At 44.2% G+C, this 72,089-nt stretch overlaps 1 protein-coding gene across 1 annotated transcript; it reads right to left on the reverse strand.

The window, feature by feature from the left end:
* Nucleotides 1-12,139: 12,139 nt before the first annotated feature.
* On the reverse strand, nucleotides 12,140-57,810 carry LOC138667665 (oocyte zinc finger protein XlCOF8.4-like). Its single transcript, XM_069755790.1, has 5 exons — nucleotides 57,756-57,810; nucleotides 26,705-26,820; nucleotides 23,740-23,883; nucleotides 23,529-23,652; nucleotides 12,140-13,807 (listed from the first exon to the last, which is right to left on the reverse strand). Exons 2-5 carry the CDS (start codon nucleotides 26,780-26,782, stop codon nucleotides 13,014-13,016), a joined length of 1,140 nt encoding a protein of 379 aa, XP_069611891.1. The 5' UTR covers nucleotides 26,783-26,820; nucleotides 57,756-57,810; the 3' UTR covers nucleotides 12,140-13,013.
* Nucleotides 57,811-72,089: the final 14,279 nt, after the last annotated feature.

Raw genomic sequence — 72,089 nt, forward strand, 5'->3', positions numbered from 1 at the left:
CGTTAGATTATACTCACCCAGGGGCGGAGCCGCTGCTGGTCCGGTCGGATGGGTGTCTCTGGTCCGCTGCGGCGCCTCCCATCTTCATTCCAAGACGTCCTCTTCTGATCTTCAGCCATGGCTCCGGCGCAGGCCTACTTTGTCTGCCCTGTTGAGGGCAGAGGAAAGTACTGCAGTGCGCAGGCGCCGGAAAGGTCAGAGAGGCCCGGCGCCTGCGCACTGCAGTACTTTGGTGCCGCCATGATGGGGCGGAGCCAGCGGGTCACGACGTCCCAGAGGGCTTAGCGGCGGGAAAAGCGCGACCGCGCATGCACGAAGCGCTGACGCACCGCGAGCCTGAGAAGACAGCTGGGGACCCCGTCGGAGGCGGCGACTGACAAGTGAGTATTCACAGACGTGACATCCTGTGATTCCAGCAACAAAGCAGGGGAGCTTCTAATCTGCCACTTCCCCACTTGTTCCTTGGCTGAGTCTATGATCCTTGTAGCCATGATTCGTCTTCTTTGTCTGTCCAGGCATGATCCTTGGATGTTCCTGGAGTTAAAATGTCCTAAGGGGTCCACTTGGAAGCTTACTAAAGTTGCTTTTTAGACAGGGTTTTACAGAGTTCAGCAAACGTGCTGCTGCTCTTGACCTTGGCAAACCATGCTCCTTGTCGCAACATTTTTCAGATCTGTTGCTGCCATGTATTTTTAAATTAGTTATTTTTTTCAAATGAAATATAAACATTTCCAACTTTCACTTTTAAAATATGAGTATGAGATTAACAAATCATTGAATTCTTGTTTTGCTAACTTTTTACAAAGCGTCTCATTTTTTGAATTGGGGTTTTATGAATAAAAAAATGAAATATATTGGTAATTCTTTGGTAGAAAGATCTTTTAATGAGACACTACATGATGGGAAAGGGATGCAGACTTTGAAAATTAAGATTGTAAATGGTATAGAATCATAGAATGGTAGCGTTGGAAGGGTCATCTGGTCCAACCCCCTGCTCAAAGCAGGATTTGCTAAATCATCCCAGACAGATGTCTGTCTAGCCTGTTTGAAAACTTCAATGGAAGGAGAACTCACCACTAGTGATGAGCGAGTATACTCGTTTATCGGGTAGTCTCCGAGTATTTGTTAGTGCTTGGAGATTTTGTTTTAGTCGCCGCAATTGTATGATTTGTGACTGCTAGACAGCTTGATTACATGTGGGGACTGTTTAGCAACCAGGCAACCCCCACATGTACTCAGGCTGGCTAGCAGCTGTAAATCATGCAGCTGCATCAACAAAAACTAAATCTTCGAGCACTAACAAATACTCGGAGCCCACTCGAACGTGCTCGCAAAACCCGAGCAACGAGTATACTCCTTCATCACTACTCACCAGCTCTCGTGTCAGCCTGTTCCATTCATTGATCCCCCTGTCAAAAAGTTTTTTCTAATATCTAATCTGTGTCTCCTCCCATTTAGGTTCATCCCATTGCTTCTAGTCTTTCCTTGTGCTAATGAGAATAAAGATGATCCTTCTACAATGTGACAGCTCTTGAGATATTTGTAGACAGCTATTAAGTAACCACTTAGTCTTCTTTTTTGTAAACTAAACATTCCCAAATCCTGTAACCGTTCCTCATAGGACATGGTTTGCAGTCCAGTCACCATTCTGGTCACTCTTCTCTGAACTTGCTCCAGTTTGTCAATGTCTTTTTTAAAATGTGGTGCACAAAATTGGACCCAGTATTCCAGATGAGGTCTGACCAAAGAGGAGTAGAGGGCAATAATGACTTTGTGTGATCTAGACTGTATGCTTCTGTTAATACATCCCAGAATTGCATTTGCCTTTTTTTGCTGCTGCATCACACTGTTGACTCCTGTTTAGTTTATGATCTATTAGTAAACCCAAGTCTTTTGCACATGTGCTGTGCTTAACCCTATTCCTCCCATTCTGTATGTTTTCTTATATTTTTTTTGCCCAGATGTAGTACTTTGCATTTTCCCCTGTTAAAACTATTGTTAGTTGCTGCCCACTGCTCCAGTTTATTTATATCTTTTTGAATTCTCTGTCTCTTCTCTAGTATTAGCGATCCTTCCTAGCTTTGTGGCATCAGCAAATTTAATCATTGTACTCTTAATTACTTCATCTAAATCATTGATAAAGATGTTGAACAATACAGGGCCCAGGACAGAACCCTGTGGTACCTCACTTGAGACATTCTTCTAACTGGATGTACAGCCATTTACGACCACTCTTTGGGTCCGATCACTAAGCCAGTTATGAATCCACCTAACAGTTGCCTTGTCCATTCCATACTTAGTCATTTTTTCAATAAGGATGGTGTGAGATACTTTGTCAAATGCTTTGCTGAAGTCAAGATATACTATATCTACAGCATTTCCTTGATCCACTCAGTTAGTGATTCTGTCATAGAAGGAAATTAAGTTAGTCTGACATGACTTCTTAGTTACAAACCCATGTTGACTCTGGTTAATCACTTCATTCTTATCCAGGTACTTTCATATATGTTAATAATTTGCTCAAAGATATTTCTTGGTATAGAAGTCAGACTCACCAGCCTATAGTTCCCTGGGTCCACCTTCTTCCCCTTTTTGAAGATAGGAACAACATTTGCACTTCTCCAGTCTTCTGGGTATTAATGATCAGAAATCAAGGCCAGTTTTTATTACTGATTTTTCACCTGAAGGGGTTGTCAACTACTCAAACTACCCCTTCCTAATTCCTTATGTTTGCCCCATTAAACTAGTAACACTTATACTCATCTCTGGTGCTGATGCTATTCCAGTGGTGTCAGTGCCAGCGGTAAGTGAAACAGCCATCTGATTAGCTGCAAGGATTGCATAACAATATCACGTGATCTCTGTAGCCAATCAGGACTGCTTCACTTTCCTTTCTTTTGGACGTGTCACATAGATCCGGAGGTGAAAAAGCAGACGCTCTCTTCCTCCAGATGTGAGTTGTCTGAAGGCAGGGAGAATTGGCTGCAGGTATTGTTACATCACCGGGGAGAGACAATTACGGTATTTATTTTGGTTGTATGTATTTAACTTACCAATTGTTTGAACACTAATCACACCATGGAAGAAGCCAGTTTTGTTTTGGTGAAACCCTGGTTCATCCATATTTGGAATTTTTTGAACTGAGCTTTTTTATTCACACTTGTAAGCATAACCAATTAATTTTTGCTCTAACATTATGTCTGGAGGATCTGCACTGTTTATTTCTATCAGTCAGATACCTGGTATTGAAATTACGTGAAACTCCGAGATGTGATTGAACTTGATTCCTTTTGAATGAACATTTGATGATACGATTACCGATAAAACATCGGACTGACATAGAAGGAGATGCCTACTTTTTACATCAAGCTTATTTTCCATGAGCTATAAAATGGAGGTGGAACACACAGTCTATTTAGGATCTATCCCGCATTGTAGCTCAGTGATTTTTTTTTTGCTCGGTGGGAGTGGAGGGATTGTCCCATATCTACAGCAACTCCATTGGGATTGTCTGGATTGATACAGTAACTCAAAAACATAGCCGTAGATTGCCTCTGGCTAAAATTAAACCCTCTTTGTGTTAATAAATGAAGAAATTCTTACCACAAATACAGCTACATGAAGAACTAATTTTCCTGTGTTTCTACCACTTGACGTGACAATGTAATGTACAGTGGAGCAAAAAAGTATTTAGTTAGTCAGCAATAGTGCAAGTTCCACCACTTAAAAAGATGAGAGGCGTCTGTAATTTACATCATAGGTAGACCTCAACTATGGGAGACAAACTGAGAAAAAAAAATCCAGAAAATCACCTTGTCTGTTTTTTTATCATTTTATTTGCATATTATGGTGGAAAATAAGTATTTGGTCAGAAACAAACAATCAAGATTTCTGGCTCTCACAGACCTGTAACTTCTTCTTTAAGAGTCTCCTCTTTCCTCCACTCATTACCTGTAGTAATGGCACCTGTTTAAACTTGTTATCAGTATAAAAAGACACCTGTGCACACCCTCAAACAGTCTGACTCCAAACTCCACTATGGTGAAGACCAAAGAGCTGTCAAAGGACACCAGAAACAAAATTGTAGCCCTGCACCAGGCTGGGAAGACTGAATCTGCAATAGCCAACCAGCTTGGAGTGAAGAAATCAACAGTGGGAGCAATAATTAGAAAATGGAAGACATACAAGACCACTGATAATCTCCCTCGATCTGGGGCTCCACGCAAAATCCCACCCCGTGGGGTCAGAATGATCACAAGAACGGTGAGCAAAAATCCCAGAACCACGCGGGGGGACCTAGCGAATGAACTGCAGAGAGCTGGGACCAATGTAACAAGGCCTACCATAAGTAACACACTACGCCACCATGGACTCAGATCCTGCAGTGCCAGACGTGTCCCACTGCTTAAGCCAGTACATGTCCGGGCCCGTCTGAAGTTTGCTAGAGAGCATTTGTATGATCCAGAGGAGTTTTGGGAGAATGTCCTATGGTCTGATGAAACCAAACTGGAACTGTTTGGTAGAAACACAACTTGTCGTGTTTGGAGGAAAAAGAATACTGAGTTGCATCCATCAAACACTATACCTACTGTAAAGCATGGTGGTGGAAACATCATGCTTTGGGGCTGTTTCTCTGCATAGGGGCCAGGACGACTGATCCGGGTACATGAAAGAATGAATGGGGCCATGTATCGTGAGATTTTGAGTGCAAACCTCCTTCCATCAGCAAGGGCATTGAAGATGAAACGTGGCTGGGTCTTTCAACATGACAATGATCCAAAGCACACCGCCAGGGCAACGAAGGAGTGTCTTCGTAAGAAGCATTTCAAGGTCCTGGAGTGGCCTAGCCAGTCTCCAGATCTCAACTCTATAGAAAACCTTTGGAGGGAGTTGAAAGTCCGTGTTGCCAAGCGAAAAGCCAAAAACATCACTGCTCTAGAGGAGATCTGCATGGAGGAATGGGCCAACATACCAACAACAGTGTGTGGCAACCTTGTGAAGGCTTACAGAAAACGTTTGACCTCTGTCATTGCCAACAAAGGATATATTACAAAGTATTGAGATGAAATTTTGTTTCTGACCAAATACTTATTTTCCACCATAACATGCAAATAAAATGTTAAAAAAACAGACAAGGTGATTTTCTGGATTTTTTTTTTCAGTTTGTCTCCCATAGTTGAGGTCTACCTATGATGTAAATTACAGACGCCTCTCATCTTTTTAAGTGGTGGAACTTGCACTATTGCTGACTGACTAAATACTTTTTTGCCCCACTGTAAGGCCCAGTGAGTCAAGGCCCATATTGGAGTCCGGCACAACATGTTGGATTACCTACCATTGCTTAATGTGAACCTGTCAGCAGGATTGCGCATAGTAACCTACAGACAGTGTCAGGTCGGCGCCGTTATACTGACAAAATAATACCTTAGTTGATGAAATTCGTCTTGTTGTTTCTTAATCTTTATTTTCAGTTTTGTGTTAATGAGATTCTTGTGCCCTAAGGTGGGGTTGGTGAATGTGGTGCTCTGATTATATATTCATAATACAGTCTGCTGACACGTCACTGCTCCCTCAGTGACCCGCCCCCTAGTTTGCACAATGTATACTGTGTGTATTTGAAAAAAGCATGTAACGTAATCAAAATGGCAGCGCCTGCGCACTTTCTCTTATCGGTTAGTGCCTGTTATCTTCCTGTGTTTCAACTGAAAAAAAAAAAATCACCATCAATATGACACCGTCGGGTGCGCCTGTGCATTAGCTTCTATCGTGTTCCGATAGATGCTACTGCGCAAGTGCCGCCACCGACTCCTTGTTGCTGCAGCCCAAAAAATGTACACTACAAAAAAATGGCACCAGCGCTTGCGCAGTGGCATCTCTCGGTAGGAGATAAATGCTACTGTGCAAGCGCCTCCGCCGGCTCCTTGTTGCTGCAGTAAAAAAAAAATATATATTTACACTACAACAAACTGGCACCAGAGGCAGCGCATGCACAGTAGCGTCTATCGCGTACCGAGAGATGCTACTGCGCAAGCGCTGGCGCCATTTTGTTGTAGTGTACATTTTTTTGGTTGCAGCAACAAGGAGCCGGCAGCGGCGCTTGCGCAGTAGCATCTATCGGAACACAATAGATGCTACTGCGCATGCGCCGCCTCTGGTGCCAGTTTGTTGTAGTGTAAATATTTTTTTTTACTGCAGCAACACAGAGCTGGCGGAGGCGCTTGCACAGTAGCATCTATCTCCTACCGAGAGATGCTACTGCGCAAGCGCTGAAGCCATTTTGTTGTAGTGTACATTTTTTGGGCTGCAGCAACAAGGAGTCGGTGGCGGCACTTGCGCAGTAGCATCTATCGGAACACGATAGAAGCTAATGCACAGGCGCACCCGACGGTGATTTTTTTTCCTTTGAAACACAGGAAGATTATAGGCACTAATCGTTAAGAGAAAGTGCGCATGCGCCGCCATTTTGATTAAGTGATATGCTTTTCTTCAAAGCCACACATTAGTATATTCATTATGCAAACTAGGGGGCGGGTCAGTAAGGGATCAGTGATATGTCAGCAGTCTGCATTATGAATAGCTAATCAGAGCACCACATACCTCAACCCCGCCTTAGGGCAGGAGTACCTCATTAACACAAAACTGAAAATAAAGATTAAGAAACAACAAGATGGATTTCATCGACCAAGATATCATTTTATTCATTATAACGGCGCCAACCTGACACTGTGTGTAGGTTACTGTGCACAATCCTGCTGACAGGTTCACTTTAAGGCCAAGGTCACACTTGCTAGTGTAATGCGAGAAACTTGCGCGAGTCTCTCGCATCAATACTCGGCACTGCCGCTGGCATTCGGGACCGGCGTGTGCGGCTGCATGTATTTCTATGCAGCTGAACACTCCGGTCCCAAGTGTCGGCAGCAGTGCCGGGTATTGATGCAAGTTTCTCGCATTGCACTCGCAAGTGTGACCCCGGCCTCAGGTGTGTTATTGTGCACTACAACTTAAGAAACATCCCTATTCCTAAACTAGGAAATTTGTATATTTTGTCCTTTTCAGTTGCAGAAGATTGCACAGTAGTCTGATTTTGGTTGATTCATCTCATCATCTGTAACCATTCACATTTAGGAAAACACTACAACCTGTCTCCCACAGCAGAGCTGATGGATCTTTGCTAGTGACTTTTCAGCTCACTTTTCAGCTCAGAAGTAACAATGCCATTCTTGCACATGGTGTGTGGTTGGTATTGGAGCTCAACTAGATGAGGATGACATCTAATCACACCCAGACAATGAAATTTTTTTAAAAAGACCCCTTTTTCTAACCAGGACAACTCCTTTCCATATACGGTAGTTGTGGTCAACATTATTTGTCTTGATTGTTTATTATAAACAAGCCAATTTCTTCAGAAATAAGTGGCTATATACAAACTGTGCATCATTTGAATATTTTAATAGCATTCAAAAACATTCAACAGAAAAGTTGACTAGTCAACATACATGCAGTAATTTCAAAAAAAGAATTGTAGAATTATAGTATATGACATGGGTAGAATTAAAGGCAACCTTTCCCCAATAAATGGAAGCAAAATATATGGCAACAACCGTGAACCGTCTGTAAGCTTCTTGCACTTGTCTGCTGCTAATTTCTTCCACTACCTATCTAAAGCTCTTGAATGGTTGCAGGATTCGATTCCCATTCAGCTCTCCCCAAAGATTTGGGATCGAGATGAAAACTTAATAACTTAATTTAAAATAAAGCATTTTTCCTTCTAAACCATTCTTACGTACTTTTGGATGTGTACTCTGGGTCATTATTCTACTGTAGGACTCAGTCCAACTCATAACCTAGATTCTTTACACTTGGAAGCACATTTTGACCTAAATGTTCTGTGACATCTCTACATAGACCTACTCTAGGAAGCGTGCCTCTGTCACCAGGCACTGCCGTATTCACTCTGCTACTGGCGCTGGAGGAGACATAATGTTCAGTATATCTGGGTGACCCAGACGCTGTCCAGCCATCAATTAGTGTATCTGGGATGTGTGGTGTTGCAGAGCAAGACTAATGGTATGTATTCTGTCCAGTAGCCCAGCAAGTGTAATCCACTCCCTGCTGTGGCCAATGGGGCAGTACCACACCCCACTTAAACTTCCAGCATTCTGGAAGTGTCTGGTTTCTCCTTGTGCTCTAGTGTTACTCCTGTAAACCTGAACCTGACTCACCTCATTACACAACTACTTCCATATTGCTAGATCCACTGTCCATGACTCCAATCTGTTTCACTTGGGAGTCAAACAGATTGGAAGGCGAGGGTTGTTCTGGCATCTGCTAGACGGAGTGGCTTGAGCCAAGTCCATCCGAGGTAGTTTTTGGATTGATGGCTTCTGAAAGACTTTACACACTGATAATCCTCCATCATGTTTCACTGTAGGTCGAGTGCACTTTTGCTATAATAATTTTGTCCTTTGCCCTGCCAATGAGTTTATACATATCAAATGAGCTTCACTAAACACATTATTGCAGGAGATATTTTATATGGTGTATTTAATATTCAAGGTTACCAATACTGTTGATCACAGCTCTGTAACAGACATTATTCTGATTGTATAAGTCTAAGGGTATGTGTCCACGATCAGGATTGCATCAGGATTTGGTCAGGATTTTTCATCAGTATTTGTAAGCCAAAACCAGGAGTGGGGGATAAATGCAGGAGTGGTGCAAATGTTTCTATTATACTTTTCCTCTAATTGTTCCACTCCTGGTTTTGGCTTACAAATACTGATGAAAAATCCTGACCAAATCCTGATGCAATCCTGAACGTTGACACATACCCTAAAAGTCTCACGTGTCATTTTTTTTTACAAGATTGAAAGGGATCCTGTTGTCAGAATTTTATACCCCAAACTAATGACATGTATATAAAAGCGCATTAATGCTGAATAAATCCTTACCTTTCTTGGAGAAATTTGTTTTCTGTTTTATTGGTCTCTTGCCTCTCTCTCTATTCCCCATCCACTGCCTGTCTCCTGTCTTTAACAGGTCACTGAAACAGGAGGCCAGCAGTGGGCAGAGATTAAGGAGAGATGCAGGAGGCAGACAGTGGGCAGAGGTTGGGGAGACAACCAGGAGTCCAACAGTGGGCAGAGGCTGGGAAGAGAACCAGGAGTCCAACAGTGGGCAGAGGCTGGGGATAAAGATAGGAGGCCGATAGTGGGCAGAGGTTGGGGAGAGAGGCAGGAGGCCCACAGTGGGCAGAGGTTGGGGAGAGAGGCAGGAGGCCGACAGTGGGCAGAGGTTGGCGAGAGGCAGGAGGCCGACAGTGGGCAGAGGTTGGGGAGAGAAGCAGGAGGCCGACAGTGGGCAGAGGTTGGGGAGAGAGGCAGGAGGCCGACAGTGGGCAGAGGTTGGGGAGAGAGCCAGGAGTCCAACCGCGGGCAGAAGTTGGGGAGAGAGGCAGGAGGCCGACAGTGGGCAGAGGTTGGGGAGAGGCAGGAGGCCGACAGTGGGCAGAGGTTGGGGAGAGAGGCAGGAGATCAGTAAGTGCAGAGCCCAGAGAAGCTCATTAGCATACAATATCATCTATGGATTTCTCTAAAGCAGCTAAATAGATTTCTCCAAGAAAGGTAAGGAGTTTCTCAGCATTAAAGTGCCATTATGCATGTGTCATTAGTTTGGGGAATAAAATCCTGATTAAAGATTCTTTTTAGGCCACATTCACCCTCTTATATTTGGTCAGTATTTGTAAGTTAAAATCAGGAGCGTAACAATCAGAGGAAAAGTATAATAGAAACACGTCACCACTTCTGTATCTATCACCCACTCCTGGATTTGGCTTACAAATATTGATGCAAAATACTGACCAAATACTGAATGTGTGAACATGGCATTAAAGACAGCATGGTTCATTTTGACTTTTTATCAATCCCACAAATGACAAGAGACTTCCTGTTTCTACGTATAGCAAAGAGAAGAATTAGAAGTGTAGAAAGGCAAAATGCGCAATTGTAAGCACATAGTGCTATATATGAGGATTGGTACATCTGTGGTGTTTTTCCTGATCAAGGAGTCTGAGAACTTCGAAACGCGTTGAATAAAGACACATCCTTTATGACATACGTCTGGACTTTCACTTACTCAGCACTGCAGAGTGAATCCACGTCTACCCATTTTTTTCCCATAATATGAGGATTGCAATATATTAAGAAGATAAAACTTTGATGGGAGGAGGAGTGCTTCTTTAAATGTGGCCTTTTACAGTAATACAGAGCCAGTGTCTGATTCATGCAGCCTGTGAATGAGGCAGCATAAATTTGCTGTTCAATTTATTTGAAAGTGTTTTGATCCCTCAATTACATCTTTGTTACGTGGTGCAAAGTTAAAGGAGATAGTACTTGCACCTAAGCCCTGGTGCCTGAGGAAGATACCAAACACTTCTTGCCACAAGAAGACACTAATATCTTAAATGGCAACTGGTAGGTTAGGCTAGTCTGTTATTGATTTGGTATTGGGGCCCAGGAGCTTCAAGACATACAGTATACAGTGGGGCAAAAAAGTATTTAGTCAGTCAGCAATAGTGCAAGTTCCACCACTTAAAAAGATGAGAGGTGTCTGTAATTTACATCATAGGTAGACCTCAACTATGGGAGACAAACTGAGAAAAAAAAATCCAGAAAATCACATTGTCTGTTTTTTTAACATTTTATTTGCATATTATGGTGGAAAATAAGTATTTGGTCAGAAACAAAATTTCATCTCAATACTTTGTAATATATCCTTTGTTGGCAATGACAGAGGTCAAACGTTTTCTGTAAGTCTTCACAAGGTTGCCACACACTGTTGTTGGTATGTTGGCCCATTCCTCCATGCAGATCTCCTCTAGAGCAGTGATGTTTTTGGCTTTTCGCTTGGCAACACGGACTTTCAACTCCCTCCAAAGATTTTCTATAGGGTTGAGATCTGGAGACTGGCTAGGCCACTCCAGGACCTTGAAATGCTTCTTACGAAGCCACTCCTTCGTTGCCCTGGCGGTGTGCTTTGGATCATTGTCATGTTGAAAGACCCAGCCACGTTTCATCTTCAATGCCCTTGCTGATGGAAGGAGGTTTGCACTCAAAATCTCACGATACATGGCCCCATTCATTCTTTCATGTACCCGGATCAGTCGTCCTGGCTCCTTTGCAGAGAAACAGCCCCAAAGCATGATGTTTCCACCACCATGCTTTACAGTAGGTATGGTGTTTGATGGATGCAACTCAGTATTCTTTTTCCTCCAAACACGACAAGTTGTGTTTCTACCAAACAGTTCCAGTTTGGTTTCATCAGACCATAGGACATTCTCCCAAAACTCCTCTGGATCATCCAAATGCTCTCTAGCAAACTTCAGACAGGCCCGGACATGTACTGGCTTAAGCAGTGGGACACGTCTGGCACTGCAGGATCTGAGTCCATGGTGGCGTAGTGTGTTACTTATGGTAGGCCTTGTTACATTGGTCCCAGCTCTCTGCAGTTTATTCACTAGGTCCCCCCGCGTGGTTCTGGGATTTTTGCTCACCGTTCTTGTGATCATTCTGACCCCACGGGGTGGCATTTTGCGTGGAACCCCAGATCGAGGGAGATTATCAGTGGTCTTGTATGTCTTCCATTTTCTAATTATTGCTCCCACTGTTGATTTCTTCACTCCAAGCTGGTTGGCTATTGCAGATTCAGTCTTCCCAGCCTGGTGCAGGGCTGCAATTTTGTTTCTGGTGTCCTTTGACAGCTCTTTGGTCTTCACCATAGTGGAGTTTGGAGTCAGACTGTTTGAGGGTGTGCACAGGTGTCTTTTTATACTGATAACAAGTTTAAACAGGTGCCATTACTACAGGTAATGAGTGGAGGAAAGAGGAGACTCTTAAAGAAGATGTTACAGGTCTGTGAGAGCCAGAAATCTTGATTGTTTGTTTCTGACCAAATACTTATTTTCCACCATAATATGCAAAAAAAATGATAAAAAAACAGACAATGTGATTTTCTGGATTTTTTTTTCTCAGTTTTTCTCCCATAGTTGAGGTCTACCTATGATGTAAATTACAGACGCCTCTCATCTTTTTAAGTGGTGGAACTTGCACTATTGCTGACTGACTAAATACTTTTTTGCCCCACTGTATATCTATTCATCATTGCAGGACATACCATTTAAAACCTAGGAACATATATTCCATTTACAATGCGGTAAGTACCACTCACAGTCCAGGATACTGTAATCCATACAGACGTCAAAGAATAGGATAAGGTGCCAAACGTCTCTCAGCAGGTAGCCCAGTGTTGCATCTTTAGAACCACAGTGCTGGCTTTTAATTGGGAATACTGCCTTTCAAGCAGATTAGTCTGCAGGAGAGTAGTCACACTTCAAGTTCCTTAATGTGTACTTGACTCATCAGAAACAAAGAGTTGGGCAAAGCTGTACATGTCCAGAAATATTAACATTTTTTAAAAATTCAAAAGATTTTGTAGGCAACAATCAGTTTTTGGTCTTCACATCTATATGATTTCTAGACAAGGTAACAAAGATATAAATGATCATCAAGGTGGGTAACCCTAACAAAATAATAATTCAAAAATAGAAAACACAAAAAACAAATCCACTAACATACAAAACGCCATTATGTGCCTTAGTCCTGCCCACAAACCTAAAAAGAACCTGTCACTGTTCCGGACATGTCAGTTTTTGGTAATACTTGTATTCTTTAAGATACAGCATCTTTTCTTATAACAGTGTTGTGCCATTCCTCTCTTATTACTCCAAAGTATGTATGAATAAATTGACAGCAGGGCGTCCCCAGTTTGCGGAGTCACCCTACATTGGTTGAGGTCTTCAATGTTGGACTGTGATTTGGATTATAAACAAACAGTTTGGCTTTCCCTGTAATCCAGGGAAATATATTATTCAAAGCAGAAACTGGGGGAAAATCCTAGATTCAGGTAAAAAAACTAAATTGTTAGTTATTGTCCCGAATTCCATAATCTAGGAGCTTCTATTGTCTGTGGATCCTCTGATGTCTAAAAAGATTTGTTTTATATATAAAACATTTCCCACATTCTCGACATGACAAAGACCTCTCATTCCGGTGACCCCTTTGATGATCAATCAGGCTACTTTTATACCCGAATCTTTTACCGCATTCTGGGCACATGTATGGTCTCTCTCCCGTGTGGCTTCTCATATGTATGATCATACTAGAATTTACCGAAAAGCATTTACCACATTCTGGACATGAATACGGTTTTTCTCCAGTATGAGTCCTCAGATGGTTAGTAAGTGCTGATGGCTGCTTAAAAGACTTGCTGCACTCTGGACAAATAAAGGGCTTCTCGTTTGTATGAATCCTGCGATGCATCAAAAGACCGGAGTGTCGAGCAAAACATTTACCACATTCTGAACACTGGAATGGTTTCTCCCCTGTGTGTGCTCTCTGGTGGATGCAAAGTCTGTAATGGTTACTAAAAATCTTTCCACAACAAGAACAAATGACTGGCGTTTTGTCCTTGACCATCTGATTTCCCACAGGTAAGTGGGTACTTCCATGCAGAAGACTCAGCGGAGCAGTAAGATCTAAATGGTGAGAAGGAAATATAAAGAGATCTTCTGGGATGGCCTGGTCGTGTAAAATGGATTCCTCTTTTATATGGTAGTCAGGCATGGTCCAAGGTTCAGTGATTTCATTCATACTGACGCACATTTCAATAGTATCACAAGGAACGCCGATATCATCATTCGAGGAAAAGCTGTTAAATATGTCGTTGACATGTAATTCACGAGGTGATTCACCTGCTCGGAGAGAAAGTGACAAGGTATAACACTCCACCATTTCTTAAATGTAATTTATGATAATATTCCATGTTTACTAACAGATATTTGATTAACCAGAACAGCCTGACGTCCTTGTAAATGGTCATTTAAAGGGAACCTTAGACGAAATGCTATTAACCTGCAGATATGGGGTTAATCTGCAGGTTAATAGTGTTCTGATCCTGCCCGGAACTGGCACTTAGACCCTCAATGCCAGGAGGAAATTAACTTTATTCCTCCCGGTAGCATTCCGGGTTCAGTCACAGTAATGGAGCCAGTGCAGTTTCAGTCACAGCAGTGTGTATAGAGAGCGTCGGCTGTAACTGCACCCCTGACACTGACTGAAAGCCGGCCCTAATGATGAGTAAGTTGTCAATCAGTGCCATGAGTGCGGTTACAGCTGCTGCTCTGAAAACAAGATGGTGATAGGCTAGTGCTGATGCCAGGGCTCAAATCCCCAGTGATCACAAATTGGTGGCCTATCCAAGGACAGGACATCAATACATTTACCTGGAAATCCCTTTGGGAATGCAAATTTTCATTTTTGCACTTTCGTTCTTCCCTTCGCTTCTTCCAAGAGTCATAATTTAGTCATTTAGGGCTGTCTTTCTTTTTCAGAACAAATTGTAGCTTTTAATTCAATCTATTCATATATTCATGCAATGTTTGCCCCCTTTCTGACTTCCTATTCCTTTGAATGTTTGTCATACTTAAATGTTTCAGATCACCAAACAAATTTAAATAGGTGCCTCTTTTTTCAATATCGGAGCATTTAGATGCAATAATCACCCCTTTTTATAATATCGGAAGCGGTTCACAATTATCTCCACCCCAAGGAAAACAATGAGATAAGGCATCTGCCTTAAAGGGGTTGTCCAAACTTTCAATTAACCCCCCAATGTATCCCCCAGGGGCCCCTAATTAATTTTGTAAATACCTTCTGTTGCCGATACTGCCTGTGAGCCACACTATGTCGGCGGCTGAGTCCAGGTCACGTGACCCCCAGGCTGCAGCCGCCGCAAATATCTGCCGACGTCACTTCAATTTCCTGACTCTGGAAATTGGCATGACGATATCAGCAGGCGTGACCCAGCCTCCACAGACAGCGGTCACTCATCAAGAGTGACTGGGCTGTGGGCGGTGCTGGGGTGTGCGGGCGGTGCAGTGCTGGGGTCTGCGGGCGCTGCGGTGCTGGGGTCTGCTTTGGGCGGGTCTGCGGGCTGTCTGTGCAGGGGGGTCATTAGTGTGTGTGTGTGTGCTTGCAGGCATCGTCCTATGGGACTATAAATCCCATCCGGCTATGCCTGCTACAGTGACAGTGATTGACACATTAGCCAATGATGGGACAGTAGTAGTCCCATCATCCGGCTAATGTGAATGTAAAAAAAAACTACAGAAAAAACACATACACACATATACAGTGCATACCTATAGTCATACAGTACATACAACATACAGTACATACATATAGTACATACAACATACAGTTAGGTCCATATATATTTGGACAGAGACAACATCTAATTTTGGTTATAGACATTACCACAATGAATTTTAAACAAAACAATTCAGATGCAGTTGAAGTTCAGACTTTCAGCTTTCATTTGAGGGTATCCACATTAAAATTGGATGAAGGGTTTAGGAGTTTCAGCTCCTTAACATGTGCCACACTGTTTTTAAAGGGACCAAAAGTAATTGGACAGATTAAATAATTTTAAATAAAATGTTCATTTCTAGTACTTGGTTGAAAACCCTTTGTTGGCAATGACTGCCTGAAGTCTTGAACTCATGGTCATCACCAGAAGCTTTGTTTCCTCCTTTTTGATGCTCTGCCAGGCCTTTACTGCGGTGGTTTTCAGTTGCTGTTTGTTTGTGGGCCTTTCTATCTGGTTTAGTCTTTAACAAGTGAAACGCATGCTCAATTGGGTTGAGATCACGTGACTGACTTGGCCATTCAAGAATATTCCACTTCTTTGCTTTAATAAACTCCTGGCTTGCTTTGTCTTTATGTTTTGGGTCATTGTCCATCTGTAGTATGAAACGACGACCAATCAGTTTGGCTGTATTTGGCTGGATCTGAGCACACAGTATGGCTCTGAATACCTCAGAATTCATTCGGCTGCTTCTGTCCTGCGTCACATCATCAATAAACACTAGTGACCCAGTGCCACTGGCAGCCATACATGCCCAAGCCATCACACTGCCTCCGCCGTGTTTTACAGATGATGTGGTATGCTTTGGATCATGAGCTGCACTACGCCTTCGCCATACTTTTCTCTTTCCATCATTCTGGTAGAGGTTGATCTTGGTTTCAGCTGTCCAAAGAATGTTCTTCCAGAACTGTGTGCAAAGTCCAGTCTAGCCTTTTTATTCTTGATGCTTATGAGTGGCTTGCACCGTGCAGTGAACCCTCTGTATTTACTTTCATGCAGTCTTCTCTTTATGGTAGATTTGGATATTAATATGCCGACCTCCTGGAGAGTGTTGTTCACTTGGTTGGCTGTTGTGAAGGGGTTTCTCTTCACCATGGAGATTATTCTGCGATCAATCACCACTGTTGTCTTCCATGGGCGCCCAGGTCTTTTTGCATTATTGAGTTCACCAGTGCTTTCTTTCTTTCTCAGGATGTACCAAACTGTAGATTTTGCCATTGCTAATATTGTAGCACTTTCTCGGTTGGGTTTTTTCTGTTTTCGCCGGTTAAGGATGGCTTGTTTCACCTGCATGGAGATCTCCTTTGACCTCATATTTACTTCACAGCAAAACCTTACAAATGCAAGCACCACACCTCAAATCAACTCCAGGCCATTTATCTGCTTAATTGAGAATGACATAACGAAGGAATTGCCCACACCTGTTCATGAAATAGCCTTGGAGTCAATTGTCCAATTACTTTTGGTCCACATGTTAAGGAGCTGAAACTCCTAAACCCTTCATCCAATTTTAATGTGGATACCCTCAAATGAAAGTTGAAAGTCTGAACTTCAACTGCATCTGAAATGTTTTGTTTAAAATTCATTGTGGTAATGTCTATAACCAAAATTAGAAAATGCTGTCTCTGTCCAAATATAACTGTACATACAAACATACAGTACATACAACATACAGTACATACAACATACAGTACATGCAGACATACAATACATACATACAGTACATACATATCCACCTCTCGTGTCTCCTTTTTTCCTCATAGTTTGTAAGCTTGCGAGCAGGGCCCTCATTCCTCTTGGTATCTATTTTGAACTGTGATTTCTGTTACGCTGTAATGTCTATTGTCTGTACAAGTCCCCTCTATAAATTGTAAAGCGCTGCAGAATGTGTTGGCGCTATATAAATAAAATTATTATTATTATAAATACATACAACATACAGTACATACATAAACATGCAGTACATACATACAGTACATACAACATACAGTACATACATATAAACATACAGTACATACAACATACAGTACATATAGACATACAGTAGATACATACATTCAGTATATACAACATACAGTACATACATACAGTACATACAACATACAGTGCATACATACACACATACAGTACATACAACATACAGTACATACATATAAACATACAGTACATACAACATACAGTACTTACATATAAACATACAGTACAACCATACAACATACATAACATACATAGACATACAGTACATACAACATACAGTACATACACACAGTACATACAACATACAGTGCATACATACAGTACATACAACATACATATAGACATACAGTACATACAACATACAGTACATATAGACATACAGTACATACATATAGACATACAGTACATACAACACACAGTACATATAGACATACAGTAGATACATACATTCAGTACATACAACATACAGTACATACATACAGTACATACAACATACAGATAGGCATGCCGTCCATACAGACATTCAGTACATACAACATACAGTACATTCAACATACATATAGACATACAGTACATACAACATACAGTACATACATACAGACATACAGTACATACAACTTACAGTACATACATACATACATATAGTACATACAACATATTAACCCATGTGGAATTATATACTAAACAAAAAAGTGAACAACTGAAATTATGTCTTATATTCTAGGTTCTTCAATGTAGCCACCTTTTACTTTGATGACTGCTTTGCACACTCTTGGCATTCTCTTGATGAGCTTCAAGAGGTAGTCACCTGGAATGGTCTTCCAACAATCTTGAAGGAGTTCCCAGAGATGCTTAGCACTTGTTGGCCCTTTTGCCTTCACTCTGCGGTCCAGCTCACCCCAAACCATCTCGATTGGGTTCAGGTCTGGTGACTGTGGAGGCCAGGTCATCTGACGTAGCACCCCATCACTCTCCTTCTTGGTCAAATAGCCCTTACACAGCCTAGAGGTGTGTTTGGGGTCATTGTCCCGTTGATAAATGATGGTCCAACTAAACGCAAACCGGATGGAATAGCATGTAACTGCAAGATGCTGTGGTAGCCATGCTGGTTCAGTATGCCTTCAATTTTGAATAAATCCCCAACAGTGTCACCAGCAAAGCACCCCCACACCATCACACCTCCTCTTCCATGCTTCACGGTGGGAACCAGGCGTGTAGAGTCCATCCGTTCACCTTTTCTGTGTCGCAAAAGGACACGGTGGTTGGAACCAAAGATCTCAAATTTGGACTCATCAGACCAAAGCACAGATTTCCACTGGTCTAATGTCCATTCCTTGTGTTCTTAGCCCAAACAAGTCTCTTCTGCTTGTTGCCTGCCCTTAGCAGTGATTTCCTAGCAGCTATTTTACCATGAAGGCCTGCTGCACAAAGTCTCCTCTTAACAGTTGTTGTAAAGATGTGTCTGCTGCTAGAACTCTGTGTGGCATTGACCTGGTCTCTAATCTGAGCTGCTGTTAACCTGCAATTTCTGAGCCTGGTGACTTGGTTAAACTTATCCTCAGAAGCAGAGGTGACTCTTGGTCTTCCTTTCCTGGGGCGGTCCTCATGTGAGCCAGTTTCTTTGTAGTGCTTGATGGTTTTTGCCACTGCACTTGGTGACACTTTCAAATTTTGCCCACTTTTTCAGACTGACTGACCTTAATTTCTTAAAGTAATGATGGCCACTCGTTTTTTCTTTACTTAGCTGCCTTTTTCTTGGCATAATACAAATTCTAACAGTCTATTTAGTAGGACTAACAGCTGTGTATCCACCAGACTTCTGCACAACACAACTGATGGTCCCAACCCCATTTATAAGGCAAGAAATCCCACTTATTAAACCTGACAGGGCACACCTGTGAATTGAAAACCATTCTCGGTGAGTACCTCTTGAAGTTCATCAAGAGAATGCCTAGTGTGTGCAAAGCAGTCATCAAAGCAAAAGGTGGCTACTTTGAAGAACCTAGAATATAAGACATAATTTCAGTTGTTTCACAATATATATAGAAAGATTGCACATATGGATCAGATTAAACCATAAAAAATTATTTTATTAAACATCTTAGTATAAAAATCCATAGACTGTAACAATATTACGGGATTCTGTGATGGAAAAACTACAAAATGGAACCACAGGTCAGAGGCAAATCCATATAAACTGTCATTTCAACGCCCTCCAACAACCATAAATCATATACATAGACATTTCAATTCATAGAGAAACAAAAAGAGGCTCCACTGAAGAAATAGCATCCAGTAACCAGTATTATCAAGGTCGGCAGGGAAACTGCAAATTATAGTCGAGCATAATAACCTCAGACCTGCGGTGCCACAACCCCTATGCGCGTTTCGGCTTACGTGCCTTCTTCTGGGGTAGTCAAACGGAAACGCACCTACGGGTTGTGGCACCGCAGGTCTGAGGTAATTATGCTCAACTATGGTTTAATCTAATTCTTATGTGCAATCTTTCTTTATATGGGTATATTGTATTTTTGCACTGTATTCCCAGTAAGTAATTCCCTGCAAGGGCACAAGTGTTGTGTGCATTAACATTGTGCATTGTTATCTAAATCTGTTTAAATATATATGTATATATATATATGGACTAAAACAAAGCACCAAAAAGCAGTTTTGTAGTCAAAATATGAAAAAAGTTTAATATATTTATTATTCACTACAGAACAGGTAAAAGGCACAGCAGGACAGGTCCTACAGAAAAGCAGCACACATGGAAAATGGGCAGAAAAACGGCGCAGGAGTAAATCTAGGAGAGGGATAACAACATAAGTCCCCAATCGCAATCATGTGAGTCCATCATGATCAATACACATCACGGCCGGCAATGGCCTAACTGGAGATCATGTACTCTAACGCAGAAGTAAGGACAAATTAGCACCAGAGGGGGAATAATAATAGACATACCGTCAATAGCAAATCCAGACACCACGCCGTCCACAGTCCACCCCGATGCGCGTTTCAGAAAAATTCCTTCCTCAGGGGGCGTCCCCTCAGGGGGGTGCTAATTTGTCCTTACTTCTGTGTTAGAGTACATGATCTCCAGTTAGCCCATTGCCGGCCGTGATGTGTATTGATCATGATAGACTCACATGATTATGATTGGGGACTTATGTTGTTATCCCTCTCCTAGATTTACTCCTGCGCCGTTTACTGCCCGTTTTCCATGTGCGCTGCTTTTCTGTAGGACCTGTCCTGCTGTGCCTTTTACCTGTTCTGTATTGAATAATAAATATATTAAACTTTTTTCATATTTTGACTACAAAACTGCTTTTTGGTGTTTTGTTTTAGTCTTTATGAATTTTGCAGTTAATCCTGTATAGAGTCCATATATGCAATGGGGTTGTAATTGTGCTACATTATTTATTCAATACTTTTTATGATTTATTTTCTCCAATTTGCATATAATGTTACCTCCTAATGTAGTTTTAATATGTATATATATGTACAGTGGGGCAAAAAAGTATTTAGTCAGTCAGCAATAGTGCAAGTTCCACCACTTAAAAAGATGAGAGGCGTCTGTAATTTACATCATAGGTAGACCTCAACTATGGGAGACAAACTGAGAAAAAAAATCCAGAAAATCACATTGTCTGTTTTTTTAACATTTTATTTGCATATTATGGTGGAAAATAAGTATTTGGTCAGAAACAAAATTTCATCTCAATACTTTGTAATATATCCTTTGTTGGCAATGACAGAGGTCAAACGTTTTCTGTAAGTCTTCACAAGGTTGCCACACACTGTTGTTGGTATGTTGGCCCATTCCTCCATGCAGGTCTCCTCTAGAGCAGTGATGTTTTTGGCTTTTCGCTTGGCAACACGGACTTTCAACTCCCTCCAAAGGTTTTCTATAGGGTTGAGATCTTGAGACTGGCTAGGCCACTCCAGGACCTTGAAATGCTTCTTACGAAGCCACTCCTTCGTTGCCCTGGCGGAGTGCTTTGGATCATTGTCATGTTGAAAGACCCAGCCACGTTTCATCTTCAATGCCCTTGCTGATGGAAGGAGGTTTGCACTCAAAATCTCACGATACATGGCCCCATTCATTCTTTCATGTACCCGGATCAGTCGTCCTGGCCCCTTTGCAGAGAAACAGCCCCAAAGCATGATGTTTCCACCACCATGCTTTACAGTAGGTATGGTGTTTGATGGATGCAACTCAGTATTCTTTTTCCTCCAAACACGACAAGTTGTGTTTCTACCATACAGTTCCAGTTTGGTTTCATCAGACCATAGGACATTCTCCCAAAACTCCTCTGCATCATCCAAATGCATTCTAGCAAACTTCAGACGGGCCCGGACATGTACTGGCTTAAGCAGTGGGACACGTCTGTCACTGCAGGATCTGAGTCCATGGTGGCGTAGTGTGTTACTTATGGTAGGCCTCATTGGTCCCAGCTCTCTGCAGTTCATTCACTAGGTCCCCCCGCGTGGTTCTGGGATTTTTGCTCACCGTTCTTGTGATCATTCTGACCCCACGGGGTGGGATTTTGCGTGGAGCCCCAGATCGAGGGAGATTATCAGTGGTCTTGTATGTCTTCCATTTTCTAATTATTGCTCCCACTGTTGATTTCTTCACTCCAAGCTGGCTGGCTATTGCAGATTCAGTCTTCCCAGCCTGGTGCAGGGCTACAATTTTGTTTCTGGTGTCCTTTGACAGCTCTTTGGTCTTCACCATAGTGGAGTTTGGAGTCAGACTGTTTGAGGGTGTGCACAGGTGTCTTTTTATACTGATAACAAGTTTAAACAGGTGCCATTACTACAGGTAATGAGTGGAGGAAAGAGGAGACTCTTAAAGAAGAAGTTACAGGTCTGTGAGAGCCAGAAATCTTGATTGTTTGTTTCTGACCAAATACTTATTTTCCACCATAATATGCAAAAAAAATGATAAAAAAACAGACAATGTGATTTTCTGGATTTTTTTTTCTCAGTTTGTCTCCCATAGTTGAGGTCTACCTATGATGTAAATTACAGACGCCTCTCATCTTTTTAAGTGGTGGAACTTGCACTATTGCTGACTGACTAAATACTTTTTTGCCCCACTGTATATATAATTTTGACATTATTTTGACGTTTTGTTCCTACAGTGTTCATTGTGCATTAAAAATTTACCAAAATTTACCAAACATACAGGTTAAATTTTGGTGATGGAAAACAAAAATCTGAAATTTGAAGCAAAAAACCCCAATACAAAATGAAAAAAAAATCAAGCTTGATTTGTGTTGCCTTGCCATTTTCTGAGAGCTATATTTTTTCCATCAGTGGAGATGTTTTTCGTTTGGCAAGCTGACATTTACCGTATATAGAAAAGATGTTAGGGTACACGTTTTTTATTGCATTTTTGGGGAGGCGCAGGTACTAAAAAACACTAAATCTGGGGTTTTCCATTTTTCGTTTTATGGTGTTTGTTGTGCAGGGATATACAATTTCATATTTACAGACACGCTAATACTGAATTTTTTAATATCTTGACTCAATTGGGGAAAAGGGGTGATTTCAATTTTTTGTTTTCATTTTTTAATTTTTCAAACAACTCTTTTCTAATATTTTATTTTTAGTCCCCTTAAAGGTCTTGAACCAATCAATCATCTGATCACTTGTTCTAGATCCTGCAATACTATTGTATTGTCGTATAGAACTAACATCATTGTCTCCTATGAAGCTTAGCCTATTTAATGGCTTCACAAGTGCTGTGGTAAGAGTCATCAGCAGCCCTCCGGCTGCCATGGCAACCCAGCAACACACTGCCTGCACCATAACAGGCAAATATTGGCACCACACGCATCCTAAATGCTGCAGCCATATATTGACAGCCGCATTAAAGGGGCTAACAGCAGAGATGAGAGCTGTTACAGGCAGACGCTACCTTTATAGCACAGTCAGGCTCAGCTCCGGAGCCCGCTTCATACACTTACCCCCGTCATGTGGCAAATATGTACAGCACACGTCAGAAAGGGGTTAATAGCGTAACAACGAAATGGGTTTCCAACTGTTTCCATTATTCTATCATTTCAAAACCATCAAGCATTGGTCCCAAACATGATGATATGGTGATAAAAGGGTAACAAAAAGCGGAGTGCAGGGCTCCTTTAAGTGTCAATCCCTAAACACCATTCTTAAAAACTGTAAGTAAAGGGTCCATTTACATACCCTGTAGGATTGACATAAGGATACACACAGGCCTTAGATGCCAAATATCTATGTCATGGCTATGTAATAAATCTGCAACTTACTGCATGAGTCCATGGTTTGCTGGTCCACCATCAAGGCTTGTTTGTACACATCCTTGTGTTCTTCTACATACTCCCACTCCTCCACAGAGAAACAGACCATGATGTCCTCATATCTGATAGGAATCTGGCACACAATGATACAGTTATGAAGCAAGCACATTGTCCTCTTGTCATTATCATGCAAGGTCCCAGCATTCCCAGCAGCGCTCACCTCTCCAGTCAGAAGCTCAGTGATTTTGTTGGTGAGTTCTAGGATCTTCTCATCGTTTTTTCTCGCATCGATCAGTGATGGAAGTGGAGGACTCTGGATCTTTCTCACCCCAATCTCCCTGGATTTCTTAACCATAATATATTCCTGCATAATGAGTTCACATAGCTCAATTATATCCTTGATTTAATTCTACACTAAGGCATATACAAGCATAGGAGAACTTGGGCAGAAGATTGTTTAGTCCTGCTTGCACTCAGTGATGAGTCTAGTGGAATAAGCAGGGTGATTTAATGTTTTGGGTTTTTTTACTCCGTTTTTATACTTTATTTTTTTGTCCCCTTAGGGACTTGAGCTTATGACCGTTTCATCACTTACACTATATACTGCATAACTATAGTCAAATCATGGTTCATCTATGAAGCTCAGCCTCTGACTGAGCTTCCCAGGATGGCTAATATTGCAGTTTTGGAGAACTTGAGCAGGCCCCAGCTGCCATTTCAATCCATTGTTTCCACTCAATTGTGTCACGGGGGGCCGATGAGAATTGATAGGTGTGCACATCAGAGATCGTGCTATTTAAATGCCTCTGTCCAGTGTGAGATAGCGCTTACTGCATGTGTTGGGGGACACTCGCTTTGCAACGGGACTCAGTCACACAGGCACGTTTTTCTCAGAAAACCATCCCGTCCGGTTTATTTTAGGCAGCATAAACCGCACTGCAGGCCATGTTGAACATCACAGGCCTAACACATAGTTCATTTATATACATTTTAACTTCATATACGGCTTTGAAGCGCAGTCAGTAAACACGTCGGACCACTTTGTCCAGTTACCATGGCCGACCGCACGCCGAACAGTTCACTAATGTCCATGGAGCACAACAGGCACCAACACACGACATTAGCAGCTATAAACATGCTGGACCTTACTCCGTCCAGTTATCATGGGTGACCTGTTATGAACAGGTAATTCAGAACCACAATGGACCTTGAAGTTCAGAGCACACAAAGTGACCTGACAATTACCAAAAACATAGGACGAGCTCTGAGACGTGGAAACTCTGCTGACCGCAATCCCTAATCCTATCCAACCACACTAGAGGTAGCCGTGGAGCGCTCCTGACCAGTCCTATGCGCCTCGAGCACAGCCTGAGAAACTAGCTAGCCCTAAGAAAGAAAAATAAGCCTAGCTTGCCTCAGAGAAATACCCCAAAGGAAAAGGCAGCCCCCCACATATAATGACTGTGAGTTGAGATGAAAATACAAACGCAGAGATGAAATAGATTTAGCAAAGTGAGGCCCAACTTACTGAACAGACCGAAGATAGGAAAGATTGCTTTGCAGTCAACACAAAACCCTACAAACCACACAGAGGGGGCAAAAAGACCCTCCGCACCGACTAACGGTACGGAGGTGCTCCCTCTGCGTCCCAGAGCTTCCAGCAAGCAAGAAAAACCAATATAGCAAGCTGGACAGAAAAAATAGCAAACAAAAATAACACAAGCAAAACTTAGCTTATGCAGGATAGACAGGCCACAAGAACGATCCAGGAGAAAGCAAGACCAATACTAGAACATTGACTGGAGGCCAGGTTCAAAGCACTAGGTGGAGTTAAATAGAGCAGCACCTAACGACTTAACCTCATCACCTGAGGAAGGAAACTCAAAAGCCGCAGCACCACTCTCATCCACCAAAAGAAGCTCATAGACAGAACCAACCGAAGTATCACTCACGACCACAGGAGGGAGCTTGGCCACAGAATTCACAACAGTGACCGCACAGTTCATTAAATGACCCCCTGTCAGTGCACACAGTTCCCCATACTCTGGGCTACCTTCCAGGAGCTCCTGCGCCACACGCTGACCGCCTGTCAGTCCTCTCTCCTCCAGGGAAACTGCCGAACTGGGATAACCGTCCCGGACAATGCTTGCTCACTAGGCCACCTGACAGTCCAGATCCTCAGACGGTGCTGTAGCTCCCCCAGTGCAGTGCCGTTGCACTCTGCATACATGCCTTCTCATGTGCTCTTCAGGAAGTCCTACTCCCAGGACTTCCAACACAGGTTGTGCTATTCAGGAATCCTACTCCCAGGACTCCCCACACAGGCCACTGCGTGTGCTGTTCAGGACGTCCGTCCTCACCTGGGGCCGTCCAACATACAAGTCTCTCAGTGCGCTTAACAGGGATCCGATCCTATTCCCAGGATCTCCCAACACACAGGTCTAAGTGCTCTGTTCAGGGATCTGATCCTACTCCCAGGATCTCCCAACACACAGGTTTTCAGATCCACGGCCTCACAGTGCGCTATTCAGGGATCCGGTCCACACTCAGGACCTCCCAACACACAAGCCGTCCAGGATCTCACACAGTCTCCATTACAGAGACCACTACACCTCCATGTGACCACGCCATGGTCACATTATGTAGTTGTAACCACTTCCATAGATGGGTGGTGTGTGTTTGTGGCTTATTCATAACTATACAAATACTTGCGGGACTACAGGTCCCAGAACAACAACATTACATCTGGCTTAACGTGCAGACTCCCTCTGCGATATGCATCGGCCATTTACAATTATGCCAGTCACTGTTTCACTATCATCATAACCACAGATACATACACATATCCTGGGGAGCACACACAGCGCCCCCTAGCTGCAACAGAAGTCACTGCATCACACCAGGGACTGGCAGCATTAAATTAATGGAAAACAGCGGTCACTGTTGTTACAGCCAGAAGCTTGCAGTGTAACAAAGCCAACAGCAGCCTGGCATGGCACATAACTCCTAAACCTGCTCCAAACACCTGCCACGACCTCAGGCAGTAAATTTCTAATCCATGATCACTGTAGAGTTAATCTAGAAATCAGAAGAATGTGGGTAAAAACTTAAAAGTGTGGCAAAAATTCTCAACTCTCCATTCATCATGCAATACAGGTAGAAGTGATGTTCCCATAAGCCCTCACCTCTCCGGTCAGAAGGTAGGCGATCTCCAGGGTGAGCTGTAATATACTGGCACTTACATGGTGCTTCTCATGGTCCATTCTCCGCTACTCTGCCAGATCTCAGATCAGAAAACCTGCTATGGATGTAATAAAAAGTCATAGACGGATCTCAGATTTATGCCACCGACGGGCATGTCACTTATGTATGGCCAACAGGAGCGCGCCAGGTATGAGGGTATAAAGCAAATTATGGCAGAGGGAAGAAGGGAGAAGTTATTAGAGAAGACGGTTTAGATTATGCTAGAAGTAGGTATGGAGGACATGGCGGAGAATATGAGGGATAAGGTATGGATTGTATAATAGAAGACATATACAGTTATGCTCAAAAGTTTACATACCCTGGCAGAATTTTTGCTTTCTTGGCCTTTTTCAGAGAATATGAATGATGATACCAAAACTTTTTCTCCACTCATGGTTAGTGGTTGGGTGAAGCCATTTATTGTCAAACTACTGTGTTTTCTCTTTTTAACCCCTTAACAACCGCCAATACGCCTTCTAACAGCGGTAGTTAAAGTATAAAGTGGATAAAGTGCATAGTGCCCCCCAGAATCGGATTTTCTCCGGGGTCTCGGCTACCAGGGGAGCGGAGACCCCAGAAAACATTATTAAGGTCGGTTTTTACCGACCCCGTTGTTGTGATCACCTTATTAACTGTATAATGGCGGCCGCAAAAAAAAGTCCGATTTGCCATTTCATTTCTCTCTCCTCTGATGTGATCGCACATCAGGTGAGAAAGAGGGTCCCCCGATCCACCCCCAGTACTTCCCGGTGTCCGTGGACCCTCCTGCAGTCCTCCACAGCCGTTGGCGTCTTCTTCCGGGAAGAAAATGGTAGGCACATGCGCAGTGCGCCCACCGAGATCTGCCGACGGGCGCCCGGCAACAATAGGAGATTTTCCTATAAAGACCCTATAACAGTGATCAAAATAAAAAAAGTTAGTAAATAAAACCCCCTTTTATCACCTTCTTAGTTAGGGAAAAATAATGAAATGAAAAACATAAATTTATTTCCATTTTTCCATTAAGGTTAGAGGTGAGCTAAAGTGAGTTGGGCTAGGGTTAGGGGTGTGTTGGGGTTAGGTTTGTGGTTAGGGTTATGGTTGAGATTAAGGTTAGGGGTGTGTTGGGGTTAGGGTTGGGATTAGGGTTATGGGTGTGTTAGGGTTAGGTTTGTGGTTATGGTTGGGATTAGGGGTTTGTTGGGGTCAGAGTTGTGGTTAGGGTTATGGTTGAGATTAAGGTTAGGGGTGTGTTGTGGTTAGGGTTGGGATTAGGGGTGTGCTGGGGTTAGGGTTATGGTTGGTATTAGGTTAGGGGTGTAGTGGGGTTAGGGTTGGAGTTAGAATTGGGGGGTTTCCACTCTTTAGGTACATCAGGGGGTCTCCAAATGCGACATGGCACCACCATTGATTCCAGCCAATTTTGCGTTCAAAAAGTCAAACGGTGCTCCCTCCCTTCTGAGCCCTGCCATGTGCCCAAACAGTGGCTTTCCCCCACATATGAGGTATCGGCGAACTCAGGGGAAATTGCAAAACAAATTTTGTGGTCCATTTTCTCCTGATACCCAAGTGAAAATTTAAAAAATTGGTTCTAAAATAAATTTTTGGTGAAAAAAGTAAAATGTTCATTTTTTCCTTCCACCTTGCTTTAGTTCTCGTAAAGCACCTGAAGGATTAGTAAACTATGTGGTTTTGCACACCTTGAGGGGTGCAGTTTTTAGAATGGTGTCACTTTTGGGTATTTTCTGTTATACTGTCCCCCCAACTCACTTCAAATGTGAGGTGGTCCCAAAAAAAAATGGTTTTGTAAATTTTGTTGGAAAAATGAGAAATCGCTGGTTAACTTTTAACCCATATAACGTCCTAATGAAAAAAATTGTTTCCAAAATTGTGCTGACGTATAGCAGCCATGTGGGAAATGTTATTTATTAAGTATTTTGTGTGACATATCTCTCTGATTTAAGGGCATAAAAATTCAAAGTTTGAAAATTGCAAAATTTTCACCATATTTCCGTTTTTTCATAAATAAACGCAAGTCATATCAAAATTTTAGCACTAACATGAAGTACAATATGTCACGAAAAAACATTCTCAGAATCAGCGGGATCTGTTAAAGCATTCCAGAGTTATAACCCCATAAAGTTACAGTGGTAAGAATTGTAAAAATTGGCCGGGTCATTTTAGGGAATTTGTCACCTTATTTTATAAACTGCGGCCACCGCCATCAGGGGCTTATCTACAGCATTCTGTAATGCTGTAGATAAGCCCCAGATGTAACCTGAAAGTTAAGAATAACAAGTTAGATTATACTCACCCAGGGGCGGTCCGGTCCGATGGGTGTTGCAGGTTTGGGTCCACCGCCTCCCATCTTCATGTGATAACGTCCTCTTCTTTGCTTCCTGTTGCGGCTCATGCGCAGGTGTACTTATTTGCCCTGTTGAGAGCAGAGCAAAGTACTGTAGTGCGCAGGCAGCGGGAAAGGTCAGAGAGGCCCGGCGCCTGCGCACTGCAGTACTTTACGCTGCCCTCAACAGGGCAAATCAGTACGCCTGTGCAGGAGCCACAACAGAAGCAAGTAGGATGACAACATCGTATGAAGATGGGAGGCGCCGGGCCCGAACCTTTGATGCCCATTGGGCCTGGACCTATGATGCCCATCGGACCCGAACCGGGACCGCCCCTGGGTGAGTATAATCTAACTTGTTTTTCTGTTCTTTCAGGTTACATTAGGGGCTTATCTACAGCATTACAGAATGCTGTAGATAAGCCCCTGATGGCGGTGGCCGTAGTTTATAGGGCCAAAATGAGGTGACACATTCTCTTTAAGTACCAAATTGGCTCTGTCACTAAGCGGTTAAATCATAATGACAACCCAAAACACCCATATGACTCTGATCAAAAGTTCACATACCCTATTTATTAATACCGTGTATTGCCCCCTCTAACATCAATGACAACTTGAAGTCTTTTGTGGTAGTTGTGGATAAGGTTCTTTATTTTCTCAGATGGTAAAGCTGCCACTCTTTTTGGCAAAAAGCCCCCAATTCCTGTAAATTCCTGGGCCGTCTAGCACGAACTGCGCACTTGAGATCTCCCCAGAGTGGCTCAATGATATTGAGGTCTGCAGACTGAGATGGCCACTCCAGAACCCTCACTTTGTTCTGCTCTAGGCAATGACAGGTCGACTTGGCCTTGTATTTTGGATCGGTCATGTTGGAACGGCCAAGTACATTCCATGCGCAGCTTCCACGCTGATGAGTACAAATTTTCCTCCAGTGTTTGTTGATAACGTGCTGCATTCATTTTCCTCTGTAGCTAACACATCCCCAAAACATCAGTGATCTACCTCCGTGCTTTACAGTAGGAATGGTGTTCCTTTCATCATAGGCCTTGTTGACCTCTCTCCAAATGTAACGTTCATGGTTGTGGCCAAAAAGTTCAATGTTGGTCTCATCACTCCAAATTACCTTGTTCCAGAAGTTTTGAGGCTTGTCTCTGTGCTGTTTTGCGTATTTTAGGTGATATACTTTGTGGCATTTGGGCAGTAATAGCTGTCTTCTGGCTACTCGACCATGCAGCCCATTTTTCTTCAAGTGCCTCCTAATTGTGCATCTTGAAACAGCCACACCGCTAGTTTTCAGAGAGTCCTGTATTTCAACTGATGTTATTTGTGGGTTTTTCTTTGCATCCCAAACAATTTTTCTGGCAGCTGTGGATGACATTTTTGTTGGTCTACCTGACTGTGGTTTTGTTTTTACAGAGCCCCTGATTTTCCATTTGTTAATCACAGTTTGAACATTGCTGACTGGCATTATCAATTCCTTGGATATCTTTTTGTATCCCTTTCTTGTTTTATACAGTAAAACTACCTTTGCCCGTAGATCCGCTGACAATTCTTTTGCTTTCTCCATGACTCACAATCCAGAAATGTCAGTGGCTGGATGAAAGATGCAAGAGTCTGTCTGGATCCCAGAAACTCACTCAGCTTTTATGTACACACACTGATTACAAGAAACAGGTCACAGGTGAGGATGTTACCTTTAGTAGCCAGTCAAACCCATTTGTGTCAACTTCTGTGCATGTTATCAGACCAAAATCACCAGGGTATGTAAACTTTTGGTCAGGGTCATTTGGATGTTTTGGGTTGTCATTATGATTTAAAAAGGAAAAACCCAGTAGTTTGGCAATAAATGGTTTCACCCAACCACTAACCATCAGTGGAGAAAAAAGTTCTCTGAAATAAGGCCAAGAAAGAAAAAAATCCTGCCAGAGTATGTAAACTTTTGAGCACAACTGTATATATTAGAGATGAGGTTTTATGGGGGGAACAGAAGTATAGGGGGTACAGCGCATAGGAGTACAGATGATGGGAGTAGTTATTAGATATGTTGGATAGGAGTAGAGATGATGGGAGTAGTTATTAGGGATGAGGTATGTTGGATAGGAGCAGGGATGATGGGAGTAGTTATCAGATATGTTGGATAGGAGCAGGGATGATGGGAGTAGTTATCAGATATGTTGGATAGGAGCAGAGATGATGGGAGTAGTTATTAGATATGTTGGATAGAAGCAGAGATGATGGGAGTAGTTATCAGATATGTTGGATAAGAGTAGAGATGATGAGAGTAGTTATCAGATATGTTGGATAGTAGAGATGCCTCAATCACACCTATCCTCAAAAAGCCCTCTCTTGACCCATCCTCTGTATCTAGCCATCGCCCTATATCACTTCTCCCCTTTGCCTCAAAACTACTGGAACAACATGTCCATCTTGAACTGTCCTCCCATCTATCTTCCTGCTCCTTCTTCGACCTCTTTCAATCAGGCTTCCGGTCACACCACTCCACTGAAACTGCCCTAACTAAGGTCACCAATGACCTATTAACCGCCAAGAGCAAGCGACACTACTCTGTCCTCCTCCTCCTGGACCTGTCCTCTGCCTTTGACACAGTGGACCATTCCCTGCTGCTGCAGACCCTCTCATCCCTTGGCATCACAGACTTGGCCCTATCCTGGATCTCGTAATACCTAACAGAACGGACATTCAGCGTCTCCCACTCACACACCACCTCCTCACCTCGCCCTCTATCTGTCGGAGTCCCACAAGGTTCAGTCCTTGGGCCCTTGCTCTTCTCCATCTACACCTTTGGCCTGGGACAGCTCATAGAATCTCATGGCTTTCAGTATCACCTCTATGCTGACGACACACAGATCTACATCTCTGGACTAGATATCACCTCCCTACTAACCAGAATCCCTCAATGTCTGTCCGCTATTTCATCCTTCTCCACTAGATTTCTAAAACTTAACATGGACAAAACAGAATTCATCATCTTTCCCCCATCTCACACGACCCCCCCCAACGAACCTATCCATTACAGTAAACGGCTGCCCACTCTCCCCAGTCCCACAAGCTCGCTGCCTCGGGGTAATCCTTGACACTGATCTCTCCTTTAAACCACATACCCAAACCCTTTCCACTTCCTGCCGCCTCAAACTCAAAAATATTTCATGGATCCGCACATTCCTAAACCAAGAATCTGCAAAGACCCTAGTCCATGCCCTCATCATCTCCCGCCTCGGCTACTGTAACCTCCTGCTCTGTGGCCTCCCCTCGAACACTCTCGCACCCCTCCAATTTATTCTAAACTCTGCTGCCCGACTAATCCACCTGTCCCCCCGCTATTCCCCGGCCTCTCCCCTCTGTCAATCCCTGCACTGGCTCCCCATCACCCAGAGACTCCAGTACAAAAGCCTAACCATGACATATAAAGCCATCCACAACCTGTCTCCTCCATACATCTGTGACCTCGTCTCCCGGTACTTTCCTGCACGCAACCTCCGATCCTCACAAGATCTCCTTCTCTACTCCCCTCTTATCTCCTCTTCCCACAATCGTATACAAGATTTCTCTCGCGCATCACCCCCACTCTGGAACTCTCTACCACAACACATCAGACTCTCGCCTACCATCGAAACCTTCAAAAAGAACCTGAAGACCCACCTCTTCAGACAAGCCTACAACCTGCAGTAACCACCGATTGACCAAACCGCTGCACGGCCAGCTCTACCCTCACTTACTGTATCCTCACCCATCCCTTGTAGATTGTGAGCCCTCGTGGGCAGGGTCCTCTCTCCTCCTGTACCAGTTATGACTTGTATTGTTTAAGATTATTGTACTTGTTTTATTATGTATACCCCTCCTCACATGTGAAGCGCCATGGAATAAATGGCGCTATAATAATAATAATAATAATAATAATGATGGGAGTAGTTATCAGATATGTTGGATAGGAGCAGAGATGATGGGAGTAGTTATTAGATATGTTGGATAGGAGCAGGGATGATGGGAGTAGTTATCACATATGTTGGATAGGAGCAGGGATGATGGGAGTAGTTATTAGAGATGTTGGATAGGAGCAGGGATGATGGGAGTAGTTATCAGATATGTTGGATAGTAGAGATGTTGGGAGTAGTTATCAGATATGTTGGATAAGAGTAGAGATGATGGTAGTAGTTATCAGATATGTTGGATAGGAGCAGAGATGATGGGAGTAGTTATCAGATATGTTGGATAAGAGTAGAGATGATGGTAGTAGTTATCAGATATGTTGGATAGGAGCAGAGATGATGGGAGTAGTTATCAGATATGTTGGATAGGAGCAGAGATGATGGGAGTAGTTATCAGATATGTTGGATAGGAGCAGAGATGATGACAGTAGTTATCAGATATGTTGGATAGGAGCAGAGATGATGGGAGTAGTTATTAGATATGTTGGATAGGAGCAGAGATGATGGGAGTAGTTATTAGAGATGTTGGATAGGAGCAGGGATGATGAGAGTAGTTATCAGATATGTTGGATAGTAGAGATGTTGGGAGTAGTTATCAGATATGTTGGATAAGAGTAGAGATGATGGTAGTAGTTATCAGATATGTTGGATAAGAGCAGAGATGATGGGAGTAGTTATCAGATATGTTGGATAGGAGCAGAAATGATGGAAGTAGTTATCAGATATGTTGGATAGGAGCAGAGATGATGAGAGTAGTTATCAGATATGTTGGATAGGAGCAGAGATGATGGGAGTAGTTATTAGATATGTTGGATAGGAGCAGAGATGATGGGAGTAGTTATTAGAGATGTTGGATAGGAGCAGGGATGATGAGAGTAGTTATCAGATATGTTGGATAGTAGAGATGTTGGGAGTAGTTATCAGATATGTTGGATAGGAGCAGAGATGATGGGAGTAGTTATTAGATATGTTGGATAGGAGCAGAGATGATGGGAGTAGTTATCAGATATGTTGGATAGGAGCAGGGATGATGGGAGTAGTTATCAGATATGTTGGATAGGAGCAGGGATGATGGGAGTAGTTATCAGATATGTTGGATAGGAGCAGGGATGATGGGAGTAGTTATCAGATATGTTGGATAGGAGCAGAGATGATGGGAGTAGTTATTAGATATGTTGGATAGGAGCAGAGATGATGGGAGTAGTTATCAGATATGTTGGATAGGAGCAGGGATGATGGGAGTAGTTATCAGATATGTTGGATAGGAGCAGGGATGATGGGAGTAGTTATTAGATATGTTGGATAGGAGCAGGGATGATGGGAGTAGTTATTAGATATGTTGGATAGGAGCAGGGATGATGGGAGTAGTTATCAGATATGTTGGATAGGAGCAGAGATGATGGGAGTAGTTATCACATATGTTGGATTGGAGCAGAGATGATGGGAGTAGTTATCAGATATGTTGGATAGGAGCAGAGATGATGGGAGTAGTTATTAGATATGTTGGATTGGAGCAGAGATGATGGGAGTAGTTATCAGATATGTTGGATAGGAGCAGAGATGATGGGAGTAGTTATTAGATATGTTGGATTGGAGCAGAGATGATGGGAGTAGTTATCAGATATGTTGGATAGGAGCAGGGATGATGGGAGTAGTTATCAGATATGTTGGATAGGAGCAGGGATGATGGGAGTAGTTATCAGATATGTTGGATAGGAGCAGGGATGATGGGAGTAGTTATCAGATATGTTGGATAGGAGCAGAGATGATGGGAGTAGTTATTAGATATGTTGGATAGGAGCAGAGATGATGGGAGTAGTTATCACATATGTTGGATTGGAGCAGAGATGATGGGAGTAGTTATCAGATATGTTGGATAGGAGCAGGGATGATGGGAGTAGTTATCAGATATGTTGGATAGGAGCAGGGATGATGGGAGTAGTTATCAGATATGTTGGATAGGAGCAGGGATGATGGGAGTAGTTATCAGATATGTTGGATAGGAGCAGGGATGATGGGAGTAGTTATTAGATATGTTGGATAGGAGCAGGGATGATGGGAGTAGATATTAGATATGTTGGATAGGAGCAGGGATGATGGGAGTAGTTATCAGATATGTTGGATAGGAGCAGAGATGATGGGAGTAGTTATCAGATATGTTGGATAGGAGCAGAGATGATGGGAGTAGTTATCAGATATGTTGGATAGGAGCAGAGATGATGGGAGTAGTTATCAGATATGTTGGATAGGAGCAGAGATGATGGGAGTAGATATTAGATATGTTGGATAGGAGCAGGGATGATGGGAGTAGTTATCAGATATGTTGGATAGTAGAGATGTTGGGAGTAGTTATCAGATATGTTGGATAGGAGCAGGGATGATGGGAGTAGTTATCAGATATGTTGGATAGGAGCAGGGATGATGGGAGTAGTTATCAGATATGTTGGATAGGAGCAGGGATGATGGGAGTAGTTATCAGATATGTTGGATAGGAGCAGAGATGATGGGAGTAGTTATTAGATATGTTGGATAGGAGCAGAGATGATGGGAGTAGTTATCAGATATGTTGGATAGGAGCAGGGATGATGGGAGTAGTTATTAGATATGTTGGATAGGAGCAGGGATGATGGGAGTAGATATTAGATATGTTGGATAGGAGCAGGGATGATGGGAGTAGTTATCAGATATGTTGGATAGGAGCAGAGATGATGGGAGTAGTTATCAGATATGTTGGATAGGAGCAGGGATGATGGGAGTAGTTATTAGAGATGTTGGATAGGAGCAGGGATGATGGGAGTAGTTATTAGATATGTTGGATAGGAGCAGGGATGATGGGAGTAGTTATCAGATATGTTGGATAGGAGCAGGGATGATGGGAGTAGTTATCAGATATGTTGGATAGGAGCAGGGATGATGGGAGTAGTTATTAGAGATGTTGGATAGGAGCAGGGATGATAAGAGTAGTTATCAGATATGTTGGATAGGAGCAGGGATGATGGGAGTAGTTATTAGATATGTTGGATAGGAGCAGAGATGATGGGAGTAGTTATCACATATGTTGGATAGGAGCAGGGATGATGGGAGTAGTTATTAGATATGTTGGATAGGAGCAGGGATGATGGGAGTAGTTATCAGAGATGTTGGATAGGAGCAGAGATGATGGGAGTAGTTATCAGATATGTTGGATAGGAGCAGGGATGATGGGAGTAGTTATCAGATATGTTGGATAGGAGCAGGGATGATGGGAGTAGTTATTAGATATGTTGGATAGGAGCAGAGATGATGGGAGTAGTTATCACATATGTAGGATAGGAGCAGAGATGATGGGAGTAGTTATTAGAGTTGTTGGATAGGAGCAGGGATGATGGGAGTAGTTATTAGAGTTGTTGGATAGGAGCAGGGATGATGGGAGTAGTTATTAGATATGTTGGATAGGAGCAGGGATGATGGGAGTAGTTATTAGATATGTTGGATAGGAGCAGAGATGATGGGAGTAGTTATTAGATATGTTGGATAGGAGCAGGGATGATGGGAGTAGTTATTAGATATGTTGGATAGGAGCAGAGATGATGGGAGTAGTTATTAGATATGTTGGATAGGAGCAGGGATGATGGGAGTAGTTATCAGATATGTTGGATAGGAGCAGGGATGATGGGAGTAGTTATTAGATATGTTGGATAGGAGCAGGGATGATGGGAGTAGTTATTAGATATGTTGGATAGGAGCAGAGATGATGGGAGTAGTTATTAGATATGTTGGATAGGAGCAGAGATGATGGGAGTAGTTATTAGATATGTTGGATAGGAGCAGGGATGATGGGAGTAGTTATTAGATATGTTGGATAGGAGCAGAGATGATGGGAGTAGTTATTAGATATGTTGGATAGGAGCAGGGATGATGGGAGTAGTTATTAGATATGTTGGATAGGAGCAGAGATGATGGGAGTAGTTATCAGATATGTTGGATAGGAGCAGGGATGATGGGAGTAGTTATCAGATATGTTGGATAGGAGCAGGGATGATGGGAGTAGTTATTAGAGTTGTTGGATAGGAGCAGGGATGATGGGAGTAGTTATTAGAGTTGTTGGATAGGAGCAGAGATGATGGGAGTAGTTATTAGATATGTTGGATAGGAGCAGAGATGATGGGAGTAGTTATTAGATATGTTGGATAGGAGCAGGGATGATGGGAGTAGTTATTAGATATGTTGGATAGGAGCAGAGATGATGGGAGTAGTTATCACATATGTAGGATAGGAGCAGAGATGATGGGAGTAGTTATTAGAGTTGTTGGATAGGAGCAGGGATGATGGGAGTAGTTATTAGAGTTGTTGGATAGGAGCAGAGATGATGGGAGTAGTTATTAGATATGTTGGATAGGAGCAGAGATGATGGGAGTAGTTATTAGATATGTTGGATAGGAGCAGGGATGATGGGAGTAGTTATTAGATATGTTGGATAGGAGCAGAGATGATGGGAGTAGTTATTAGATATGTTGGATAGGAGCAGGGATGATGGGAGTAGTTATTAGATATGTTGGATAGGAGCAGAGATGATGGGAGTAGTTATCAGATATGTTGGATAGGAGCAGAGATGATGGGAGTAGTTATCAGATATGTTGGATAGGAGCAGAGATGATGGGAGTAGTTATCAGATATGTTGGATAGGAGCAGAGATGATGGGAGTAGTTATTAGATATGTTGGATAGGAGCAGGGATGATGGGAGTAGTTATTAGATATGTTGGATAGGAGCAGGGATGATGGGAGTAGTTATTAGATATGTTGGATAGGAGCAGGGATGATGGGAGTAGTTATTAGATATGTTGGATAGTAGAGATGATGGGAGTAGTTATCAGATATGTTGGATAGGAGCAGAGATGATGGGAGTAGTTATCAGATATGTTGGATAAGTGTAGAGATGATGGGAGTAGTTATCAGATATGTTGGATAGGAGCAGAGATGATGGGAGTAGTTATCAGATATGTTGGATAGGAGCAGGGATGATGGGAGTAGTTATCAGATATGTTGGATAGGAGCAGAGATGATGGGAGTAGTTATTAGATATGTTGGATAGGAGCAGGGATGATGGGAGTAGTTATTAGATATGTTGGATAGGAGCAGAGATGATGGGAGTAGTTATCAGATATGTTGGATAGGAGCAGGGATGATGGGAGTAGTTATTAGATATGTTGGATAGGAGCAGGGATGATGGGAGTAGTTATCAGATATGTTGGATAGGAGCAGAGATGATGGGAGTAGTTATCAGAGATGTTGGATAGGAGCAGGGATGATGGGAGTAGTTATCAGATATGTTGGATAGGAGCAGAGATGATGGGAGTAGTTATCAGAGATGTTGGATAGGAGCAGGGATGATGGGAGTAGTTATTAGATATGTTGGATAGGAGCAGGGATGATGGGAGTAGTTATCAGATATGTTGGATAGGAGCAGAGATGATGGGAGTAGTTATCAGATATGTTGGATAGGAGCAGGGATGATGGGAGTAGTTATCAGATATGTTGGATAGGAGCAGGGATGATGGGAGTAGTTATCAGATATGTTGGATAGGAGCAGAGATGATGGGAGTAGTTATCAGATATGTTGGATAGGAGCAGGGATGATGGGAGTAGTTATCAGATATGTTGGATAGGAGCAGGGATGATGGGAGTAGTTATCAGATATGTTGGATAGGAGCAGGGATGATGGGAGTAGTTATCAGATATGTTGGATAGGAGCAGAGATGATGGGAGTAGTTATTAGATATGTTGGATAGGAGCAGGGATGATGGGAGTAGTTATCAGATATGTTGGATAGGAGCAGGGATGATGGGAGTAGTTATCAGATATGTTGGATAGGAGCAGGGATGATGGGAGTAGTTATCAGATATGTTGAATAGGAGCAGGGATGATGGGAGTAGTTATCAAATATGTTGGATAGGAGCAGGGATGATGGGAGTAGTTATCAGATATGTTGGATAGGAGCAGGGATGATGGGAGTAGTTATCAGATATGTTGGATAGGAGCAGGGATGATGGGAGTAGTTATCAGATATGTTGGATAGGAGCAGGGATGATGGGAGTAGTTATCAGATATGTTGGATAGGAGCAGAGATGATGGGAGTAGTTATCAGATATGTTGGATAGGAGCAGAGATGATGGGAGTAGTTATCAGAGATGTTGGATAGGAGCAGAGATGATGGGAGTAGTTATCAGATATGTTGGATAGGAGCAGAGATGATGGGAGTAGTTATCAGATATGTTGGATAGGAGCAGGGATGATGGGAGTAGTTATCAGATATGTTGGATAGGAGCAGGGATGATGGGAGTAGTTATCAGATATGTTGGATAGGAGCAGGGATGATGGGAGTAGTTATCAGATATGTTGGATAGGAGCAGGGATGATGGGAGTAGTTATCAGATATGTTGGATAGGAGCAGAGATGATGGGAGTAGTTATCAGATATGTTGGATAGGAGCAGGGATGATGGGAGTAGTTATCAGATATGTTGGATAGGAGCAGGGATGATGGGAGTAGTTATTAGATATGTTGGATAGGAGCAGAGATGATGGGAGTAGTTATCAGATATGTTGGATAGGAGCAGGGATGATGGGAGTAGTTATCAGATATGTTGGATAGGAGCAGGGATGATGGGAGTAGTTATCAGATATGTTGGATAGGAGCAGGGATGATGGGAGTAGTTATCAGATATGTTGGATAGGAGCAGGGATGATGGGAGTAGTTATCAGATATGTTGAATAGGAGCAGGGATGATGGGAGTAGTTATCAAATATGTTGGATAGGAGCAGGGATGATGGGAGTAGTTATCAGATATGTTGGATAGGAGCAGGGATGATGGGAGTAGTTATTAGATATGTTGGATAGGAGCAGGGATGATGGGAGTAGTTATCAGATATGTTGGATAGGAGCAGGGATGATGGGAGTAGTTATCAGATATGTTGGATAGGAGCAGGGATGATGGGAGTAGTTATCAGATATGTTGGATAGGAGCAGGGATGATGGGAGTAGTTATCAGATATGTTGAATAGGAGCAGGGATGATGGGAGTAGTTATCAAATATGTTGGATAGGAGCAGGGATGATGGGAGTAGTTATCAGATATGTTGGATAGGAGCAGGGATGATGGGAGTAGTTATCAGATATGTTGGATAGGAGCAGGGATGATGGGAGTAGTTATCAGATATGTTGGATAGGAGCAGAGATGATGGGAGTAGTTATCAGATATGTTGGATAGGAGCAGAGATGATGGGAGTAGTTATCAGATATGTTGGATAGGAGCAGAGATGATGGGAGTAGTTATCAGAGATGTTGGATAGGAGCAGAGATGATGGGAGTAGTTATCAGATATGTTGGATAGGAGCAGAGATGATGGGAGTAGTTATCAGATATGTTGGATAGGAGCAGGGATGATGGGAGTAGTTATCAGATATGTTGGATAGGAGCAGGGATGATGGGAGTAGTTATCAGATATGTTGGATAGGAGCAGGGATGATGGGAGTAGTTATCAGATATGTTGGCTAGGAGCAGGGATGATGGGAGTAGTTATCAGATATGTTGGATAGGAGCAGAGATGATGGGAGTAGTTATCAGATATGTTGGATAGGAGCAGGGATGATGGGAGTAGTTATTAGATATGTTGGATAGGAGCAGAGATGATGGGAGTAGTTATCAGATATGTTGGATAGGAGCAGGGATGATGGGAGTAGTTATCAGATATGTTGGATAGGAGCAGGGATGATGGGAGTAGTTATCAGATATGTTGGATAGGAGCAGGGATGATGGGAGTAGTTATCAGATATGTTGGATAGGAGCAGGGATGATGGGAGTAGTTATCAGATATGTTGGATAGGAGCAGAGATGATGGGAGTAGTTATTAGATATGTTGGATAGGAGCAGAGATGATGGGAGTAGTTATCACATATGTTGGATTGGAGCAGAGATGATGGGAGTAGTTATCAGATATGTTGGATAGGAGCAGGGATGATGGGAGTAGTTATTAGATATGTTGGATAGGAGCAGGGATGATGGGAGTAGTTATCAGATATGTTGGATAGGAGCAGGGATGATGGGAGTAGATATTAGATATGTTGGATAGGAGCAGGGATGATGGGAGTAGTTATCAGATATGTTGGATAGGAGCAGAGATGATGGGAGTAGATATTAGATATGTTGGATAGGAGCAGGGATGATGGGAGTAGTTATTAGAGATGTTGGATAGGAGCAGGGATGATGGGAGTAGTTATCAGATATGTTGGATAGGAGCAGGGATGATGGGAGTAGTTATCAGATATGTTGGATAGGAGCAGAGATGATGGGAGTAGTTATTAGATATGTTGGATAGGAGCAGAGATGATGGGAGTAGTTATCACATATGTTGGATTGGAGCAGAGATGATGGGAGTAGTTATTAGATATGTTGGATAGGAGCAGAGATGATGGGAGTAGTTATCAGATATGTTGGATAGGAGCAGGGATGATGGGAGTAGTTATTAGAGATGTTGGATAGGAGCAGAGATGATGGGAGTAGTTATCAGATATGTTGGATTGGAGCAGAGATGATGGGAGTAGATATTAGATATGTTGGATAGGAGCAGGGATGATGGGAGTAGTTATTAGAGATGTTGGATAGGAGCAGGGATGATGGGAGTAGTTATTAGATATGTTGGATAGGAGCAGGGATGATGGGAGTAGTTATTAGATATGCTGGATAGGAGCAGGGATGATGGGAGTAGTTATTAGATATGTTGGATAGGAGCAGGGATGATGGGAGTAGTTATTAGATATGTTGGATAGTAGAGATGATGGGAGTAGTTATCAGATATGTTGGATAGGAGCAGAGATGATGGGAGTAGTTATCAGATATGTTGGATAGGAGCAGGGATGATGGGAGTAGTTATCAGATATGTTGGATAGGAGCAGAGATGATGGGAGTAGTTATTAGATATGTTGGATAGGAGCAGGGATGATGGGAGTAGTTATTAGATATGTTGGATAGGAGCAGAGATGATGGGAGTAGTTATCAGATATGTTGGATAGGAGCAGGGATGATGGGAGTAGTTATCAGATATGTTGGATAGGAGCAGGGATGATGGGAGTAGTTATCAGATATGTTGGATAGGAGCAGGGATGATGGGAGTAGTTATCAGATATGTTGGATAGGAGCAGGGATGATGGGAGTAGTTATCAGATATGTTGGATAGGAGCAGGGATGATGGGAGTAGTTATCAGATATGTTGGATAGGAGCAGGGATGATGGGAGTAGTTATCAGATATGTTGGATAGGAGCAGGGATGATGGGAGTAGTTATCAGATATGTTGGATAGGAGCAGGGATGATGGGAGTAGTTATTAGATATGTTGGATAGGAGCAGGGATGATGGGAGTAGTTATTAGATATGTTGGATAGGAGCAGGGATGATGGGAGTAGTTATTAGATATGTTGGATAGGAGCAGGGATGATGGGAGTAGTTATTAGATATGTTGGATAGGAGCAGGGATAATGGGAGTAGTTATTAGATATGTTGGATAGGAGCAGGGATGATGGGAGTAGTTATCAGATATGTTGGATAGGAGCAGAGATGATGGGAGTAGTTATTAGATATGTTGGATTGGAGCAGGGATGATGGGAGTAGTTATTAGATATGTTGGATAGGAGCAGGGATGATGGGAGTAGTTATTAGATATGTTGGATAGGAGCAGGGATGATGGGAGTAGTTATTAGATATGTTGGATAGGAGCAGGGATGATGGGAGTAGTTATTAGATATGTTGGATAGGAGCAGGGATAATGGGAGTAGTTATTAGATATGTTGGATAGGAGCAGGGATGATGGGAGTAGTTATCAGATATGTTGGATAGGAGCAGGGATGATGGGAGTAGTTATTAGATATGTTGGATTGGAGCAGGGATGATGGGAGTAGTTATTAGATATGTTGGATAGGAGCAGGGATGATGGGAGTAGTTATCAGATATGTTGGATAGGAGCAGGGATGATGGGAGTAGTTATCAGATATGTTGAATAGGAGCAGGGATGATGGGAGTAGTTATCAGATATGTTGGATAGGAGCAGGGATGATGGGAGTAGTTATCAGATATGTTGGATAGGAGCAGGGATGATGGGAGTAGTTATCAGATATGTTGGATAGGAGCAGGGATGATGGGAGTAGTTATCAGATATGTTGGATAGGAGCAGGGATGATGGGAGTAGTTATCAGATATGTTGGATAGGAGCAGGGATGATGGGAGTAGTTATCAGATATGTTGGATAGGAGCAGAGATGATGGGAGTAGTTATCAGATATGTTGGATAGGAGCAGAGATGATGGGAGTAGTTATCAGATATGTTGGATAGGAGCAGGGATGATGGGAGTAGTTATCAGAGATGTTGGATAGGAGCAGGGATGATGAGAGTAGTTATCAGATATGTTGGATAGGAGCAGGGATGATGGGAGTAGTTATCAGAGATGTTGGATAGGAGCAGAGATGATGGGAGTAGTTATCAGATATGTTGGATAGGAGCAGGGATGATGGGAGTAGATAGATTCTGGTAGTAGATGTGGCTGTAGAATTAGAAGTCTCTGCTGGGCATGCTGGGCTTTGTAGTTCTACAGGGGGATGCAGGGAGGAGGCAGTGTTCTGCATGGTGATAGGAGCAGGGATGATGGGAGTAGTTATCAGATATGTTGGATAGGAGCAGAGATGATGGGAGTAGTTATTAGAGATGTTGGATAGGAGCAGGGATGATGGGAGTAGTTATCAGATATGTTGGATAGGAGCAGGGATGATGGGAGTAGTTATCAGATATGTTGGATAGGAGCAGAGATGATGGGAGTAGTTATCAGATATGTTGGATAGGAGCAGGGATGATGGGAGTAGTTATCAGATATGTTGGATAGGAGCAGGGATGATGGGAGTAGTTATCAGATATGTTGGATAGGAGCAGGGATGATGGGAGTAGTTATTAGATATGTTGGATAGGAGCAGGGATGATGGGAGTAGTTATCAGATATGTTGGATAGGAGCAGGGATGATGGGAGTAGTTATTAGATATGTTGGATAGGAGCAGGGATGATGGGAGTAGTTATTAGATATGTTGGATAGGAGCAGGGATGATGGGAGTAGTTATTAGATATGTTGGATAGGAGCAGGGATGATGGGAGTAGTTATTAGAGATGTTGGATAGGAGCAGGGATAATGGGAGTAGTTATTAGATATGTTGGATAGGAGCAGGGATGATGGGAGTAGTTATCAGATATGTTGGATAGGAGCAGGGATGATGGGAGTAGTTATTAGATATGTTGGATAGGAGCAGGGATGATGGGAGTAGTTATCAGATATGTTGGATAGGAGCAGGGATGATGGGAGTAGTTATTAGATATGTTGGATAGGAGCAGGGATGATGGGAGTAGTTATTAGATATGTTGGATAGGAGCAGGGATGATGGGAGTAGTTATCAGATATGTTGGATAGGAGCAGGGATGATGGGAGTAGTTATCAGATATGTTGGATAGGAGCAGGGATGATGGGAGTAGTTATCAGATATGTTGGATAGGAGCAGGGATGATGGGAGTAGTTATTAGAGATGTTGGATAGGAGCAGGGATAATGGGAGTAGTTATTAGATATGTTGGATAGGAGCAGGGATGATGGGAGTAGTTATCAGATATGTTGGATAGGAGCAGGGATGATGGGAGTAGTTATTAGATATGTTGGCTAGGAGCAGAGATGATGGGAGTAGTTATCAGATATGTTGGATAGGAGCAGGGATGATGGGAGTAGTTATCAGATATGTTGGATAGGAGCAGAGATGATGGGAGTAGTTATCAGATATGTTGGATAGGAGCAGAGATGATGGGAGTAGTTATCAGATATGTTGGATAGGAGCAGGGATGATGGGAGTAGTTATCAGATATGTTGGATAGGAGCAGGGATGATGGGAGTAGTTATCAGATATGTTGGATAGGAGCAGGGATGATGGGAGTAGTTATTAGATATGTTGGATAGGAGCAGGGATGATGGGAGTAGTTATCAGATATGTTGGATAGGAGCAGGGATGATGGGAGTAGTTATTAGATATGTTGGATAGGAGCAGGGATGATGGGAGTAGTTATTAGATATGTTGGATAGGAGCAGGGATGATGGGAGTAGTTATTAGATATGTTGGATAGGAGCAGGGATGATGGGAGTAGTTATTAGATATGTTGGATAGGAGCAGGGATGATGGGAGTAGTTATCAGATATGTTGGATAGGAGCAGGGATGATGGGAGTAGTTATTAGATATGTTGGATAGGAGCAGGGATGATGGGAGTAGTTATCAGATATGTTGGATAGGAGCAGGGATGATGGGAGTAGTTATTAGATATGTTGGATAGGAGCAGGGATGATGGGAGTAGTTATTAGATATGTTGGATAGGAGCAGGGATGATGGGAGTAGTTATTAGATATGTTGGATAGGAGCAGGGATGTTGGGAGTAGTTATCAGATATGTTGGATAGGAGCAGGGATGATGGGAGTAGTTATCAGATATGTTGGATAGGAGCAGGGATGATGGGAGTAGTTATTAGATATGTTGGATAGGAGCAGGGATGATGGGAGTAGTTATCAGATATGTTGGATAGGAGCAGGGATGATGGGAGTAGTTATTAGATATGTTGGATAGGAGCAGGGATGATGGGAGTAGTTATTAGATATGTTGGATAGGAGCAGGGATGATGGGAGTAGTTATTAGATATGTTGGATAGGAGCAGGGATGATGGGAGTAGTTATCAGATATGTTGGATAGGAGCAGGGATGATGGGAGTAGTTATTAGAGATGTTGGATAGGAGCAGGGATAATGGGAGTAGTTATTAGATATGTTGGATAGGAGCAGGGATGATGGGAGTAGTTATCAGATATGTTGGATAGGAGCAGGGATGATGGGAGTAGTTATTAGATATGTTGGATAGGAGCAGGGATGATGGGAGTAGTTATCAGATATGTTGGATAGGAGCAGGGATGATGGGAGTAGTTATTAGATATGTTGGATAGGAGCAGGGATGATGGGAGTAGTTATTAGATATGTTGGATAGGAGCAGGGATGATGGGAGTAGTTATTAGATATGTTGGATAGGAGCAGGGATGATGGGAGTAGTTATCAGATATGTTGGATAGGAGCAGAGATGATGGGAGTAGTTATCAGATATGTTGGATAGGAGCAGGGATGATGGGAGTAGTTATCAGATATGTTGGATAGGAGCAGGGATGATGGGAGTAGTTATCAGATATGTTGGATAGGAGCAGGGATGATGGGAGTAGTTATCAGAGATGTTGGATAGGAGCAGAGATGATGGGAGTAGTTATCAGATATGTTGGATAGGAGCAGAGATGATGGAAGTAGTTATCAGATATGTTGGATAGGAGCAGGGATGATGGGAGTAGTTATTAGATATGTTGGATAGGAGCAGGGATGATGGGAGTAGTTATCAGATATGTTGGATAGGAGCAGAGATGATGGGAGTAGTTATCAGATATGTTGGATAGGAGCAGGGATGATGGGAGTAGTTATCAGATATGTTGGATAGGAGCAGGGATGATGGGAGTAGTTATCAGATATGTTGGATAGGAGCAGGGATGATGGGAGTAGTTATCAGATATGTTGGATAGGAGCAGAGATGATGGGAGTAGTTATCAGATATGTTGGATAGGAGCAGGGATGATGGGAGTAGTTATTAGATATGTTGGATAGGAGCAGAGATGATGGGAGTAGTTATCAGATATGTTGGATAGGAGCAGGGATGATGGGAGTAGTTATCAGATATGTTGGATAGGAGCAGGGATGATGGGAGTAGTTATCAGATATGTTGGATAGGAGCAGGGATGATGGGAGTAGTTATTAGATATGTTGGATAGGAGCAGAGATGATGGGAGTAGTTATCAGATATGTTGGATAGGAGCAGGGATGATGGGAGTAGTTATCAGATATGTTGGATAGGAGCAGGGATGATGGGAGTAGTTATCAGATATGTTGGATAGGAGCAGGGATGATGGGAGTAGTTATTAGATATGTTGGATAGGAGCAGAGATGATGGGAGTAGTTATCAGATATGTTGGATAGGAGCAGGGATGATGGGAGTAGTTATCAGATATGTTGGATAGGAGCAGGGATGATGGGAGTAGTTATTAGATATGTTGGATAGGAGCAGAGATGATGGGAGTAGTTATCAGATATGTTGGATAGGAGCAGAGATGATGGGAGTAGTTATCAGATATGTTGGATAGGAGCAGAGATGATGGGAGTAGATAGATTCTGGTAGTAGATGTGGCTGTAGAATTAGAAGTCTCTGCTGGGCATGCTGGGCTTTGTAGTTCTACAGGGGGATGCAGGGAGGAGGCAGTGTTCTGCATGGTGATAGGAGCAGGGATGATGGGAGTAGTTATTAGATATGTTGGATAGGAGCAGGGATGATGGGAGTAGTTATTAGATATGTTGGATAGGAGCAGAGATGATGGGAGTAGTTATTAGATATGTTGGATAGGAGCAGGGATGATGGGAGTAGTTATTAGATATGTTGGATAGGAGCAGGGATGATGGGAGTAGTTATTAGATATGTTGGATAGGAGCAGGGATGATGGGAGTAGTTATTAGATATGTTGGATAGGAGCAGGGATGATGGGAGTAGTTATTAGATATGTTGGATAGGAGCAGGGATGATGGGAGTAGTTATTAGATATGTTGGATAGGAGCAGAGATGATGGGAGTAGTTATCAGATATGTTGGATAGGAGCAGGGATGATGGGAGTAGTTATCAGATATGTTGGATAGGAGCAGGGATGATGGGAGTAGTTATTAGATATGTTGGATAGGAGCAGGGATGATGGGAGTAGTTATTAGATATGTTGGATAGGAGCAGGGATGATGGGAGTAGTTATTAGATATGTTGGATAGGAGCAGGGATGATGGGAGTAGTTATTAGATATGTTGGATAGGAGCAGGGATAATGGGAGTAGTTATTAGATATGTTGGATAGGAGCAGGGATGATGGGAGTAGTTATCAGATATGTTGGATAGGAGCAGGGATGATGGGAGTAGTTATCAGATATGTTGGATAGGAGCAGGGATGATGGGAGTAGTTATCAGATATGTTGGATAGGAGCAGGGATGATGGGAGTAGTTATTAGATATGTTGGATAGGAGCAGGGATGATGGGAGTAGTTATTAGATATGTTGGATAGGAGCAGGGATGATGGGAGTAGTTATTAGATATGTTGGATAGGAGCAGGGATGATGGGAGTAGTTATCAGATATGTTGGATAGGAGCAGAGATGATGGGAGTAGTTATCAGATATGTTGGATAGGAGCAGGGATGATGGGAGTAGTTATCAGATATGTTGGATAGGAGCAGGGATGATGGGAGTAGTTATCAGATATGTTGGATAGGAGCAGAGATGATGGGAGTAGTTATCAGATATGTTGGATAGGAGCAGAGATGATGGGAGTAGTTATCAGAGATGTTGGATAGGAGCAGGGATGATGGGAGTAGTTATCAGATATGTTGGATAGGAGCAGAGATGATGGGAGTAGTTATCAGATATGTTGGATAGGAGCAGAGATGATGGGAGTAGTTATCAGAGATGTTGGATAGGAGCAGAGATGATGGGAGTAGTTATCAGATATGTTGGATAGGAGCAGGGATGATGGGAGTAGTTATTAGATATGTTGGATAGGAGCAGAGATGATGGGAGTAGTTATCAGATATGTTGGATAGGAGCAGAGATGATGGAAGTAGTTATCAGATATGTTGGATAGGAGCAGAGATGATGGGAGTAGTTATCAGATATGTTGGATAGGAGCAGGGATGATGGGAGTAGTTATCAGATATGTTGGATAGGAGCAGGGATGATGGGAGTAGTTATCAGATATGTTGGATAGGAGCAGAGATGATGGGAGTAGTTATCAGATATGTTGGATAGGAGCAGGGATGATGAGAGTAGTTATCAGATATGTTGGATTGGAGCAGGGATGATGGGAGTAGTTATTATTAGATATGTTGGATAGGAGCAGAGATGATGGGAGTAGTTATCAGATATGTTGGATAGGAGCAGGGATGATGGGAGTAGTTATCAGATATGTTGGATAGGAGCAGAGATGATGGGAGTAGTTATCAGATATGTTGGATAGGAGCAGAGATGATGGGAGTAGTTATTAGATATGTTGGATAGGAGCAGGGATGATGGGAGTAGTTATTAGATATGTTGGATAGGAGCAGAGATGATGGGAGTAGTTATTAGATATGTTGGATAGGAGCAGAGATGATGGGAGTAGTTATCAGATATGTTGGATAGGAGCAGGGATGATGGGAGTAGTTATCAGATATGTTGGATAGGAGCAGGGATGATGGGAGTAGTTATCAGATATGTTGGATAGGAGCAGGGATGATGGGAGTAGTTATCAGATATGTTGAATAGGAGCAGGGATGATGGGAGTAGTTATCAGATATGTTGGATAGGAGCAGGGATGATGGGAGTAGTTATCAGATATGTTGGATAGGAGCAGGGATGATGGGAGTAGTTATCAGATATGTTGGATAGGAGCAGGGATGATGGGAGTAGTTATCAGATATGTTGGATAGGAGCAGGGATGATGGGAGTAGTTATCAGATATGTTGGATAGGAGCAGGGATGATGGGAGTAGTTATCAGATATGTTGGATAGGAGCAGAGATGATGGGAGTAGTTATCAGAGATGTTGGATAGGAGCAGAGATGATGGGAGTAGTTATCAGATATGTTGGATAGGAGCAGGGATGATGGGAGTAGATAGATTCTGGTAGTAGATGTGGCTGTAGAATTAGAAGTCTCTGCTGGGCATGCTGGGCTTTGTAGTTCTACAGGGGATGCAGGGAGGAGGCAGTGTTCTGCATGGTGATAGGAGCAGGGATGATGGGAGTAGTTATCAGATATGTTGGATAGGAGCAGAGATGATGGGAGTAGTTATTAGATATGTTGGATAGGAGCAGAGATGATGGGAGTAGTTATCAGATATGTTGGATAGGAGCAGAGATGATGGGAGTAGTTATCAGATATGTTGGATAGGAGCAGAGATGATGGGAGTAGTTATCAGATATGTTGGATAGGAGCAGGGATGATGGGAGTAGTTATCAGATATGTTGGATAGGAGCAGAGATGATGGGAGTAGTTATCAGATATGTTGGATAGGAGCAGGGATGATGGGAGTAGTTATCAGATATGTTGGATAGTAGAGATGTTGGGAGTAGTTATCAGATATGTTGGATAGGAGCAGGGATGATGGGAGTAGTTATCAGATATGTTGGATAGGAGCAGGGATGATGGGAGTAGTTATTAGATATGTTGGATAGGAGCAGGGATGATGGGAGTAGTTATCAGATATGTTGGATAGGAGCAGGGATGATGGGAGTAGTTATTAGATATGTTGGATAGGAGCAGGGATGATGGGAGTAGTTATTAGATATGTTGGATAGGAGCAGGGATGATGGGAGTAGTTATTAGATATGTTGGATAGGAGCAGGGATGATGGGAGTAGTTATTAGAGATGTTGGATAGGAGCAGGGATAATGGGAGTAGTTATTAGATATGTTGGATAGGAGCAGGGATGATGGGAGTAGTTATCAGATATGTTGGATAGGAGCAGGGATGATGGGAGTAGTTATTAGATATGTTGGATAGGAGCAGGGATGATGGGAGTAGTTATCAGATATGTTGGATAGGAGCAGGGATGATGGGAGTAGTTATCAGATATGTTGGATAGGAGCAGGGATGATGGGAGTAGTTATTAGAGATGTTGGATAGGAGCAGGGATAATGGGAGTAGTTATTAGATATGTTGGATAGGAGCAGGGATGATGGGAGTAGTTATCAGATATGTTGGATAGGAGCAGGGATGATGGGAGTAGTTATTAGATATGTTGGATAGGAGCAGGGATGATGGGAGTAGTTATCAGATATGTTGGATAGGAGCAGGGATGATGGGAGTAGTTATTAGATATGTTGGATAGGAGCAGGGATGATGGGAGTAGTTATTAGATATGTTGGATAGGAGCAGGGATGATGGGAGTAGTTATTAGATATGTTGGATAGGAGCAGGGATGATGGGAGTAGTTATCAGATATGTTGGATAGGAGCAGAGATGATGGGAGTAGTTATCAGATATGTTGGATAGGAGCAGGGATGATGGGAGTAGTTATCAGATATGTTGGATAGGAGCAGGGATGATGGGAGTAGTTATCAGATATGTTGGATAGGAGCAGGGATGATGGGAGTAGTTATCAGAGATGTTGGATAGGAGCAGAGATGATGGGAGTAGTTATCAGATATGTTGGATAGGAGCAGAGATGATGGGAGTAGTTATCAGATATGTTGGATAGGAGCAGGGATGATGGGAGTAGTTATTAGATATGTTGGATAGGAGCAGGGATGATGGGAGTAGTTATCAGATATGTTGGATAGGAGCAGAGATGATGGGAGTAGTTATCAGATATGTTGGATAGGAGCAGGGATGATGGGAGTAGTTATCAGATATGTTGGATAGGAGCAGGGATGATGGGAGTAGTTATCAGATATGTTGGATAGGAGCAGGGATGATGGGAGTAGTTATCAGATATGTTGGATAGGAGCAGAGATGATGGGAGTAGTTATCAGATATGTTGGATAGGAGCAGGGATGATGGGAGTAGTTATTAGATATGTTGGATAGGAGCAGAGATGATGGGAGTAGTTATCAGATATGTTGGATAGGAGCAGGGATGATGGGAGTAGTTATTAGATATGTTGGATAGGAGCAGGGATGATGGGAGTAGTTATCAGATATGTTGGATAGGAGCAGGGATGATGGGAGTAGTTATCAGATATGTTGGATAGGAGCAGGGATGATGGGAGTAGTTATCAGATATGTTGGATAGGAGCAGAGATGATGGGAGTAGTTATCAGATATGTTGGATAGGAGCAGGGATGATGGGAGTAGTTATTAGATATGTTGGATAGGAGCAGGGATGATGGGAGTAGTTATCAGATATGTTGGATAGGAGCAGAGATGATGGGAGTAGTTATCAGATATGTTGGATAGGAGCAGGGATGATGGGAGTAGTTATTAGATATGTTGGATAGGAGCAGAGATGATGGGAGTAGTTATCAGATATGTTGGATAGGAGCAGGGATGATGGGAGTAGTTATCAGATATGTTGGATAGGAGCAGGGATGATGGGAGTAGTTATTAGATATGTTGGATAGGAGCAGAGATGATGGGAGTAGTTATTAGATATGTTGGATAGGAGCAGAGATGATGGGAGTAGTTATTAGATATGTTGGATAGGAGCAGGGATGATGGGAGTAGTTATCAGATATGTTGGATAGGAGCAGAGATGATGGGAGTAGTTATTAGATATGTTGGATAGGAGCAGGGATGATGGGAGTAGTTATCAGATATGTTGGATAGGAGCAGAGATGATGGGAGTAGTTATCAGATATGTTGGATTGGAGCAGGGATGATGGGAGTAGTTATTATTAGATATGTTGGATAGGAGCAGAGATGATGGGAGTAGTTATCAGATATGTTGGATAGGAGCAGGGATGATGGGAGTAGTTATCAGATATGTTGGATAGGAGCAGAGATGATGGGAGTAGTTATCAGATATGTTGGATAGGAGCAGAGATGATGGGAGTAGTTATCAGATATGTTGGATAGGAGCAGGGATGATGGGAGTAGTTATCAGATATGTTGGATAGGAGCAGAGATGATGGGAGTAGTTATCAGATATGTTGGATAGGAGCAGGGATGATGGGAGTAGTTATTAGATATGTTGGATAGGAGCAGGGATGATGGGAGTAGTTATCAGATATGTTGGATAGGAGCAGAGATGATGGGAGTAGTTATCAGATATGTTGGATAGGAGCAGGGATGATGGGAGTAGTTATTAGATATGTTGGATAGGAGCAGGGATGATGGGAGTAGTTATTAGATATGTTGGATAGGAGCAGGGATGATGGGAGTAGTTATCAGATATGTTGGATAGGAGCAGGGATGATGGGAGTAGTTATTAGAGATGTTGGATAGGAGCAGAGATGATGGGAGTAGTTATCAGATATGTTGGATAGGAGCAGAGATGATGGGAGTAGTTATCAGATATGTTGGATAGGAGCAGGGATGATGGGAGTAGTTATTAGATATGTTGGATAGGAGCAGAGATGATGGGAGTAGTTATCAGATATGTTGGATAGGAGCAGGGATGATGGGAGTAGTTATCAGATATGTTGGATAGGAGCAGGGATGATGGGAGTAGATAGATTCTGGTAGTAGATGTGGCTGTAGAATTAGAAGTCTCTGCTGGGCATGCTGGGCTTTGTAGTTCTACAGGGGGATGCAGGGAGGAGGCAGTGTTCTGCATGGTGATAGGAGCAGAGATGATGGGAGTAGTTATTAGATATGTTGGATAGGAGCAGGGATGATGGGAGTAGTTATCAGATATGTTGGATAGGAGCAGAGATGATGGGAGTAGTTATCAGATATGTTGGATAGGAGCAGGGATGATGGGAGTAGTTATCAGATATGTTGGATAGGAGCAGAGATGATGGGAGTAGTTATCAGATATGTTGGATAGGAGCAGGGATGATGGGAGTAGTTATCAGATATGTTGGATAGTAGAGATGTTGGGAGTAGTTATCAGATATGTTGGATAGGAGCAGGGATGATGGGAGTAGTTATCAGATATGTTGGATAGGAGCAGAGATGATGGGAGTAGTTATCAGAGATGTTGGATAGGAGCAGGGATGATGGGAGTAGTTATTAGATATGTTGGATAGGAGCAGGGATGATGGGAGTAGTTATCAGATATGTTGGATAGTAGAGATGTTGGGAGTAGTTATCAGATATGTTGGATAGGAGCAGGGATGATGGGAGTAGTTATTAGATATGTTGGATAGGAGCAGGGATGATGGGAGTAGTTATTAGATATGTTGGATAGGAGCAGGGATGATGGGAGTAGTTATCAGATATGTTGGATAGGAGCAGGGATGATGGGAGTAGTTATTAGATATGTTGGATAGGAGCAGGGATGATGGGAGTAGTTATTAGATATGTTGGATAGGAGCAGGGATGATGGGAGTAGTTATTAGATATGTTGGATAGGAGCAGGGATGATGGGAGTAGTTATTAGAGATGTTGGATAGGAGCAGGGATAATGGGAGTAGTTATTAGATATGTTGGATAGGAGCAGGGATGATGGGAGTAGTTATCAGATATGTTGGATAGGAGCAGGGATGATGGGAGTAGTTATTAGATATGTTGGATAGGAGCAGGGATGATGGGAGTAGTTATCAGATATGTTGGATAGGAGCAGAGATGATGGGAGTAGTTATCAGATATGTTGGATAGGAGCAGAGATGATGGGAGTAGTTATCAGATATGTTGGATAGGAGCAGGGATGATGGGAGTAGTTATTAGATATGTTGGATAGGAGCAGGGATGATGGGAGTAGTTATTAGAGATGTTGGATAGGAGCAGGGATAATGGGAGTAGTTATTAGATATGTTGGATAGGAGCAGGGATGATGGGAGTAGTTATCAGATATGTTGGATAGGAGCAGGGATGATGGGAGTAGTTATTAGATATGTTGGATAGGAGCAGGGATGATGGGAGTAGTTATCAGATATGTTGGATAGGAGCAGGGATGATGGGAGTAGTTATTAGATATGTTGGATAGGAGCAGGGATGATGGGAGTAGTTATTAGATATGTTGGATAGGAGCAGGGATGATGGGAGTAGTTATCAGATATGTTGGATAGGAGCAGAGATGATGGGAGTAGTTATCAGATATGTTGGATAGGAGCAGGGATGATGGGAGTAGTTATCAGATATGTTGGATAGGAGCAGGGATGATGGGAGTAGTTATCAGATATGTTGGATAGGAGCAGGGATGATGGGAGTAGTTATCAGAGATGTTGGATAGGAGCAGAGATGATGGGAGTAGTTATCAGATATGTTGGATAGGAGCAGAGATGATGGGAGTAGTTATCAGATATGTTGGATAGGAGCAGGGATGATGGGAGTAGTTATTAGATATGTTGGATAGGAGCAGGGATGATGGGAGTAGTTATCAGATATGTTGGATAGGAGCAGAGATGATGGGAGTAGTTATCAGATATGTTGGATAGGAGCAGGGATGATGGGAGTAGTTATCAGATATGTTGGATAGGAGCAGGGATGATGGGAGTAGTTATCAGATATGTTGGATAGGAGCAGGGATGATGGGAGTAGTTATCAGATATGTTGGATAGGAGCAGAGATGATGGGAGTAGTTATCAGATATGTTGGATAGGAGCAGGGATGATGGGAGTAGTTATTAGATATGTTGGATAGGAGCAGGGATGATGGGAGTAGTTATCAGATATGTTGGATAGGAGCAGGGATGATGGGAGTAGTTATCAGATATGTTGGATAGGAGCAGGGATGATGGGAGTAGTTATCAGATATGTTGGATAGGAGCAGAGATGATGGGAGTAGTTATCAGATATGTTGGATAGGAGCAGGGATGATGGGAGTAGTTATTAGATATGTTGGATAGGAGCAGGGATGATGGGAGTAGTTATCAGATATGTTGGATAGGAGCAGAGATGATGGGAGTAGTTATCAGATATGTTGGATAGGAGCAGGGATGATGGGAGTAGTTATTAGATATGTTGGATAGGAGCAGAGATGATGGGAGTAGTTATCAGATATGTTGGATAGGAGCAGAGATGATGGGAGTAGTTATCAGATATGTTGGATAGGAGCAGAGATGATGGGAGTAGTTATCAGATATGTTGGATAGGAGCAGGGATGATGGGAGTAGTTATTAGATATGTTGGATAGGAGCAGGGATGATGGGAGTAGTTATCAGATATGTTGGATAGGAGCAGAGATGATGGGAGTAGTTATCAGATATGTTGGATAGGAGCAGGGATGATGGGAGTAGTTATTAGATATGTTGGATAGGAGCAGGGATGATGGGAGTAGTTATTAGATATGTTGGATAGGAGCAGGGATGATGGGAGTAGTTATTAGATATGTTGGATAGGAGCAGGGATGATGGGAGTAGTTATCAGATATGTTGGATAGGAGCAGGGATGATGGGAGTAGTTATTAGAGATGTTGGATAGGAGCAGAGATGATGGGAGTAGTTATCAGATATGTTGGATAGGAGCAGAGATGATGGGAGTAGTTATCAGATATGTTGGATAGGAGCAGAGATGATGGGAGTAGTTATCAGATATGTTGGATAGGAGCAGGGATGATGGGAGTAGTTATTAGATATGTTGGATAGGAGCAGGGATGATGGGAGTAGTTATCAGATATGTTGGATAGGAGCAGAGATGATGGGAGTAGTTATCAGATATGTTGGATAGGAGCAGGGATGATGGGAGTAGTTATTAGATATGTTGGATAGGAGCAGGGATGATGGGAGTAGTTATCAGATATGTTGGATAGGAGCAGGGATGATGGGAGTAGTTATTAGATATGTTGGATAGGAGCAGGGATGATGGGAGTAGTTATTAGATATGTTGGATAGGAGCAGGGATGATGGGAGTAGTTATCAGATATGTTGGATTGGAGCAGGGATGATGGGAGTAGTTATTAGATATGTTGGATAGGAGCAGAGATGATGGGAGTAGTTATTAGATATGTTGGATAGGAGCAGGGATGATGGGAGTAGTTATCAGATATGTTGGATAGGAGCAGGGATGATGGGAGTAGTTATTAGATATGTTGGATAGGAGCAGGGATGATGGGAGTAGTTATTAGATATGTTGGATAGGAGCAGAGATGATGGGAGTAGTTATCAGATATGTTGGATAGGAGCAGAGATGATGGGAGTAGTTATCAGATATGTTGGATAGGAGCAGGGATGATGGGAGTAGTTATTAGATATGTTGGATAGGAGCAGGGATGATGGGAGTAGTTATTAGATATGTTGGATAGGAGCAGAGATGATGGGAGTAGTTATCAGATATGTTGGATAGGAGCAGGGATGATGGGAGTAGTTATTAGATATGTTGGATAGGAGCAGAGATGATGGGAGTAGTTATCAGATATGTTGGATAGGAGCAGGGATGATGGGAGTAGATAGATTCTGGTAGTAGATGTGGCTGTAGAATTAGAAGTCTCTGCTGGGCTTTGTAGTTCTACAGGGGGATGCAGGGAGGAGGCAGTGTTCTGCATGGTGATAGGAGCAGAGATGATGGGAGTAGTTATCAGATATGTTGGATAGGAGCAGGGATGATGGGAGTAGTTATCAGATATGTTGGATAGGAGCAGGGATGATGGGAGTAGTTATCAGATATGTTGGATAGGAGCAGAGATGATGGGAGTAGTTATTAGATATGTTGGATAGGAGCAGGGATGATGGGAGTAGTTATTAGATATGTTGGATAGGAGCAGGGATGATGGGAGTAGTTATTAGATATGTTGGATAGGAGCAGAGATGATGGGAGTAGTTATTAGATATGTTGGATAGGAGCAGGGATGATGGGAGTAGTTATCAGATATGTTGGATAGGAGCAGAGATGATGGGAGTAGTTATTAGATATGTTGGATAGGAGCAGGGATGATGGGAGTAGATAGATTCTGGTAGTAGATGTGGCTGTAGAATTAGAAGTCTCTGCTGGGCTTTGTAGTTCTACAGGGGGATGCAGGGAGGAGGCAGTGTCCTGCATGGTGATAGGAGCACACTCACATCCGCTCTTCTGTCCCTCCGCTCGCAGTGAACAGTCCACACGGCGCCTTGCACCCCAGAAATGCCGGCTTCTCCCAAAAAGCAGAGTCGGAGAGTCGTGCGCATGCGCGGACCGGAAGTCGCTGGAGACGTGTGTGACTGTGTGGATGCGGTGGTCTCTGCGCTGCGCTCCTGTGTGTGAGGGGTTCGGGTTGTCACTGACAACGCTGGGTGCTTTCCTCTCTGTACTGATGCAGAATGTGCCAAGGACCACAGGGCACAAGCTGAGGGGGTGGTCGGCCATGCCGGCCCTTAGGGGTGGGGGTAACAAGGACGTGGGCTGCACTGAGGACTATGGCCGTGACCTGTCATTATGTGGAGGTCAGATAGCCAAGGTAGTGGGGGCTGGTGTCACATAGGATCGCCGGGGCAGGCACAGAGGAAAGGGGACTATGGATGGGGTCCCCCACTTAAACGAGGTTTCCATTATAGACTAGTGCTAGGGAAAAGTATCATCAGACATCACCCCCCAGGCCAGCGATGCATAGCCGCTACGGGCTGTCTACAGGCTGCAGACAATCAGTGAGCTCAGCAGCCTGTGCCGTGTACCTCGGTATGACTGCTAAGCTAAGCGATTGGGGGCAGCGGTCACAGGCATTATTATGACGACTCCGCTGCAGCCTGTACGCGTAGACCAGAGCAGTAGCAGAGAGGCCTCGCTGGACCAGACGAGGCTAAGTAACTGGTTTTCTTATTTTCCCTACTGCTAGACTATGGCCTTAAGGATTTTACCTTTACTGCAGATGACTTCAGTTGCTTGTTTGAGGTGTGGAGACACGGGGGTCGGCGGGTGCTCTGGTCTGCTAGCCTAAAGCCACATGGACAAGGGCACATACCACCGAACGCCCTCTCTCTTTTTACCGTGGCCGTAATACTACTCAGACAACACAGGGGGAGGGTAAAATGGTGTGGCAATACGCGAAGATGGTACAAAAGTACAGAGTCTCACCCTTCTGCTGACACTCCGGGATAAGAGCAGCTGTGACTTCAGAGCTTCTGGGGCCGACTACTCTCACCTGTGGCACTCACAGAGAGGAGGTAATGTCAAGCTTAGGAAGCTGACAGTCCATTGAAGACTAGTTGACTGTACGGTCACAACCTGGCTTCTCTGAACATCTCCATGGAGCCAGGTGACCCGTTGTTCCCAATCCTGGTTTTTCCCAAACGTATCCATGGGGCTTAGGTGACCGGTGGGTCCAAATCCTGACTACCCCAAATGTATCCATGATTCAGTGATAGTCCATGGAGCAGGTACCACAGTGGTATTGCCATGCCGGGGACAGGAAGGATCTCTTTGGCAGGTAATCTTACATGCAACATTTTCTGACTCCAGGTCAGAAGGGGGAGCTCTAAACCCGGTTTAAGGAGAACTTGCCTATATACATCCTGGACTGGAGGAGAAGTCAGTTAGTCTGGTGCAGACAGTGAAGGAGCACAGAAGGACTTAGTAGCTAGAGGAGGATTGCTTCTGGGCCTCTCTAAGCTGAGCGCAGAAACCAGGCATCGGGAGCCTGAGGTCGTGAGGAACTACAGGTCCCACAGCAGAACCAGAGGGCAGGAAACTAAAAGGGACTTTTCCACATAATACAGCAGCATGTACAGCAGCAATCAGAGTCACCGTGGACAGAGATCCCAAAGAGATGGCTCAAGTTGCCTACCGTGCAGGTACGGTCCCTGGACAGGGGAAGAATGAGAGCCATGTTAGAGAGCTACAGGCAGCAAGGGACCACTAACCAGCAAATTGGGAACATTTGACATAAAGTTTGGGATCACGTTTATCCAGTGCTCTGCGTTGAGCACTTACTTTGGGGTTTCCATCTAAATCTCTGAGTGACATGATTCAGATGAAAACTCCGAGGGATCCATTCACTATTATAATGAGGCAGCAGAGTAACTCTGGAATCCGTCTGGCCTATGTTCAGCGGTGTCCTTTTATGGTGGACCGTGCTTTTATGTATGACTAAGAAGACTGACACCGCAGGATCACTGGTCAGACATCCACAGTGCCTCCATCTGCCTCATTATATGGAATTTTCTCTGGGGGTTCTGTCTGAATCACGTATTTCAGAGATTTTGGGAGGCAGACTGCACCGCATCATGTGTGGCCATTATACAGTATAGAGCATCATGTGTGGCCATCATTCAGTATGTAGTATCATGTGTGGCCATTATACAGTATGGAGCATCATGTAGGGCCATTATACAGTATGGAGCATCATGTGTGGCCATTATACAATATGGAGCATCATATGTGGTCATTATACAGTATGGAGCATCATGTGTGGCCATTATACAGTATGGAGCATCATGTGAGTGTGGCCATTATACAGTATGGAGCATTATGTGTGGACATTATACAGTATGGAGCACTGTGTGGTTCTGGATTCTAATCACTTCTTGTTCCAGGACCAATTCTACTTACAGACACGGGGGACCGCGATGGGCTCCAACGTGGCGCCCCCTTATGCAAACTGCTACATGGCGGATTTTGAAGAGAGTCTTATCTCCTCTGATTTACGTTTCCATGATAACGTTTTACTCTGGAAACGCTACATAGACGACATAGTTTGCGTCTGGGGCGGCACGTTGGAGTCCCTCCTGTCTTTTGTGGATTTTCTTAATACTGCATGGCCCGGTATCTCCTTCACTATGGCCCATGACCAACATAGAATTAACTTTCTGGATACGGTGGTCATCAAGGACCATAAAGGCACATTAAGTACGGACATCCACACAAAAAAAGCACAGACCAAAATAGCCTACTACACTTTCAGAGCTTGCACCCCCGAGCTATTAAAAAAGCGATCCCCAAATCCAGCGGGTGACCCGCATAGTTTCAGACGATGAGCTACGGACACAAAGAGTGTCAGAAATGAAAGCCAAGTTTCAGGCAAGGGGCTACCCCGATTCTATTCTCCAGGACTCCCACATTTCTGGCCACAACAACAGACCTAAGACGCACAACCGTATCCCATTCATCCACTCCTTCCATCTGTTCGCATATATCCTGCATAGAAATATACGCCAACACTGGCATTTACTCACTACTGCTCACCCCAACATCCCAGAATTTAGGGAACCATTTCTCCCGTGCTTCAGGAGACCCCGCAATCTCAGAGATTCATTGGTAAGAGCCAACGTAGGATCAGACAAAAGGCCACCCTCACAACGGTTTCTCCAGAACCCTCGACTCGGGACTTTCCCGTGTCTCCACTGCACTCAATGCAGTAATGTCTTAAAGGGTAACTCTTTCCACCATCCACGCTCGGGTAAATCTTTTCCCATTAAAAATTACTTCAACTGCGACTCCGCATACGTGGTTTATCTCACTAAATGCCCCTGCGGCATGCTTTATGTGGGAGAGACCACCCGGCCTATCCGGGAACGTATCTCTAAGCATAAATCCACGATCAGGTGCGGCAACATGCTTTTATCTATCCCACAACATTTCATATCCAAAGGCCATAACATTTCCCAGTTGATGTTTCAAGTGATTGAGCAGGTCCCAGCCCCCAGACGCGGAGGAGACAGACTGAGCTCCCTAAAACGAAGGGAGGCGTTCTGGATCCATACCCTGGATACTTTACACCCTAAAGGTCTCAACAGAGATTATGATCTTTTATCCTTTACATAATAACATAGGCCTTTTTTTGACCTCCGTCCATGGGCTCTTTAATAGGTTCCACTGTTGGTCAGTTATTCTCAATTTGTGATTACTAATAACCTTGATTATGATAGTAACTGTATATTTGTCAATATTATGTCTCTAATGCATTTATCTGTTTCCCTAGAGCCGTCTTTATTGAATCGCCAGGATTCTTCCTCTTGTCTGCGGGCACAGCTGATAGAATGAGAACGACTACCACTTCCACATTCAGCAGCGTTGTTATCACCTTAAACGTACCATCTGGGATCCCCCTGCTTGGTCCACGTACACTGTGCACATCCTCAATAGTCCCGCCTCCCACCTCTAGCTTCCCTCCACTGGCTGTCACACTTCTGTCAGTCACGGCAACAACGCTCTGCCGGTGTGCACATAAGGAGCGCCGATATGGCGTTCTTTCACCCGGGCATTCTCGCCGACAGCGGTGGACACCGCGTCAGGACCCGGTCTCTCATAAGGTAACACTCTCTCAGGCACTCTCACCACAGCTTCTATTCCCCACATAGCGGGGTTATGACGCCACGTTTTCTGCTTCAGCCCTGACATGTCATTCTTCCTTCACAGCTTACAGCCGTGCTTTTTCCTTAGCGGACTATACATAAGGTACTGGTTACCACCTGGGGACACTTGCACTACGTGTAGTGTATGGCTACTGCCATATCTGTATATATTACATGGTGGGTTCTCTCTCTTATTTTAGTGATTACCCACGGATCCAACACGCTCACTGAGCGTATTTTCAGTCACCGGAGGGAGGGAGGAGGGGGGGTTTGCACTTGACCCCGGAGTTTTATAAAAAAAAAAAAAAAAAACCTAGTGCAAATCCAGTTACTACGGAATCTGCCGCCCCCTCTTTTCTGCCGCCTGAGCCAAAGGGCTCAAATCGCCTAATGGAAGCAGCGTCCCTGGGTACACTCGGAGTTGGCGTGTAGCATCCGTTACCTTCCAGGCACCCTCGGAGTTGGGGTGTAGCCTTCAGGTACCCTCCAATTTGTGGTGTGGCCTTTGGTATCCCCCAAGTTAGGGTTCCTTCGGGCACCCTACCAGATGGGGTGTGGCCACCGTTACCCTCCGAGTTGGGGTGTGGCCTCCGATACCCTCCGAATTGAGGTGTGGCCTCCGCTACCCTTCGAGTTGACATTTGGCCTCCGATACCCTCTCAGTTGGGGTGTGTGTGGCCTCCGTTGCCCTCCAAATTTGCGTGTGGCCTCCGAGTACCATTCGAATTGGGGTGTGGCCTCCAGTACCCTCCGAGTTGGGGTGTGAACTCTTGGGGTGTGGCCTGTGATACCCTCCGAGCTGGGCTGTGGCCTCCGATATCCTCCCAGTTGAGGTGTGGTTTCCGGTACCCTCCGAGATGTGTGGTTTCTGGTACCCTCTGAAATGGGGTGTGGCCTCTGGTTCCCTCCAAGTTGGGTTGTGGCCTCTGGTACCCTCCGAATTGGGGTGTGGCCAAAGGAACCCTCCAAATTGGGGTGTGGCCTCCAATACCCTCAAAATTGGGGCATGGCCTCCGCTACCCTCTGAGTTGAGGTTTGGCCTCCGCTACTCTCCAAGCTGGTGTGTGGCCTCTGATATCTTCCGAGTTGGGGTGTGACCATTGGTACACTCCGAGTTGGGGTGTGGCCTTTGGTACCCTCAGAGCTGGGGTGTGGCCTCTGATACCTTCTGAGTTGGGGTATGTCCTACAGGCAAAGTCTCAGTTGGGGTGTGGCCTCCGGGTACCCTCCGAGTTGCAGTTTGTCTTCTGGTACCTTCCGAGTTGGGCAGTGGCATCCATTACCTTCCAGGCATCCTCAGAGTTGGGGTGTAGCATTCTGCTACCCTTCGATTTGGAGTGTGGCTTCTGGTACCCTCCGAGCTGGGTTGTGGCCTCCGGTACCCTCCGTGTTGGGTGTGGCATCCATTACCTTCCAGGCACCTTTGGAGTTGGGGAGTAGCCTTCGGGTACCCTTAGATTTGGGGTGTGGCCTCGGGTTAACCTCCAAGTTGGGTTGTGGCCTCCGCTACCCTCCGAGTTGGGGTTTGGCCTGATACCCTCCAAGCTGGGATGTGGCCTCCAGTACCCTCCGAACTAGGGTGTGGCCTCCGATACTCTTCAAGTTGGGGTGTGGCCTCGGTACCCTCCAATTTTGGGTGTAGCCTCCGGTACCCTCCAAGTTGGAGTGAGGTCTTTGGTACCTTCCAAGTTAGGGTGTGGTCTTCAGTACCCTCCGAGTTGGGGGTTTGGCCTCTTGGTGTGACCTCGATTATCCTCCAAGTTGGGGTGTGGACTCTTGGGGTGTGGCCTCTGGGACCCTCCGAGATGGTGTGTAGCCTCCGATACCTTCCGAATTGGGGTGCGGTTTCCGGTACCCTCTGAGTTGGGGTGTGGCCTTCGGTTCCCTCTGAGTTGGAGTTTGGCCTCTTAGGGTGTGACCTCCGAGTACCCTCCAAATTAGGGTGTGGGCTCCATTACCCTATGATTTGGGGTGTGGACTCTTGGGGTGTGGCCTCCGGTACCCTCCAGGTTGTGTTGTGGCCTCCGGTACCCTCTGAGTTGAGTGTGGCATCGGTTACCTTTCAGGCACCCTTGGTGTTGGGGAGTAGCCTTCGGGTACCCTTTGATTTGTGGAGTGGCCTTTGGTACCCTTCGAGTTGGGGAGTGGCCTCTTGAAGTGTGGCCTGTTACCCTCCAAATTGGGGTGTGGCCTCCGTTACCCTCCAAATTTGGGTGTGGCCTCTGAGTACCCTCTGAATTGGGATGTGGCTTCCAGTACCCTCCGAGTTGGGGTGTGGACTCTTGGGGTGTGGCCTCCAATACCCTCCGACCTGGGGTACATCCTCCAATACCCTCCGAGTTAGGGTGTGGTTTCCAGTACCCTCCTAATTGGGGTGTGGCCTCTGGTACCCTCCAAATTGGGGTGTGGCCTCTGGTACCCTCCAAATTGGGGTGCAGCCTCTGGTACAATCCCAAATGGGGTGTGGCCTCTGTGTACCCTCTGAGCTGGGATGTTGCCTCCAGTACCCTCTGAGCTGGGGTGTGGCCTCCGCTATCCTGTGAGCTAGGGTGTGGCCTCCAGTACCCTCTGAGCTGGGGTTTGGCCTCTGGAACCCTCCAAGCTAGGGTGTGGCCTCTGGTACCCTCCAAGTTGATGTGTGGCCTCAGTACTCCCCAATTTGTGCCTCCGGTACCCTCCGAGTTGGGGTGTGGCATGTGGTACTTTCCAAGTTGGGGTGTGGCCTTCGGTACCCTCCGAGTTGGGGTCGGGCCTCTTGGGGTGTGACCTCGATTACCTTCCGAGTTGGGGAGTGGACTCTTGGAATGTGGCCTCCGGCACCCTCCGAGTTGGAGTGTGGCCTCTGATACCTTCCAAGTTGGGGTGTGGTTTCTGGAACCCTCCAAATTAGGGTGTGGCCTTCAATACCCTCTGAGTTAGAATTTGGCCTCTTGGGGTGTGGCCTCCGAGTACCCTACAAATTAGGGTAAGGCCTCCAGTACCCTCCGAGGTGGGGTGTGGCCTCCGGTACCCTCCGAGCTAGGGTGTGGCCTCTGGTACCCTCCAAGTTGGGGTGTGTGTTGTGAATTCTGTTGTCGAACTCCCTCCTGTGGTCGTGAATGGTACTTCGGCGAGTTCTGTCTATGGGCTCCCTCTGGTGGCTATGAGTGAAGCTGTTGCTTCTGAGGTTCCTTACACAGGTGACGTGGTTTATCCTTTGGTTGGCTGCTCTATTTAACTCTTCTCAGATCGTTACTCCATGCCAGCTGTCAATGTTTTTGCATTTGTTCAGTTCGCTCCTGGATCTCTCTGGTGACCTGCCTTCTCCTGCAGAAGCTAAGTTCCTGATAGTCATTATTTGTTCACTGTTTTCTTGTCCAGCTGGTTATCATGATTTTGTCTTGCTAGCTGGAAGCTCTGCGATGCAGAGTGGCCCCTCCGCACCGTGAGTCGGTGCGGAGGTCCTTTTTGCACACTCTGCGTGGTCTTTTGTAGGTTTTTGTGCTGATCGCAAAGTTACCTTTCCTATCCTCTGTCTATTTAGTAAGTCTGGCCTCCCTTTGCTGAAACCTGTTTCATTTCTGCGTTTGTGACTTTCATCTTTACTCACAGTCAATATATGTGGGGGGCTTCCTTTACCTTTGGGGAATTTCTCTGAGGCAAGGTAGGCTTTATTTTCTATCTCTAGGGCTAGATAGTTCTTAGGCTGTGACGTGGCGCCTAGGTCTGGTCAGGAGCGCTCCACGGCTATTTCTAGTGTGTGTGATAGGATTAGGGCTTGCGGTTAGCAGAGCTCCCACATCCCAGAGCTCGTCCTGTATGAGGTTAGGATTAGGGCTTGCGGTCAGCAGAGCTCCCACATCCCAGAGCTCGTCCTGTATGAGGTTTAACTATCAGGTCATTCCGGGTGCTCCTAACCACCAGGTCATAATAGTACAGCTGGCCCAAAGTATTAATGCATCTCAATAGAGGGATAAGAGAACTTCTGAGACCATTTTTTTTTCTTTGCACTGTGTTTTGTCTTTCTTTTTCCCTAGACCTTTGGGTGGTTCAGGACACAGGTGTAGATATGGACATTCAAGGTCTGTCCTCTTGTGTGGATCATCTCACTGCAAGGGTACAAAACATTCAAGATTTTGTGGTTCAGAATCCTATGTTAGAGCCTAGAATTCCTATTCCTGACTTATTTTCTGGGGATAGATCTAGGTTCTTGAATTTCAAAAATAATTGTAAACTGTTTCTAGCTTTGAAACCCCGCTCCTCTGGTGACCCCGTTCAACAGGTAAAAATCATTATTTCTTTGTTGCGTGGTGACCCTCAAGACTGGGCATTTTCCCTTGCGCCAGGAGATCCTTCATTGCGTGATGTTGATGCGTTTTTTCTGGCGCTTGGATTGCTTTATGATGAACCAAATTCAGTGGATCAGGCAGAGAAAATCTTGCTGGCTTTGTGTCAGGGTCAGGATGAAGCGGAGGTGTACTGTCAGAAGTTTAGAAAGTGGTCTGTGCTTACTCAGTGGAATGAATGTGCCCTGGTGGCAATTTTCAGAAAGGGTCTTTCTAAAGCCCTTAAGGATGTCATAATGGGATTTCCCACGCCTGCTGGTCTGAATGAGTCTATGTCTTTGGCCATTCAGATCGATCGGCGCATGCGTAAGCGCAAAGCTGTGCACCATCTGGCGGTATTCTCTGAGCATAGGCCTGAGCCTATGCAGTGAGATAGGACTTTGACCAGAGCTGAACGGCAAGAACACAGACGTCGGAATGGGCTGTGTTTTTACTGTGGTGAATCCACTCATGCTATCTCCGATTGTCCTAAGCGCACTAAGCGGTTTGCTAGGTCTGCCATCATTGGTACGGTACAGTCGAAATTTATTTTGTCCGTTACTCTGATTTGCTCTCTGTCGTCCTATTCTGTAATGGCACTTGTGGATTCAGGCGCTGCCCTGAATTTGATGGACTTGGAGTTTGCCAGGCGCTGTGGTTTTTTCTTGGAGCCCTTGCAGTATCCTGTTCCATTGAGAGGAATTGATGCTACGCCTTTGGCCAAGAATAAGCCTCAGTACTGGACTCAATTGACCATGTGCATGGCTCCTGCACATCAGGAGGATATTCGCTTTTTGGTGTTGCATAATCTGCATGATGTGGTCGTTTTGGGGTTGCCATGGCTACAGGTCCATAATCCAGTGTTGGATTGGAAATCTATGTCTGTGTCCAGCTGGGGTTGTCAGGGGGTACATGATGATGTTCCATTGCTGTCAATTTCGCCTTCCACTCCTGAAGTCCCTGAGTTTTTATCAGATTACCGGGATGTTTTTGAAGAGCCCAAATCTGGTGCCCTACCTCCTCATAGGGATTGCGACTGTGCTATTAATTTGATTCCTGGTAGTAAGTTTCCTAAGGGCCATCTGTTTAATTTATCTGTGCCAGAGCACGCCGCTATGCGGAGTTATATAAAGGAATCCTTGGAGAAAGGCCATATTCGTCCATCGTCGTCACCATTGGGAGCAGGGTTCTTTTTTGTGGCCAAGAAGGATGGTTCTTTGAGACCTTGTATTGATTACCGCCTTCTTAATAAGATCACAGTCAAATTTCAGTATCCTTTGCCGCTGCTGTCTGATTTATTTGCTCGGATTAAGGGGGCTAGTTGGTTCACCAAGATAGATCTTCGTGGTGCGTATAATCTTGTGCGAATTTAACAGGGTGATGAATGGAAAACGGCATTTAATACGCCCGAGGGCCATTTTGAGTACCTGGTTATGCCATTCGGGCTTTCTAATGCTCCATCCGTGTTTCAGTCCTTTATGCATGACATCTTCCGAGAGTACCTGGATAGATTCATGATTGTATATTTGGATGACATTTTGGTCTTTTCGGATGATTGGTAGTCTCATGTGAAGCAGGTGAGAATGGTGTTCCAGGTCCTTCGTGCGAATTCCTTGTTTGTGAAGGGGTCAAAGTGTCTCTTTGGAATTCAGAAGGTTTCATTTTTGGGTTTCATTTTTTCCCCTTCTACTATCGAGATGGACCCTGTTAAAGTTCAGGCCATTTACGATTGGACTCAGCCGACATCTGTGAAGAGCTTGCAGAAATTCCTGGGCTTTGCTAATTTTTATCGTCGCTTCATCGCTAATTTTTCCAGTATTGCTAAACCGTTGACTGATTTGACCAAAAAAGGTGCTGATGTGGTCAATTGGTCCTCTGCGGCTGTAGAGGCTTTTCAGGAGTTGAAGCGTCGTTTTGCTTCTGCTCCTGTGTTGTGCCAGCCAGATGTTTCGCTCCCTTTTCAGGTTGAGGTTGATGCTTCTGAAATTGGAGCAGGGGCTGTTTTGTCGCAAAGAAGTTCTGATGGCTCGGTGATGAAACCCTGTGCCTTCTTTTCTAGAAAATTCTCGCCTGCTGAGTGCAATTATGATGTGGGCAATCGGGAGTTGTTGGCCATGAAGTGGGCATTTGAGGAGTGGCGACATTGTCTTGAAGGAGCTAAACATCGCGTGGTGGTCTTGACAGATCACAAGAATTTGACTTATCTCGAGTCTGCCAAACGGTTGAATCCTAGACAGGCTCGATGGTCGCTCTTTTTCTCCCGTTTTGATTTTGTGGTTTCATACCTTCCGGGATCTCAGAATGTGAAGGCTGATGCCCTGTCGAGGAGTTTTGTGCCTGACTCTCCGGGTGTTCCGGAGCCGGCGGGTATTCTTAAAGAAGGGGTAAATTTGTCTGCCATTTCCCCTGATTTGCGGCGTGTGCTGCAAAAGTTTCAGGCTGATAGACCTGACCGTTGTCCTACGGAGAAACTGTTTGTCCCTGATAGATGGACTAGTAGAGTTATCTCTGAGATTCATTGTTCAGTGTTGGCTGGTCATCCTGGAATCTTTGGTACCAGAGATTTGGTGGCTAGATCCTTTTGGTGGCCTTCTTTGTCACGGGATGTGCGTTCTTTTGTGCAGTCCTGTGGGACTTGTGCTCGGGCTAAGCCCTGCTGTTCTCGTGCCAGTGGGTTGCTTTTGGCCTTGCCGATCCCGAAGAGACCCTGGACGCATATTTCCATGGATTTTATTTCTGATCTCCCTGTGTCTCAAAAGATGTTGGTCATTTGGGTGGTTTGTGATCGCTTCTCTAAGATGGTCCATTTGCTACCCTTATCTAAATTGCCTTCCTCCTCTGATTTGGTGCCTTAGTTTTTCCAGCATGTGGGTCGTTTGCATGGCATTCCAGAGAACATCGTCTCGGACAGAGGTTCCCAGTTTGTTTCGAGGTTTTGGTGGTCCTTTTGCGCTAAGATGGGCATTGATTTGTCTTTTTCTTCGGCTTTCCATCCTCAGACTAATGGCGAAACCGAACGAACTAATCAGACTTTGGAGACATATCTGAGATGCTTTGTTTCTGCTGATCAGGATGATTGGGTGTCCTTCTTGCCTTTGGCTGAGTTCGCCCTTAATAATCGGGCCAGCTCGGCTACTTTAGTTTCTCCTTTTTTCTGTAATTGTGGTTTCCATCCTCGTTTTTCTTCAGGGCAGGTTGAGCCTTCGGACTGTCCTGGTGTGGATGCGGTGGTGGACAGGTTGCAGCAGATTTGGACTCATGTGGTGAACAATTTGACATTGTCCCAGGAGAAGGCTCAACGTTTCGCTAACCGCCGGCGTTGTGTTGGTCCCCGACTTCGTGTTGGGGATTTGGTTTGGTTGTCATCTCGTCACGTTCCTATGAAGGTTTCCTCTCCTAAGTTTAAGCCTCGTTTCATTGGGCCATATAACATTTCTGAAGTTCTTAATCCTGTGTCATTTCGTTTGGACCTTCCAGCTTCTTTTGCCATCCATAATGTGTTCCATAGGTCGTTGTTGCGGAGATACGTGGCGCCTATGGTTCCCTCCGTTGATCCTCCTGCCCCGGTGTTGGTCGAGGGGGAGTTGGAGTATGTGGTGGAGAAGATTTTGGATTCTCGTGTTTCGAGACGGAAACTCCAGTACCTGGTCAAGTGGAAGGGTTATGGTCAGGAAGATAATTCCTGGGTTTTTGCCTCTGATGTTCATGCTGCCGATCTAGTTCGTGCCTTTCATTTGGCTCATCCTGATCGGCCTGGGGGCTCTGGTGAGGGTTCGGTGACCCCTCCTCAAGGGGGGGTACTGTTGTGAATTCTGTTGTCGAACTCCCTCCTGTGGTCGTGAATGGTACTTCGGCGAGTTCTGTCTATGGGCTCCCTCTGGTGGCTATGAGTGAAGCTGCTGCTTCTGAGGTTCCTTACACAGGTGACGTGGTTTATCCTTTGGTTGGCTGCTCTATTTAACTCTTCTCAGATCGTTACTCTATGCCAGCTGTCAATGTTTTTGCATTTGTTCAGTTCGCTCCTGGATCTCTTTGGTGACCTGCCTTCTCCTGCAGAAGCTAAGTTCCTGATAGTCATTATTTGTTCACTGTTTTCTTGTCCAGCTGGTTATCATGATTTTGTCTTGCTAGCTGGAAGCTCTGGGATGCAGAGTGGCCCCTCCGCACCGTGAGTCGGTGCGGAGGTCCTTTTTGCACACTCTGCGTGGTCTTTTGTAGGTTTTTGTGCTGATCGCAAAGTTACCTTTCCTATCCTCTGTCTATTTAGTAAGTCTGGCCTCCCTTTGCTGAAACCTGTTTCATTTCTGCGTTTGTGACTTTCATCTTTACTCACAGTCAATATATGTGGGGGGCTTCCTTTACCTTTGGGGAATTTCTCTGAGGCAAGGTAGGCTTTATTTTCTATCTCTAGGGCTAGATAGTTCTTAGGCTGTGACGAGGCGCCTAGGTCTGGTCAGGAGCGCTCCACGGCTATTTCTAGTGTGTGTGATAGGATTAGGGCTTGCGGTCAGCAGAGCTCCCACATCCCAGAGCTCGTCCTGTATGAGGTTAGGATTAGGGCTTGCGGTCAGCAGAGCTCCCACATCCCAGAGCTCGTCCTGTATGAGGTTTAACTAACAGGTCATTCCGTGTGCTCCTAACCACCAGGTCATAACAGATGTGGCCTCGGTACCCTCCAATTTGGGGTGTGGCCTCCGGTACCCTCCGAGTTGGGGTGTGGCCTTTGTTACCTTCCGAGTTGGGGTGTGGCATTTTGGGGTGTGACCTCAATGACCCTCCGAGTTAGGGTGTGAACTCTTGGGGTGTGGCCTCTGTTACCCTCCGAGCTGGGCTGTGGCATCTGATACCCTTCGAGTTGGGGTGTGGTTTCCGGTACCCTCCGAGTTGGAGTGTGGCCTCTGGTACCCTCCAAGTTGGCATGTGGCCTCCAGATACCCTCCAAGTTGGGGTGTTGTCTCTGGGTGCCTTCCGAGTTGGGTTGTGGCTTCCGGTAGCCCCCGAGTTGGGGTGTGGCCTCTGGTAAACTCCAAGTTGTTGTGTGGCCTCCACTACACTCCCAGCTGGGGTGTAGCCACCGATACCCTCCGAGTGTGGATGTGGTCTCCTGTGGCCTCCGATCCCCTCTCAGCTGGGATGCAGCCTCCGATACCCACCGAGTTCGGGTGCTGCCTTCGGTCCCCTCAGAGCTGGGGTTTGGCCTCCGGTCCCTTCACACACAGGGAACAGGAGGCCACAAACCAACACACATGGGCTGGGCTGGAGGGCACACACCAACACAGATACTGGAACCCATCTGTCCTACACTGAATAGTTTTTCCAGCTTTTTTTCCTTTATCGTTTTCCACTCCAGGAATCAACATTTGAATTAATAGAGCTTTGAATAATAAGTTCCCCAATTGGATGTGTTTAAAAAATAGGTTAATCATATAATAATCATATAAATGTGCCCCTGCTATGTACTGACATAGTCTGATCATGTTACATCTCCTGGGCAGAGGAGAAAGCAAATGAGTATTGTCACTGGGCTACCGTGACAGAGAGGTTTCAGAGAACCACAGCACTCTGGGCCTCGTTCACACACGATGAACAGAAGCTCTTCTCCTGAATTCTGATCTGGCTGTCTTGTGCCAGCAGGGCAGGAGTTAAACCTTGTTTCTCATGTACAGCACCATGAAATTAATGGTGCTATATAAATAAATAATAATAATAAAGTTGCTGAGAGCTTGGTCTCTCAGTTGAATTGTTTTTTGTAATCTCCACTCCTAGACTCAGCTTTGACTACAACTGTTGTCAGTGATCAGTTCTGCTGCCTGGCTTAAAGTGGGAA

Source organism: Ranitomeya imitator, chromosome 2 (assembly GCF_032444005.1).
Source record: "Ranitomeya imitator isolate aRanImi1 chromosome 2, aRanImi1.pri, whole genome shotgun sequence".
Classification (NCBI taxonomy): domain Eukaryota; kingdom Metazoa; phylum Chordata; class Amphibia; order Anura; family Dendrobatidae; genus Ranitomeya; species Ranitomeya imitator.

Bases quoted from the DNA above. Each gene is read 5' to 3' on its own strand.
- LOC138667665 (XM_069755790.1), bottom strand. From the start codon at position 26,782: ATGGACCATGAGAAGCACCATGTAAGTGCCAGTATATTACAGCTCACC. The intron at 23,653-23,739 runs GTGAGCGCTGCT...ATTGTGTGCCAG, and splicing joins CTGAGCTTCTGACTGGAGAG to ATTCCTATCAGATATGAGGA. The intron at 13,808-23,528 runs GTAAGTTGCAGA...CTCTCCGAGCAG, and splicing joins GCAAACCATGGACTCATGCA to GTGAATCACCTCGTGAATTA.